This window comes from Megalobrama amblycephala, linkage group LG9 (assembly GCF_018812025.1).
Source record: "Megalobrama amblycephala isolate DHTTF-2021 linkage group LG9, ASM1881202v1, whole genome shotgun sequence".
NCBI lineage: Eukaryota > Metazoa > Chordata > Actinopteri > Cypriniformes > Xenocyprididae > Megalobrama > Megalobrama amblycephala.
In genome coordinates, this window is record NC_063052.1 from 36,921,378 (window position 1) to 36,993,466 (window position 72,089).

A 72,089-nucleotide genomic window follows, 5' to 3' on the forward strand; every position below is an offset into this window, starting at 1 on the left:
AATAACAAAACCAAGGAGGGACAGATGCATTTTTAGACCAAAGTGTATGAAAAGCCATTCGTAACATCTGAATCACGTAATAGCCTAATTTTTATGCATTTATGTTCACTCTTAATTACAGAAAGTGAGAATGTTTTAAAATATTGAACGTTCTACAATCATGCATACAAAAATTAAAAAGAACAACAACAAAAATAAATATATAAAGCAATAAAAAATACTTCGTAGAGCCCACAAACTTATTCATTGTCTCTTTATTGTCTGTGTACATCCTTACTTTAGTCAACAAAGCCACAAAGTAGGGTTTTATCAGTAAACTTGCATTTATGGATGTGAAATTTGTCAAAAATACAAATAAACTGATCAAAAGCCCGTGATTCTCTGTAGGACAGAAATCAACCCAGCGTCTGTGAGCGGAAGCCAGTATCAGTGAGAGCGCCGCTGTTTCGCGCCCCCTGCCGGACTGGAAGAGCGTCGCGTCTCCTCGCGCTAACTTCGCCGCCGCCATATTAACACAGAGCTGAGAGGTAATACAAACCGCCCTTTCTATTAATACTTTGTGCCATTCTTTAGGAACTTTTAACATGTACATAATCCTTAGATTAATTCAAGGACGATGAGGGAGTTTTGTATTGTGTATTAAGCCTTCTTGTGTCTTTAAAAATGTGTAATGTGTAGATGATGGATCGTTAGCATGGCTGTGGCTAACGTGATGATATGCTAATGATATATAAGATAAACTCGATGATTTGATGGGGTTTAAATTGTTTCACATTTAAATTATGTCACAAATGTGCTTAAGTGTAGATTTATCTGAAAATGAAGGAGCTGAGTGGTTGTGAATGTGTAAAATAAGGACAGGCTGTTAGTTTAGCTCCTAACTGATGCTCTACATCCTGATCTGAATGAGTGTTTGAGCTTCATGTCTGATTTTAGTCCTTATTCTCCTATTTAACCTCTCATTCCATTTTAAATATGTAAAAAACCTTCATTAAGCCTTTAAATATTTAACACCCTGTATTTGAATCCTATATGAAGAGGGTGCAGATGATATTTTGGTGGATAATTTGAGACAGTCAAGGGTAGAAAAACGTTTATTTTAAACCATTTTTAAAGGTGAACTTGCTTGCATGAGTTTAGATGTTTATATTTATAATATGTATATTTATTAAATGATTTTATCAGTATTCACTATCATTCTGGATGGTGGTAAATTGGTTTGATGGTTTAATCCAGGGAGACTGTTCCCAAAGCAAAATTATTAACCCTAGTGGGTCAACTATCTAGGCATCATAGTAGACACATTTGAAGTCCCAACCTACATTTTTTCTTTTTCCAGAAGACGTTTGTATTGTGTATTAAGACGTTTATATTGTGTATATGTCACAATAGTAAAGAAAAGACTATAACTTCCATTTCATGCCAACTTTACGGATCTGAAAATGTCAAGGAAGTTTTAATAATCAATGTGTTTTTCAGCTCTAAAATATTTCATATGCTATAAATTGGTCTTTGTGAGTGCAGCCTGCATAAAATCATGTTTAAAAAAAATCCTATTCATGGAAATAAATTGGATAAAAGGTGCAGACTCCCTGAATGAAGCGCATCTATGATGCCTAATCTGCTATCTAGATAAGCAGCTCACTAGGTTTTTTGAGACGCATCCTGCGTTAAGTCTCATTTTCTATCCACTGCCGTTCATTTTGCTTGGATATGGGTTGATCTTTAGGAAGTTGTGGTGACAAGTGGCTGGAAAATACTGTTATGCATATTTAATTAAGAAAATGTATATTTAATATTGCCAAACAACATTTTAGATCAGACTTATTAGGGGGTGTTTACACAACACCATTTTCAAATGAAAACAGAAAACTTTTCATGTGTTTTTGGCCGTTCATTTACACAACAATGGCGTTTTGGCTGCATAAAAATGCAAACTTTTGAAAACGGGTTTCAAAGTGCAAGTTTTTAAAAACGATACCATTGTTTCCCACAGGATTTTGTGAGACTGTGGTGGGTGGACATCGGTTGCTCTAGGGGGGGTCCGGAGGCAGATTTTGGAGAAAAATGTTGTACATTTTAAATTTAAGTGGATAGATCTGCTGCTTTCTGAGAGCAAAATTAGGTGACTAGATCAATGAAGAAATTTGTTCTCTTGTAAACAGTTTTGTGCTCTATAAGTATTTTATTTATTGTTGATGGTATGGCACATTAGTCACGTACACAACATATAGTATGCTAAATGATAGTTCATAAGTGGTCAAACATGTAGAGTATACATTTAAACCATTAAAAATGTTTATTTTAAATGTATTGTTCAGCTTTTTAATGGGGCAACAAGATATGATATGACGGAACAAAATAGGCTATTAATAATCATTCAGTGTGCAAAACCATGATAATATGTAACGCTAAAAAACAGCAAACAAACCGCTTACGCACATCCCTTATGTGCTTGAAGCAATATGGAGTTACAACTCGCAGTTGAGCTACGCATGGAAATATTCACGGCACAAAGAGAATCCCTGTGTATATCTGCATCTAACAGTTTATTAATCATATGTTTCTTCTCACTTTTAAATTCCAGTTATTGTGTGTGTGACGCCAATTCATAGTCCTTCATAGTGTTGTTTGATCTAACAGACACCCTGTAGTCAGAAACACCAATAAACTCCAGCAAGATAAAGTCATTTTATGCAAATCCACAGCCCTTTATATACATATCAAGTATTATAATGGGAATATATCGTATTGGAGAGTTTTACCATGCTGACTGTCGTTACCGAACACGACACGCTGTTTGAGTGCTGAACAGAGAATGATTGACAGCTGCAGCGGATGGAAGACGAGTTTTCTTGAACTTAAATTTAACGATACATATTCTTCTGTCCCTCACATGAAGCTATGGAATGGCTTCAGATGACCTTGAATATAGTGCATGAAAACTTAATTGGTGCTAGTCTATTTCTTTTGCTCAGTGACTCCCACTTTGCCATATAAAAGAGCGCAATTATAAATCAAATTATTTAAAGGTCCTCTAAGCAATGTCATGCGTTTTTAGGCCAAAACATTTTTTGTCACATACAGCAAATATCTCCTCACTATCCGCTAGCTGCCTGTCCCCTGAACACACTGTAAAAAAAAAAAAACGTGGTCTCTGTAGTTGCCACAAGCTAGTGATGGCGAAATGAAGCTTTGCGAAGCACCGAGGCTTTCCCCTCAAGTGTATCGTAAAAAGGTTCATTACTCGAAGCTTTTCAACACGGTGCACACTAACGACATCTTGTGGTCAAAAGGTGAAAAAACTGCCTTTGCGTCCAGACGACCCAGCTATTTTTGGGCTGTTTCATGTAATAAATCAGTTTGTGCTATGAAAAGCGTATGAAAACAATGTAAATTATTATTATACATGAAAAAAAGTCTTTCACGTGTCGTTTTACTTACACAATTTGAATAAATGAGTCTGAATGAATTTTGGGGAGAAAAATAGGCAAGCTTTGGCATATATTATCAAAATAAATGATTGTCATAGAATGAAGTATGAACTGGGAATAAATACAAACGGAACATGAAAATATTTATTCGTATTATGACATTCTTTTGCTAAAAAGCAAATGACACTTCACATCTGCGCAAGGGTTCACGTTATGTGAATCAGAATACGAAGCAGTCACGTGGTTGTGTGTGAAAACGAAGCTTCGGCCGTCACCGATCACGTGGTCATGGCAAAACGAATCAAGCTCCGATACAGTGCTTCACTGTGAGATGTTTCATTTTTTTGATACAAGCTTCGAAGCCTCGGTATCAAACGTCACATCACTACCACAAGCTCCGAAAACGAATAAAAACAAACAGCCTGGCCCACTTAACATAATAAACATGCTCCAGCCAATAACCTACAAGAATGATTTTAAATGCGCGTTCGTGACTGTTTCAGGAAGCACGGAGGGGAGGGGGAGGAGGAGGAGGAGGAGGGAGGAGGGAGGGTCTAGCTAGCCTCTGTTTTGTTTGACAGCACTTCGAACGTCAACAGGAAGTTACTCCGCCCAGGATCGCTTAGAGCACCTTTAAATATCGCATCAGGCCTAACTTCCATTTAATTTTGAATTAATGTGTGGGAAACGCTGGATACCATTATAATCTCTGTGTATACTACAATAACACAAATATGTTGAAATGGTGACATCATGCACATGCATATTACATGTTCAGTCTATATGCACGTAGTGTTTCTTTACAAAGTGACATCGCCAACTAGTGGCCTGGCTGTAGAATACAGCATTTTTAGTCATTTTCGCAGATCGGTGTGAACGGGGATCATATTGACAACATTGTCATCTGTATGCAAAAAACACAAAGGAACAACTTTTCCTTTTTTAGTATGCTGTTGTTGAAAAAAAAGAAAAAGGAAAAAAAAAAAACAGACCCTTTTATTCTAGTGTAAAAAACTACTAGACGGGGGTTGGGCGATATGGCAAAAAAAAAAATTTGAATCAAGATTTTTTTTTCAGGCAGGATCACGATTCTTCATGTTGGTTTTTAAGTCTATTTTGCACGTTTCTGAGCGATACGGCCAAACTAATGTCCCAATTTTAAAAAATAAAGCCCTACCAGATAATAAAACCTAAAAGAAAAAACAATGACAGACCATTTAGGCCAAAATCTTATTTCACTTAAATTTATTTCATTGTTTTATCTTCGTTATTGAAAATAAGAATGATTAAAACAAGAGTATACGGTATTAATTATTTTTGTGCAGGTATTAATATTTGATATTAAAAGTACTGCCGTTATATCCTGGTCAGGTCTTTGTACATTTTGATCACTGTCTGTGCACTAGTGACTGAGATTGACACAGTTCTGACACATAGATGGAGAATGTTTCCTAATGAATGTTTATGATTGTGTTTTTGACTGCATCATCACTTGGTGTGTTCAACACAAATGTTGCTTTGAGAGGGTTTGTGCGAGTGGCACGGTTTGGCTGCACACAGTTTGTTCATACAAACAAACAAACCCACATCTGTGTAAATCAGATACTGACGTCAGTGGTGATACTTAATGTTGTTTGTTTTGCATTGCCTCACAGGTGTTTGGACTGTCACCCTCTTGTAAACTCAGCTCAAGATTCCCCAAGGCTGCCCACGAGCACAGTTTAAGGTGAGTGCGAGTTAAATGTGACACATTGGGGAGCTAAAATACGTCTGCATATTTGATCTGTAGATTAGATCATGTAATTTCTGCTTTGAGGTACTGTAACGGCTGCTAGTGAATACTGGCTTTGTGAATCATGTGAGATCAGGTTCAGCGCTCTTCTGAGGAGGCAGGAATCTTTGGAATGGTGATCAAACCCAAATCCCATCTGGCAAAACAAAATTATTCATTGTTGCTGATGATACACTCCCATGAGTGTCATTTAACATCATTGTATTTGTGTTCCAGCATAACTGCTTGACTTCTGGAGCATTCATAAATGGGGACGTGCCAAACTACATTCTTTTAAAACTCACCAGTTGGCGAGTTGCCTGAATGACTAGTCGATTAATTGGTTTTAGGGAAACCCTGTATAATTAGGCAGGTTTCAGGTTTGTTTGACCCCGATCTGATGCATTTATTGAGCAGCATTTACATAAGACATGCTCAAAATCAGATGGATAGTGTGTAACATTTTAGCCATCTTTAAAACACAATACTACCTTTAAAAAAAACAGCATGAAACGTGATGCAATGCTAGAGATGTCTGTCTGCATGTTGCATGGTTGTAGTGGTGATTAATCAAAAGACACAACTTTTCTAAGGAACCGATATTTTGGAGATATTTTGGCATCTTGCGTATCTTGTATCTTGTGTCCCTAACATTTAAAGGGCAACTTCACTGATTTACAATCAGCTCTATATTCATACAATGTCTGTAAGATAGATTTGTTAGCATTTTGCAGTGTTTGGGTAACACTTTAAAAGTAATTACATTACTTTTTCAAGTAACTAGGAAAGTAGCAAATTACTTTTAAACAAAATATCAGAGTTACTTTTTGTTTTCCAATTTATTGATACAGCTCTCCTGTCCCCATGTTGAGAGAAATCATAAGTGCAGAGGTGTTGTGTGTGTTGAGTGAACATGATGAATACTTATTTAATCTCACTTTATTGACCAATGTTTTTGCTGTTGACCTTTGATCCAATTCAACCATACTAAGCAAAAATGAATTTAGTTAAACATCACATTTGGGTTTCTTTTTATTATTTCTGAAGTAAGAGATTAGCAGCACCGCTGAAAGGTTACTTTGAGCTGCGCCCTCTACTGTACTGATGTGAATTTGCATTTCCTTCAGCCTGAGGCTTAAAGGGTTAGTTCACCTAAAAATGAAAATAATGTCATTTATTATTCACCCTCATGTCGTTCTACACCTGTAAGACCTTCGTTCATCTTCGGAACACAAATTAAAGGTCCCGTTCTTCGTGATCCCATGTTTCAAACTTTAGTTAGTGTGTAATGTTGTTGTTAGAGTATAAATAAAATCTGTACAATTTTAAAGCTCAAAGTTCAATGCCAAGCGAGATATTTTATTTAACAGAAGTCGCCTACATCGAACGGCCAGTTTGGACTACATCCCTCTACTTCCTTCTTTAATGACGTCACTAAAACAGTTTTTTGACTAACCTCCGCCCACAGGAATACACAAGAGTTGCGTTTGTAGGTTGTGTTTGTCGCCATGTCGTCGAAACGCTGTTATTTTCATCCCGCAGTCCAATCACCGGGTCTGATTCCGGCTCAAATTGATAGGGTAAAATTAAAGACATGTTTACAATAACACTGAGCGCGTGCATCTCCACGTTATGGTGAGAGGCGTGACCTTTCCGGGCAAGGAGCGCTAAGCTGCTGTCGAATCACAACACAGGAACCGCTGGCACAATCAGAACTCGTTACGTATTTCTGAAGGAGGGACTTCATAGAACAAGGAAGTCATCAGCCCGTTTTTATGACAGTGGAAACAGCGGTATACAGATAAGTAAATTATGTGAAAAATACTGTGTTTTTTTTTACACGCGAAACATGAACACATGTTATATTGCACACTATAAACACAATCAAAGCTTCAAAAAACCACGAAAAACAGGACCTTTAAGATATTTTTGATTAAATCCGATGGCTCAGTGAGGCCTTCATAGACAGCAATGGTACTTCCTCTCTCAAGATCCATAAAGGTACTAAAAACATATTTAAAGGGATAGTTCACCCAAAAATGAAAATTATCCCATGAGTTACTCGCCCTCAAGCCATCCTAGGTTTATATGACAATCTTCTTTCAGACGAACACAATCCGAGATAATTTAAAAATATCCTTAGTCCTCCAAGGTTTATTATGGTTCTGAATGGTAACCCACATTCTGAAGACACTTTAAAACTTTATAAATTCGAATAACGAGCTTCCTGTGGAGAATGCGCAAATTGATTTGTGGCAAATGAGTAATCCTCTGACGCGATGTATGACGCAGAATGTGGGAGTATCGCAAGTTTAGACGCCTCTCGCGGTTCAAACAAATACAACTGGGCAACAAACTCAAGCTCCTCTTCTCTTATATCGAAATTCTCCGACATTTCTCTTTAAAATTTCTCGTTTTAGACTTCTAATTTGTGACTAGTGTTTTGTTTTGCTCTCTCCTCTTCGCCTCCACATTCGTCATTGCGTTCGGGTTAAAGGTTGCTATTCCGCCCAAATTGACGTGTGCAATATGCGTACGGTCGTCTGCTGGAAGCTTGTATATATGAATTTATAAAGTTTTATATATGGATATATTTTTCTTACAAAAACACTTCCCTTCGCTTCAAAAGGCCTTTATTAACCCCCTGGAGCCATATGGATTACTTTTTTCTTTTTTTTTTTTATATGGATGGATGCATTTTTTCTGTCTTCAGAGTGTGGGTTACGAGAATATTTTTCATGCGTCAAAAAAAACAAAATAACGACTTATCTTAACAATGTCTAGTGATGCCGATTTCAAAACACTGCTCGGAGCTTTATGAATGTTTTGAGTTGAATCAGTGATTCGGATCACGTATCAAACCGCCAAACTGATGAAATCACGTCACTTTGGTGCTCCGAACCACTGATTTCATTTGTAAAGCTCCGAAGCATCATGAAGCAGTGTGTTTTGAAATCAGCCATCACTAGATATTAAGTCAAGGCGTTTGTTTGTTTTTTTTGGCACACAAAATATATTCTCGTTGCTATATAATATTAAGGTAGAACCACCATACTCACATGAACTGATTTAAATATGTTTTTAGTACCTTTATGGATCTTGAGTGAGGAAGTAAAATTGCAGGCCTCACCGAGCCATCGGATTTAATCAAAAATATCTGAACCAACCCTTTAAGCCTGGAACACACCAAGCCGATGGTCGGGCAGTTTGTTCCTCAGCCAACTAAGTTTTCTCTGTGTTCCGCACCATCGGCTGAAGTTGGTCCTCGTCTGCTTTTTTTCGTCGTCGTAGCTCGTCGGTCAGTCGGTCCATCTGATCATCCTGATTGGCTGTTCAGCTACTGCCACCTGCTGATACGGAAAGGCATTTCTTCTTATGCAGGCGGCGAACGGATGTGCTACTTGGCCGTCGGGTGTCGAGCGTCAGTTTGTTGTGGCTGGGCAACTTTGGACCCAGACGCTGCCGACGTGAGCCAACCCTGCAAGTCTGCTTTCGTCGCCGCTAGTTGGTAGTCGGCGTTGGCTTGGTGTGTTCTGGGCTTTATTGATGTGAAGGGCCTTTACATTTGCCAAAACCTTTTTTTTTTATTAAAAAGCAAACAAGCAAGCCCAGCTGAGAAAAAGTAATGCAACACATTACTTTCCATAAAAAGTAACAATGTAATACAATTAGTTACTTTTTTAGGGAGTAACACAATATTGTAACGCATTACTTTTTTGAAAGTAACTTTCCCCGACACTGTTCATGAGGACATCTGGGTGCAGGTTAACAGAGAGAAAGAGTACACATTGTTTATTTACATATGTTTCTGACATTTGAACAATACAAAGCTGGTTGAAAATCAGTGAAGTTATCCTTTTAATGATTATATGAGCAGGCCAAAGATGTTTGATTTTTCACTCCCAATGGATTTTAAGCAAATTCTGTTCTAAATCGTGTGCAGTATGACTTCACAATGGAGTTAGGGGTGGAATAAGGATGATTTGGTTTCCCTTTCAACTAGTTAAATGAAATTACAGTAGAACAGACATGAGTGAAATCTAATCACACTAGGGTTCTGCAGGCCAGTTTTCTTTACAGCACTGATTCCATGGTTTATTAAACAGGAAATTCCTGTTTTAAAATATGATGAGACATACAAAGCTCTTGTAAAACTGATTTCTATTTTAATGTGGCAAAGCTGCTGCGTTTTCATTGTGAAGAGCCTACAGGGAAGTTAAGAATGTATGTTGTTAACTTGTTAACAAATGAGAGCTTATTGTAAAGTGTCACCTGCAACTCTAATTAATCAGATTAGAATAGAAAGCCGACGAGAAAATGGAATTGTGTCCTTAAGCCATCTTGTGTGTTTTTTTTTTATATAAATGTGCATGTGTTTTCAACCCTGAAAGAATGTGCTGACACCTTTTGGACTGCGGTGGTCGAGTCTTCTTCGGTCTGCTTGCATCTAGATTAAAACTTTCCTCTTGGGCAGAGTTTCAGAACCTTAATCCAATTTATCAAGACAGTCAGGGGTCCGTGTCGTGGGCGGGAGCCTGTAAAGCCAAACATCACAGTTGTAGACTTTTCTTTCCTTTTGTTTGTCCATGTGCAAATGAGGCCACATATTTCAGGCCCTGAGCATTACATTGCAGTCAATGTTATCGATGTGCGTCGGCCTGATTGTTCTGTCCTTGTATTGATTGTTTTGTGTGTGTGTGTGTGTGTGTGTGTGTGTGTGTGTGTGTGTGTGTGTGTGTGTGCGTGTGCGTGTGCGTGCATGTGCGTGTGTTCAGCCCTGACAGGCGCAGCCACACACACAGATCATGTCCGGCCCTGTCACGAGTCGATCCCGCGTTTATCCAGACGTCAACACACAGAGACCGCGGGAATACTGGGACTATGAATCTCACGTCGTAGAGTGGGGGTGAGTGCTGAGACAGATTTTGTTCAGCGTGTGATGACAGTGCGTGATTTTGATGTGAGAATGAATGGCTTGATATTAGCTGGTTTTGTGAAATGATGCAAGGTCTGTATTTATGCAGTCACAAGACTTCTGGATGGTCAAAGATCACAAAAATTAAGGAAATTACAGGATTATCATGGTCATGGAAAAATGTATTAATGTTTTAATAGTGTCTTCCAAGCCTGGAAAAGTCAGGAAAATTTCTATAATAAATATACAATGCCGTTCAGAAGTTTGGGGGAAGTAAAATGCTGTTATTTTGAACTTTCTATTCATCAAAGAATGCTGAAAAGAATATATAAAGTTTCCACAAAATTATGAAGCAGCACAACTGTTTTCAACAATGATAATAATCAGAAATTACTAGCAAATCAGCATATTAGAATGATTTCTGAATTATCATATAACAGTGAAGACTGCAGTAATGATGCTGAAAATTCAGCTTTGATCACAGGAATAAATTACATTTTAAAATATATTCACATAGAAAATGGCAATAATCTTTCACAATATCACTGTATAATATCACAATATCACTATCTTTACTGTATTTTTGATCAAATAAATGCAGCCTTGGTGAGCAGAAGAGACAAAAAAAATGTAAAAAGGTAAAGCTTTTTCACAATCCATAGCGATTGTCTGATTTGTGAGTGAACTGTTCTTTTGAATGGGCTTTTTTGTGAATAAATCAGTGTTACAGGTTCACAAATTGCTCTGAATGATTCATTAACAAACTCTGAAAGGGGTAGGGTTGTGCCAGAACAGTCATATATTGAGAGAGAGATATATATATATATATATATATATATATATATATATATATATATATATCACAAGATGTGCTTTTTCTCTCGCAAAGATGCTGATTCTCAATTGTGTGTTTAGGGCAGATTTAATCTCAATTAAATGCAACTGAATTGAACCGAACAGTCTTGAGGGCATTATTGTTCAGAAACACTATGGTAATTGCAAGCTTAATGGTGTTTGATTCATTAGTTCGAACACTTTGCATGTTTAATGATCAAATATTAAGTATCTTGTTAGTTTTCATTCATTTGTCAGAGTTTGCAGAGGATTGTGTGAAGTATATCTCTGTAGGGATACAGCGCTGACGTCTTTATTCGTCTGGATCGGCATTTCATTTGCACTTGTAATAACAGCTGTCGGTCTTGTCAACAGGAATCAAGATGACTACCAGCTGGTGCGGAAACTCGGCAGAGGAAAATACAGCGAAGTGTTTGAAGCCATCAACATCACAAACAACGAGAAAGTAGTCGTCAAAATACTCAAGGTGAAGAGCGATGTTGTCCCAGCCAGCTTTAAAGGCGTTCTGGCGAGCAATCCGTGAAGTTGGGTTCAGGTTGGGAAGACCCTTAGACTTCACGTGCTATCCAGGTTCTCATTTTCCGAGTCGTTGACGAGAACGTATGCTGAGATAAGCTTGTTTACGTTATGGAAGGCAGTGGATGGTATCGAAACCAGAAGCTGCTGGCCAGCGTTCAGATGAATGGGCGCCTGTCGAATTCCTTCCTCGCCCCCTCCTCCTCTAAACCAGAGAGAGCTCTAGATTCTAGCGATAACACCCGACGAGCTGAGAGCTTCTTTTCAAGCTAAGTGATAAATAGTTTTGAAGATTAGCGCCGTTGTCCCGTAATGTAGCCAGTCGTGTATAATGAACTTCCCCTACCTGGAGACACGAAGGATGAAGCTGCACAGATTGAGTCTAGACGGAGTTAGATCAGATGTCGTTGCGTCAAACTTGTCTGTACTTCAATACAAGATGAAATTGAAATTGAGCTTATTTACTTTCTTAATAAAATACTTTACTTTGGAGCTCTGATTCATGGTACTTGTGGCGATACGAGTCCAGCTTGTTCCATTCCTCCTCAAAACCCATTATCAAAATGAAATAACCTTCTCCAACGCTGTTTCCTGATGTAACCAGTGCCATGTTTGTGAAAAAACAAAACATTAACCAATAATCCAATCATGTCAGTTCACCTTTATTTATATACCACTTTATACACTACAGACCGTTTCAAAGCAGCTCTACTAGGGCTTGGCATTGACACAAATTTCACGATTTGATTCGTTTTCGAGTCACAAGCTTGTGATTCGGTTCAATTCCGATTTTGACTCATTTTGATTTGATATTGATTCATTTGGATATATCACGTACAGTATATGTCAGTTATTCTCAAGGAAAATCCTGTTAAAATTAACAAATGATTTCTATACAAATATTTAAATTGCACATCAGGCAGTTTTTATAATAACTTTTTAATTACATAATTGTTTCTTCTCTAATTCATTTTTTTAAATATAAACATTTAAATGATGGCTGTCATAACTTGTTTTAATGATACATTTATTCAAACATATATGAATATATTGAGGAACCGGTCAAGTAAAAATATATAAGGAATATTTAATATAGTGCATATATTTATCAAAATGTGTTAATTTTTCAAAATGAGAATCGATTTAAAATCGGCCCTAATCAGCCCTAAGCTTCACAATAATAAACAGGAAAATGCTAATTTCTTCAAATATGAGACAAATTCAAGTTCTGCTGTAAAGTAGCTCTAAAAAAAAGGTGTTATTATTCAGCTCTATTCTCTTTATCTCTGAAATTTCACATTATGGAAGTTAAATGTGTTGCAAATGCAGTTTTATGTTGTCCTTAATGGTTTTGTGTTGCTCGTTTTGTTTTTCTTTCCATATGCAGCCAGTAAAGAAGAAGAAAATCAAGCGGGAAATCAAAATTTTGGAGAATTTGAGAGGCGGCCCCAACATCATCACACTTCTAGACATTGTCAAGGATCCAGTGGTTGGTTGGATTTCTTGAAGATGATGTTTGATATAAAAATGCTCTGTATTGTTGAGAATGCAGCATGTGAAATCAAGCTTGTGTTTCAGATGTGTCTTTAACTGAAGTCTCTTGTGTTTTTCCCTGAAGTCTCGAACCCCAGCTCTGGTTTTTGAACATGTGAACAACACAGACTTCAAGGTAAATCATTTCTGCTACCTGCTAAATCAATTCTGCCACCTCAACAAAATGTAAGACAAAAAAATCAGTTCGTTTAAACTCAACCATCCGCTTGTTCTGTCGTGCAGCAATTGTATCAAACGCTATCAGACTACGACATTCGGTTCTACATGTACGAGATCCTAAAGGTAAGTTCCTTCAGATATCATCTTAAAGCTGTTGACAGAAACTCCAGAGTATCTCAAGTCTGTGACCTCTTGTACCTAAATATTAGTTTTGTTTATGCCCTTTTTATCGTACCTGTATTTTTCCAATCTGTTTCAAACTCTCCCCATCTTGAACCAATGTAGTTGTCATGTTGAACCCCATTGGGCCACTTTCCGCATTTGTTTGATGCCACTAGTTGTGCAGCTCTCACACACTCTGAGTCAGGTGCGATTCTAGGATTTCAATATTAGGGGGGGCTCAGCCCTCAATGAGGGTATGACTTAAAAAAAAATAATTTAATATATCATTTGTATATTAGGGTAGGCATGAACAATACAGTAGGTTCTACACTATCCATCAAGCTAATCCTTGAATATTGAATTAATTTCTAATCATTTTGAATAACAAGCTAAGATTCATTAATATTCAATAAACTTATATTACTGTAATTGTCTAGATTGTGGGTAAAATATTTATGAAGTATTTATTCAGGTATTTTTTTCAACACATGTAATGTTTGTGCAGTAAAATTAAATTTAAAGGGTTAGTTCACCCAAAAATGAAAATGATGTCATTAATTACTCACCCTCGTGTTTTTCCAAACACGTAAGACTTTCATTCATCTTCGGAAGACAAATTAAGATACTGTTGATGAAATCCGATGGCTCAGGGTGGCCTCCATTGCCAGCAAGATAATTAACACTTTCAGATGCCCAGAACGGTACTAAAAACATATTTAAATCAGTTCATGTGAGTACAGTGGTTCAACCTTAATATAGTGCACAGCATAAATGAGTACACCGCCTCTGAACAAATACAAAAGATGTATTTTCTTTATGATCACTAATACAATTCATGGAAAGATGGCAAAACTAAAATGTATTAAACATATACATAATAACAACTGAGAAATATATGTCATTAATAGCCATAAAATAAGCAAATTAGCCAATTTTGTTTAAATTAAGGATTACAGAAATGAGTACACCCTAGATTTAATTCAACAAATGTATGATATTCTAGTACTTAGTATGCCCTCCATAATTTTGAATATACTGCTCTGACCCTTCTTGGCAGTGGGAGTGTACAAGCTCATGACAAATTGTCACATCTGTCCTGCTTAAAGGTCCCGTTTTTCATGGTTTTTTGAAGCTTTGATTGTGTTTATAGTGTGCAATATAACATGTGTTCATGTTTCGCGTGTAAAAAAACACAGTATTTTTCACATAATTTACTTATCTGTATACCGCTGTTTCCACTGTCATAAAAACGGGCTGATGACTTCCTTGTTCTATGAAGTCCCTCCTTCAGAAATACGTAACGAGTTCTGATTGTGCCAGCGGTTCCTGTGTTGTGATTCGACAGCAGTTTAGCGCATCTTGCCCGGAAAGGTCACGCCTCTCACCATAACGTGGAGATGCACGCGCTCAGTGTTATTGTAAACATGTCTTTAATTTTACCCTATCAATTTGAGCCGGAATCAGACCTGTTATGAAAATAACAGCGTTTCGACGACATGGCGACAAACACACTCTACAAACGCAACTCTTGTGTATTCCTGTGGGCGGAGGTTAGTCAAAAAACTGTTTTAGTGACGTCATTAAAGAAGGAAGTAGAGGGATGTAGTCCAAACTGGCCGTTCGATGTAGGCGACTTCTGTTAAATAAAATATCTCGCTTGGCATTGAACTTTGAGCTTTAAAATTTTACAGATTTTATTTATACTCTAACAACAACATTACACACTAACTAAAGTTTGAAACATGGGATCACGAAGAACAGGACCTTTAACTCCTGGATGATGAGCTCTTTAAATGCCCTGATCTTTAATGGGGAGTGTTGTTCAACTCGTCTCTACAGAATCCCCCACAGGCGCTCGAGTGTTAAGATAGAGTGCAATACATGTCCACAGAAGGTGTTTCACCTTGGGAGAATGCATATCCTCATTGTCATGTTGAAAAAATGCCTAACAATGCAGGGAATGGGTAAGGGTAACAAGTTTGTTTCAAGTTTGTGTATTAAATTACACAGTGGTGTGGGAATTCATGACAGCATTGATAAAGCACAACTCCCTCACACCTTCAGCACTCATTCATCCCTATATAAGAGCTTTACCACCACTGAACTTTACTGTGGGAACCAGGCACTTCTCACTGTACTCCTCCTCTAGCAACACCAGAACATTTTGGATGCTGTTAGATCCAAAATGATTGATTCGGTCTCATGAGACCTTTTAATTTTCAAGAAGTGACTTCTCTTTAAATGTTTTGGTTCAACATACTTGCCTGTTGATCAAACATTGCCTTAATCTTACACCAGAAAAATTTTATTTAGTTTTATTTAGTAACTTTTAGGAGGGTGTACTCATTTTTGCTACACAACATTTTATCACCTCGATAAGAAAATCTTATTTTCCTGAATACTTTTGACATTCTTTGGTAATTGATTAAGCAGAATTGCTGGAAAATTATATCTCTAAAGAATCCTAACAGCTAAGCTGTATTATTACTGTATTATAAAGCGACAAATACTTTTTGTGCACCTAAAAAACAAAATAATGACTTTTCAACAATATCTAGTGATGGCCAATTTCAAAACACTGCTTCATGAAGCTTCAAAGCTTTACAGATCATAAGTGTTTCAAAATTTCAATAGTTCATGTGACTTTGGCAGTTTGATATGCAATTCGAAACAAAAGATTTGTAAAGCTTCAAAGCTTGAAGCAGTGTTTTGAAATCAGCCATCACTAGATATTGTTGAAATTGTTATTTATTTATTTATTTATCTTTTTTGGTGCACAAAAAGTATTCTCGTCACTTCATAACATTAAGGTTGAATCACTGTAGTCACACGTACTGTTTTAAATATGTTTTTTGTAGCTTTCTGGCATCTGAAAGTGTTAATTATCTTGCTGTCAATAGAGGCCTCACTGAGCCATCGGATTTTATCAGAAATATCTTAATTTGTGTTCCGAAGATGAACAAAGGTCTTACGGGTGTAGAACGACATGAGGGTGAGTAATAAATGTAATTTTTGGGTGAACTAACCCTTTAAATATGATATAATTCATCATTTTTATTCATGGAGATAACATGGAAAATGTGCCATGCTTCAGTGGAGGATTTCTGTCACCTGGTGGAAAACAAACACTTATGAAAATGACATATTACCATTATAACCAGTAGATGGCAGCAGAGGACCACTCATTAGCTCATTTGCCATTTCCACTCCCTTTTGTAGTTATTTTCACGTTTTGCTTTTGGATTTATTATAAAATTAATATTATAACAAATTTTAGTATTTTTATTGCATTGAAATATGAAGTATAGCAAGAGTAGGAAAATTCACAAAGTCGCTATTTAGATGAAAGGAATTTCATAATATAATAAAATAAATAAATGAGCCCAGATTTTGCAGTGTATGGGAAACCGTCTTGAATTGCTCTCGCATCATATTATGTAAACTGCATTTATGACTAAGAATTACACAGATGTAGATATCATAACAATCTATCAATAAATGCACACACATTGTCCTCTGCTTTTGACACTGGTGCTGTGTTGCTACGGATTGAAGAACACACATAAAATATGGGGATGAGCCAAAGCCTGCTGCTGATTTCATTTGAGTTTTAAAAGGGACTCAGGTGTTCACAAATTAGTGTACCTATTACAGAGTTAATGGGGGTCTGGGTGGAAATTTTGGGGGGCTAAAGCCCTCCTAAAATGGGCCTATTGATGCCCCTGCTCAAAGTGCCACTCAGAAAGATCTAATTGCTGCAATTTTAGTATGTTGTTCATATACATTTGCTGTTAGTCAGTTGTGTGGGAATCCTGGAGTTCAGATGGATGTTTGACTGCTGATGGGTTCAGATGTGTTAATCTGGATCAGGTAAAGCTGCGTCACTGCAGCAGAAAGAGCATCTGTCCACTGACTTAACCTCTGTACCTCTACCACTCATGCTGCATTTCCCTCCCTCTGTTTCACGCTTTGATTCCCAGCCCCTTTTGTATTAGGATCTCATGTTTATGTTATAAAATTGTAAAATATTTCTACTTGAATATATTTTAAAATGTAATTTATTCCTGTGAAGCAAAGATGAATTTTTTTAGCATCATTACTCCAGTCTTCAGTGTCACATGACCCTTCAGAAATCATTCTAATATGCTGATTTACTGCTCGAGAATAATTTCTGATTATCAATATTGAAAACAGTTGTGCTGCTGCTTCAGATTTTTGTGGAAACAGGATTCTTTGAATAGAAAGTTTAAAAGAACAGCATTTATTTGAGATAGAAATCTTGCCAATTTTGATCAATTTACTGCGTCCTTGCCAAGTAAAATATATATGGAATTTTTTTTAGAAAATACATTAAAGACATGCATTGCGATTATTAGTAAATATTCTGATTTTCTGTTGAATTTTACAAGATTAGAATATTCTCTTAATATTCTATAATTTTTTTTAATATTCAACCTTTTTTAATTAATATTTTTTTACATTCAATATATTTTACTATAGTATATTAAAAAAGTGTATAAAAATAAAATGTATGAAATATTTTTAATATACAAATATTTCATCAGCTATAATCTTTTTATTTTTAAATGTTTTAAATGATCCAGTAATAACAAACTATTAAATGATGATTGGTCAAATAATGATATTTTATTGGTCAAAAGGTGTGAGAAGCCTGGTGTTAAAGTCTGGTTCTCTCTGTGTCTCTCTCAGGCTTTGGACTACTGCCACAGTATGGGAATTATGCATCGAGACGTTAAGCCACACAACGTAATGATCGACCATGAACACAGAAAGGTACTGCCCGCTCACGTCATCGCTCACGTCAGCCTTTGTGTTATGCCATCTCACTCCGCACATCTGATTGGCTGAATGTTGACGAGCATGCTTACATGAACCAATCGCAAATCAGAGATCGCAGCAGTAAAAGAGAAGCTTTGTTTGTTGCCGTGACATCAAGCAGATTACTTTGAGCTAGATCAAATTTAAAAAGTACAGTTTGCATCAACAGTGACGCTCCTATGACATGCTTGAGTGAATCACAAATTGTGATTTATGAGTCACTAATTATTCCCTTGTTGATTGAGTTCACATTTGATTCTTGTCTGATGGTGTGTTTTATTGTTCAGCTGCGTCTGATAGACTGGGGCTTAGCCGAGTTTTATCACCCCAGTCAGGAGTACAACGTCAGGGTGGCGTCTCGATATTTCAAAGGACCTGAACTGCTTGTGGACTATCAGGTGAGACAAGAAACAAACAAGACTTTTAGGCAAGTGCTTGGTTTGTTGTATGAGACACAAATCTTGCATCAAAAGCATCTGTTCAAGCTTCTCTTGAATAAACATGCACATGCAGAAACAGTTTAAGTCATTTGGCTAGTTTGTTTAGTTTTGCTGCTTTTTGAAGCTCATGTTGGTTTCGTCCCACAGATGTATGACTACAGTTTAGACATGTGGAGCTTAGGCTGCATGTTGGCGAGTATGATCTTCCGGAAAGAGCCTTTTTTCCATGGACACGACAACTATGATCAGGTGAGACCTGCTGCTTTTAGGTCTTTTGAAATATTCACTGTTGTCTTGCAACTTTATAGTGACCGTTTTTGTGGCGTAATCACAATTCATATACTACATCTTTTCAGAATTATCCGAATTAATTTGCCTCAAACAGTGTTGGGTGTAATTAATTACAAAGTAATCTAATTACTGTAATCTAATTTTTCCTTAAAGTAAGGGATTACTCTTCATTTTTCTGTGATGTAATTAGTGTTACTTCTGATGTAATTGAATTAGATACTGTAGAGACTATAGAACAATTCTATATAAAACAATAGTGGATTTAACATAAATATTTAATGTTAAAATGTTAATGTTTTTAATATAATCTTCTCCCTTTACACACTTTGGTCAGTTTAAGATTAATTTATGTAATTGTATATTGTTTATTTAAAAGAATCAAAAGTGCAGTATTGTGTCTTTCCTTGTACTGTTCAACAGGTCGAGGTTGATATGGGATTTAGAAAGTCATTAAGTAATCCAATACAATACTTTTTAAAGAGAGTAATTGGTATAGTAATCTAATTACACTGTTGAAGATGTAATTAGTAGCTAGTTATTACTTTTTTAGAGTAACTTACTCAACACTGGCCTCAAATCATAGCATGTTAAGAGAGTGTTCTTGGATGGTGGAATATTTTTTTAAATATGCATGTTTGATTATTTTATGCTCTAATATTTCCCACAATCTCTTGTGTTAGCAAAAAGATTTGTGACTGCTTTCTGATGTTATCAAGATGATGTTGTAGTTTGTCCCAGTGTCTTCAAAAATTAAAGTGCAGTACATACTTCGCATACTCATAACTACATGAATTATAATATAAAATATATTATTATAATATATGATTATATAGTAATAAATTTATAATTATAATGACAATTTTTAGGCCAAAACCACTTCCGGTTCCATCGTCCTGAAGTCAATGGGTTTTTTTTGAATGGATTTTTGGTTAAATGCCTAAAATAACGTTTCTGGTTAAGACAAACTCAAGATATTTTCGGAACATTTAAGGGTCAGTTCACCCAAAAAATGAAAATTATGTCATTAATGACTCACCCTCATGTCGTTTCAAACCTGTAAAACTTTCGTTCGTCTTTGGAACACAAATGAAGATCTTTTTGATTTCTGTCCCTCCATAGACAGCTACACAGCTGACACTTTGACACTTCAAAAACTTCAGAAAGAGATCGTACATATGAATTGAGCAGTTTAGTCCAAATTTTCTGAAGAGACTCAATCACTTTATATGATGAACAGATTGAATTTAGGCTTTTATTCACATATAAACATTCATCAACTCACATCAGTTGTGGTAAAAAGATGATCAAGCATGTTTGCTTGATGTGCGAGAACCAATGAGGTTCATTCTTGTGTTACACATCATGTTTGAGCTTCCGCAAGAACCAATGAGGTTCATTCTCGTGTTACACATCATGTTTGAGCTTCCGCAAGAACCAATGAGGTTCATTCTCGTGTTACGCAGAACCTTTGAGCTTCCTCAAGAACCAATGAGGTTCATTCTTGTGTTACACATCATGTTTGAGCTTCCGCAAGAACCAATGAGGTTCATTCTTGTGTTACACATCATGTTTGAGCTTCCGCAAGAACCAATGAGGTTCATTCTCGTGTTACGCAGAACCTTTGAGCTTCCTCAAGAACCAATGAGGTTCATTCTCGTGTTACGCAGAACCTTTGAGCTTCCTCAAGAACCAATGAGGTTCATTCTCGTGGTACGCATCACGTTTGAGCTTCCGCAAGAACCAGTGAGGTTCATTCTCGTGTTACGCATCACGTTTGAGCTTCCGCAAGAACCAACGAGGTTCATTCTCATGTTACGTTTGTTACTTCTGCTAGTGGTTTGTTTTCCTGTATCATTCAGGTTGGTTTGAGCTTCTGTTTGTTCGCTGATCAATGTTTATATGTGAATAAAAGCCTAAATTCATCATATAAAGAGATTGAGTCTCTTCAGAAAATCTGGACTAAACCGATGGATTCATATGGATTAGTTTTACGATCTCTATGAACTTTTTGAAGCGTCAAAATGGTAGTTGCGTAGCTGTCAATGGAGGGACAGAAACCCTCAGATTTCATCAAAAAGACCTTAATTTGTGTTCCGAAGATTAACAAAGGTCCTTATGGGTGTGGAACGACATGAGGATGAGTAATAAATGACAGAATTTTCATTTTTGGGTGAACTAACCCTTTAAATCTCATCTACTCAGTAGTCCACTGTCACAGCCTTGTTGTGTTTACAATCACACACTTGCAAACTATTATAACTTAAACTTGAGGAGAAAATGTGTTTTAAATAAAGACTGAAGGAGCTTAATGGTGACACGGACATTGTGCGACCGTGGTGTAGTTGTGTAGTTTAGTTGTATTTAGGCTTCAAAATTCATAAAAGTTGTCTAAATTTGTGAAGGTTATCATGATGAACGAAACATGCACGAATCATAAAGTTTTGTTGATCACAGAGCTTATTTTCAGCAAAAATACAAAAGCCAATGTAAAAATCCTGTTGGGTTTTTGTGGAGGGAACCAGGGTGATGCTGACTTCAGGATGGCCTAAAAAATACGTCAGCTGGTTTGATCTGTTAGATGTGTGGTGTCTGCTGCCCTCTGCTGTTTTTGACCAGTACTGTGTCTTTGTCCAGCTTGTACGGATTGCCAAAGTCCTGGGCACAGAGGACCTCTACGACTACATCGACAAATACAACATTGAGCTCGACCCACGGTTCAATGACATTTTGGGAAGGTACGTTGGGATGTGTGGTTTGTTGATGCATGTAATACTTTGACCTCACTTTAAGAATTTTACTAAAACTCTCTCTTTATCCAGACATTCCCGGAAAAGGTGGGAACGGTTTGTCCACAGCGAGAACCAGCATCTGGTCAGTACCGAAGCTCTGGACTTCCTGGACAAACTGTTGCGTTACGACCACCAAGCTCGCCTCACCGCCCGCGAGGCCATGGAGCACCCTTATTTCTGTGAGTGTCTGCTCTCTCTGGCATTTCATCCGCATAAACCTTAATTGCTACGAAGATCACCTGCTATGCTCCTCATGCCAGAGTCCAGTATCTCAAACGCATTAAACAGGCAAGGAAGCTGGCATGACGTTAAAACATCCAACCAACCTATATCCCAATCCGATTCAAAAATACCTTGCACACCTGCATACATTAATGCACATGTATACAGAAATGTGCATCAGATTGCAAGTTGGCTTTTGAAATATTATGTCAGTATTGTGATAAAATGTGTCATGTGGAAACAGGATTTGCTCGCTCATTTGAAATGAAAGGTTTATGATCTGAATATGAATGATTCATATCACTGTGCACGTCTCATGTCAGATCCCATTGTGAAGGACCAGGCGAGGATGGGCTCCACTTCAGGACTGTCCACTGGCTCCACTCCAGTCAGCACGTCCAGTATGATCACAGGTCAGTCATGCGACTCCCTCCTAGAATCATGCTTGAATTGAGAATTACAAACTATAATTAAAGGGATACTCCACCGTTTTTTCATATTAAACTATGTTATTCCCTTAACTAAGACGAGTTGATACATACCTCTCTCGTCTCAGTGCGTGCACTAAATCGCTCTGTCTTGCGGCGAAACTTTGTTAGCACTTAGCTTAGCCCAGTTCATTCAATAGGGGCCAAGCAGAGAAGCTACCAAACACCTCCACGTTTTCCCTATTTAAATACAGTTACTCGAGTAGTGTAACTCGACCTAACGTTGCGCTTTTCTAAGCGTGTAAAATGGATAACTATATTGTATGGCGGAATACCATAGCAAGTGCTCGGGAGCACTTTGACTTGGCGCAGTAATATCTTCACTCGTGAAAAGTCCTCTCACCGGCCCCCGCTCCCTCTCCTCCTCCCTCTCATTTCCGTCAATAGAACCAACGTGACCTGCACCAGTAGTAATAGTTTGAGCAGAGTTGACGAAGTATCAGGTTGTAGGAAGATAGTTTGTGGACAATCATGGTTATAACGTGCATCGTAAAGGGTTGTGATAACAAGGAGAAGGTATATAGTGGCGTCATGTTTCACAGAATTCCAACTCACCACATACAGCGGAGAGCTTGGTTAGCTGCTTTGAACAAGAATCCAAAAACACCGTTGCTGTTCGCAACAGTCACACTTGCACCACCAATTGCTGTTTGCCCGTGTTCTTTCGCCGGCTCCGGTCTGTTCTGGTTCGTATCTTTTTTCCCTCTCGCGGTCCATAAGAGCTAATTCCTCCTCCGTGTACTCGGGTTCAAACAGATATGGCTCTGGGTCCGCTACAAACAAGTCATAATCATCTACAAAGTCCGCCATTGCAAATGATATCTTGCAGTTTGCTAATAGCACAGGTGGTAAAAGTCACGTTGGTTCTACTGACGGAAATGAGAGGGAGGAGGAGAGGGAGCGGGGGCCGGTGAGAGGACTTTTCATGAGTGAAGATATTACTGCGCCAAATCAAAGAGCATCAAACTCCTGAGCACTTGCTATGGTATTCCGCCATACAATATAGTTATCCATTTTACACGCTTAGAAAAGCGCAACGTTAGGTCGAGTTACACTACTCGAGTAACTGTATTTAAATAGGGAAAACGTGGAGGTGTTTGGTAGCTTCTCTGCTTGGCCCCTATTGAATGAACTGGGCTAAGCTAAGTGCTAACAAAGTTTCGCCGCAAGACAGAGCGATTTAGTGCACGCACTGAGACGAGAGAGGTATGTATCAACTCGTCTTAGTTAAGGGAATAACATAGTTTAATATGAAAAAACGGTGGAGTATCCCTTTAAGATTACAAAATCAAAAGTATTTTTCTGTGACTCAGACATGTTTTCATGGTTATTAAAAGGCATTGATCTGCAGGTCTTCAGGCAAACAAGCTTCTTTCTTGTGTTTGTGTATGGTGTCAGCTGATCCTTGACACATTGCGAGTGTGTTTGCTTCTAAATGCTGATTGTGTTTGTTTCCCTGTAGGAGGCGTCACATCCATGTCCTCATCCCAGCCGATGGCCAACATCGCAGGTTCTCCTGTCATCTCGTCTCCCAGTGCTCTTGCCACACAGGTTGCTGCAGCCGCCGGCGCCCAGCCCTGAACACACTCTCACGCTCCCTCTGCCCTGGGCCACGTTTTTATGTTGAGTGTAAACAAACAAAAGAGAGACTAAACTAGGTTTCTTTTTTTTTCTTGTTTTTTTTTTTTTTCTTTTTTTTCCATACAATAATTATATATTGGAGCTCGGACACACAGCAGACAGTTATGTTGTGTCAGTGTCCGGCAGTCTTTCCTGATGGTGTCTATATAGAAGCCACTACAGTGTAGAAATTCAGAAAAATGGATAATAAAATTTATTTTATATGTCCCTACATTGGCTTCCATTTGTTATTTGAACAGCATGTGCATTTGCTGATAAGATTACAGTTAAGATACTAGTTTGGAGAGTTTAAGATTTGAGAAAGTGTGTGTGTGTGTGTGTGCGCACATATATCACCAGTTATTTTCACTGTTCTACTGACTATTTCTCTTTGCTATTATGTGCACTTTAGCTTGATCCTTCAAATGATGAGATGGGAGTTTAATATGTAAATCAGGTTACAAAAGAGACTTTTGTGGAAGAAGTCTGGTTCACTTGATTTACAGCTCTTATGGTGCTGACAAAGACATTTCTGAAGTACTATAACATTGAATAACATGGTACATGAACATAAACAGTTCATGGATAACCACTGCCGTGACAAATGCAACACACGTAGAGTCTTGGCCTATGTGCTAGAGGAGCTCTACCTAACATCATAAATACAGAAAGAGTAAAATCTCCTTCACACATGTGGACTGCATTTTGCTGTTATGACATTACAACAAGAACATGGGTCTCAAAAGCTCAATGGGCCAAAAATGAAGAAAACAATTGAGGAATAGTACTGGAGAACTGAAGGATTGAAGGAATTCCTGAATGAAACGCTTAATGCAGACATACAGCTGTTTGACAATGACTGTAAAGAACCTCAGAAATCATTGCTACAAAGAATTTGGTCCTCTGTCCTAAATCGTTGCATCTAGGCCCTAAATGGAATACGGCACCCTTAATATTCGTTTTCACTTTAATATTCAAAGATTTAATATTCTTGCAGTACTAAGTGGCATATGCTTAATGAGGTGTACTGAAAAGTAACTAAAAAAAAACAGCAGACAATGCATTTACTGTAAACAAGTTAAACACTTTAATTGGATGAAAAAATATTACATTTTGTTTACCCTAACATCTGTGTTTGATTATAACTATTCAATTGCTTTACAAGCTGAGCAAAACAAATGTGATATGCAACATATAATGTTCAACTTATTTATTTAGTTGACTCCGGTATTATTGACCTCCTTTTACTGCACATTTGGGCAAATACAATGGGTCATCCAGATAAATCTTTCACACTGTACACATGTACAGAGTATGCTTGTTATATACTGCAGCAATAATAAGAGTTTGATTTTTATCCTGAACTCATCCCATCCTCCATCACTGCTGGAAACCAAGAAGCTCGTGATGTTTCATGAATAAACACTGGAGGGCGTCATAAACTTGAGCAAAACTACAGAAATCCAAAGGCTAGAATAAAATAACACTTAAGGCATCTTTTAAAAATGAGCACAATACTAAAAAATAAAGTAGATAATTCTGTATTTTAACTTATACAAAGTAAAAAACAACAAACGAAAACCCATCTGCTCAATGAACACACTGGTCTATACATATTGACATCAGAACATTTTTCCAGATCACTCTCTTTCGCTGTGAAATATTAAAATAGATATTGGACTAAACTGTGACAATAGTATGTCATTATTATGTATGTTTTAACAACTTTGGCATGAAATAATTTATATTCATATGCCATTGCAAATTTTTGTGTTTGTCGACCACCTTCACACCCCTTACAAAAAATAAGCACACTTGGGACTAAATTTGGTCCACTTTGAGGTATTAAAAGTATACATTAAGTGTAATTTTACACATACGCACAGCCTTGCAAAGTATACTTCAACTGACTCGTACGCATACGCAGGTATTCAACGTATGTGCAGTTTTGAGCAATCTCTTGCCCACATCTTTGTATTCTTTCATGCTAGAATTGTTCAAATGAGGGTTCTTTCTAACCTCTTCACACAATCTCTCATCTATAGACCTCCATTGTCGCTGTAGCTTGCATGCGTTCATGTCTGTTCTGTTTATGCACTTTTTCTTTGACTACCTTGTGAATTGACGCCACACTGAAATTCACATCACACTCACTGTACGCTGACCCTTGTGTACACGTTAAAAGTGAACTATAATTTGAGCTTTAGTAGGCTAATTGGAATGCAGCGTGAGAATACATTTCAACATAAAAGTCCTTACAGAACAGAACCAGGATTGTGACAGCATCCCACCTTTTGTTAAATTGTTTTCAGAAATTCCTTGGCTGCATCCGAAAACTTAGGCAGCTGATTTGTTGCCTCGCTTCCCGCTGCAGGCAGCGTTTGCGCATGAGGCACCTCACAAAACTGAGTTCAGAGGCAGTGTAACAGTTTAATGATCTACAGCAAAACAGCATGAGCTTTGGTGAGAAATAAACAAATATTTAATTACTACAGTAGTAATTTCTTGAGAAATGACATCAGAAGTGGAAAATGTTGGTCAAAAATGTACATTTACACACAAACTGACCAGAAACCACAACTTTCAGATGCCATCTTTATTTTTCTAGCTCAACTGTCACAGAATGGAAAGCACAGGATTGTGGGATATCAAAGGCAGTGAAGGATACATCTATGCTGCCTTCAAAAATTGACCAGTGCCTCAATGCCTTCCTACCTTGGAACGTGTCCTCCGAAGGCAGCATTTTTAAGTTTTCGGACGTAGCCCCCGACATGATGGCAAGTAATTGCATCAGGTGTTGTGGGAATGTTACACATTGGTTCAAGCGTTGCAGTCTTAAAGGGATTTTTTACCCAAAAATGAAAATTCTGTCATTTACTCGCCCTCGTGTTGTTCCAAACCCACAAGACTTCATTCATCTCCGGAACACAAAAAGCCTGAATTAAATCTTCATCATATAAAGTGATTGTGTTTACATTGATTAATTTTACGATCTCTTTATGATCTTTATGATCTCTTTTGAGTCGTCAAAGTGTCAATTGCATATATGGAGGGGCAGGGATCTCTCAGATTTCTTTTAAATATCTTTATTTATGTTCTAAAGATGAACGAAATTCTTATGGTTTGGAACGACATGAGGGTGAGTAAATGATGACATTAATTTCATTTTTGGGTAAACTAATGCTTTAAACTTCACCAAATGTTTTATTTTTTTGCGGTTATTTTAGACACACACACAAACCAGATCTTGTCCAGATATTAATATTTTTAGACTTATAGATAGCACTTGGTTATTCCAAGAAGAACTGCAAGGCTGCCCCCTGCTGACCGCAGCACAGTTTTAGCAACAATATTTTTGGACAAAAATCTGCAACAATCATGGCAGAAATGTCTGAAATTTGCTGACAATATATTTTGTCTGTGCATGTACATGATAGACCTCTTTAATAACATACAGTACCACTGATGGAGGTAAATTAATATTCCTTTTCACAGATAAATGTTTTCTGTGTTTTACAAGAAGCATCATACCAAGAGCCGTTGCTTTTTCCCAGATAAGCGCAATTCTCTCCAGATAGATCTTTATTTCTGTTGTTATTAGGTTGTTTTGGATCTCCGGTGAACCAGAACCTTTAAGACACAAACAAGCAATAATGCATTTGCAGTAATATTTTTAGAGAACAGCTATATATTAGTACATTGATTAACATTCTTAGACATGATTCTTACTGTACTCCAGTTTCATTGAGAGTTTTGTTGTTCACCCAAACCCAGTGTCCTTCAGTGTCCAGATCATTAAGACCAATCCAGTGCGACGCATTAAATTTAGAGACCAGGAAATCCTAATGGAGAAAATGTACATAAGTGATAGTGTAAAATAACTGATTTTGGTATATGTGAAGGTAAATTGGAAGGTAAATAGAAACACTTTAAAAACTTTTAATTTTATTTGATTAAAACTTATTAATTTCTAATTGATCTGACTTGCCTGTTCTGATTTGCTGGTTATGGTGACCAGATCGGCTCCTTTAGAAACACAGACATCTCGACTGCTCCACCAGTTCAGTTTATCACAGCTGAAAAAATACAGCTTTCCAGGATAAGCTCTCCAGCCATCTATGAGAGTTTACAAGACTGAGCTGTGAATAATGAATAAAGTGTGATTAAACCTTCCATTATTTAGATCATAAACTTAATCAAACTGGATCCATGAGCAAAAATATTCACACTTTGTGTCACATTAAGCTTGTAAACTGACACTCACCATCATTAAAGGACAGCCATTCTCTGAGTGTGTTGTATCTGGCTGTAAGATCATTAAACTCTTTCTTCAGAGCTGATGGAAAGACAATTAAATAGTAAAGAGAAACAAGCAGCCATTTAGAAAATTGAAGTCAGAACAGAAGAATGTGGCATTTTTAAATGCTCAAAAAAATTTATGGAAAATGTCAAATAAAACTCTGGTGTAGTTGGCTTCAAGTTCCACCAGTTCCCTTATCATAACTTGAAGAAAATGGGAAGCAGATCAAAATCAAGCAGATAAAATGTCTCACATGGTCAGTTCAATGAACACTCAACAAACTGCCGTTTATGAAATATAGTTTTCTCACCTGTGCTGTTGATCTCTTGAGCTTCCAGTTTATGATTATCTGATTAAGACAAAAGCAACAGTGGAAAATATGTTTTTGAGGAAAGTCTATGTCTTGCACACTTAAAGGATTAGTCCACTTTTAAATAAACTTTTCCTGATAATTTACTCACCCCCATGTCATCCAAGATGTCCATGTCTTTCTTTCTTTAGTCGAAAAGAAATTAAGGTAACACTTTACTTGAAGGGGTGTGCATAAGACTGACATGACACCTTCATAATTATGACATGACACGTGTCATGAATATGAAGGAGGGTTTATGCATGTTTATGACAACTGTCATTAAATGTCATTCGCTCAATTATGTCATTTTTAATGCAAAGATGACATTGTTTGAGATGTCTTTGTTACGACAACTTGACATAAACCAACACATCATAACCTGTCAGTGTCTTTGTCATGACAACTTGACATTAGCAAAACATCATAACCTGTCATAAACATGACATAGCAGATTAATTATCAAACTTAAAAAAAACTACTTCGCTTTATGGGTTAACATTACATTACATTATTTTGGTAACACTTCAGTATGGGAACACATATATAAACGATTAACTATGACTTTTCCCTCAATAAACTCTTAATTTACTGCTTATTATAGTTAATTGTTAGGTTTAGGTATTAGGTAGGATTAAGAATGTAGAATAAGATCATGCAGAATAAGGCATTAATATGTGCTTTATAAGTACTAATAAACAGTCAATATTTTAGCCATATGAATGCTAATAGTAATAAGCAACTAGTTAAAAGACCCTAAAATAAAGTGTTACCATTATTTTATAACAGTGTCATCTTTTTTACGAAATTTGAAATTGTCTATTATCTGACCTTCTGTTGGAGGAAACTTAAAAAAATGAAATGAAAAATAGTCATGACACTGTTATAAAATTATTTGTCAGAGTTTTGTCACTTAATGACATTTTAATGACAAGTTCAATTTGTACCACTGTACTTGAGCTCAAGATACATATTTATGACACTATTATAATGGCCTCATGACAGCCAATGTCAAAACCAACTACATGACAGTTTAATGTAATGTTAACCCATAAAGCTAAATGATGTCAAGTGTCATGACAAAGACACTGACAGGTTATGATGTATTGGTTTATGTCAAGTTGTCATAACTCGGACATCTCAAACAATGTCATCTTTGCATTAAAAATGACATAATTGAGCGAATGACACTTAATGACAGTTGTCATAAACATTCATAAAACCTCCTTCATATTCATGACATGTGTCATGTCATGATTATGAAGGTGTCATGTCAGTCTTATGCACACCCCTTCAAGTAAAGTGTTACCGAAATGAAAGTTTTTGATGAAAACATTCCAGGATTTTTCTCCATATAGTGGACTTCAATGGGCACCAAACAGTTGAAGGTCAAAATTAGTTTCACTGCAGCTTCAAATTGTTCAACACGATCCCAGATGAGAAATAAGGGTCTTATTTAGAGAAACCATCACTCATTTTCTGAAAAAAAATGAAAATTATAATCATAGTTTTAATCATAAATGCTCATCTTGAACTAGCTCTCTTCTTCTTCTTCTTCTTCTTCTCTATTAGAATTCCAGCATTGTAGACACTGCTAAGTGTATTACTGCCCTCCACAGGTCAAAGTTTGAACTAATTGTTATATACTATCGAACTAGCAATATTGCTGTGGCGACCAGGGCGGGCGAGAGCCGTGAGGGAACGGCGCGAGGCCGGTGGCGTGAGAGTTAACGAGCTACACCTGGGAGGCGCACCGGCCTTGAGTCTCTCACGGAGGAGCTCCGGGAGCATAAAAGGAGGAGCAACGACCTTGAAGGACGAGAGAGGACCAGGCCTGGACTTTATTTTATGTTTTATTATGTTTGTGTGGCCGGCAGACGTCCGCGAGGGTCTGCCGGCATTACTTTTGTTTTGTTCTTTGTTTATTTATATATTAAAGTTTTGTTGAACGTTCGCCGGTTCCCGCCTCCTTCTTCCCACATCTACGAACCGTGTTACAATTGCATATAAAAATTAGTTCAAAACTTTGGCCTGTGGAGGTCAGTAATACACTTAGCAGTGTCTACACTGCCAGAATTCTAATAGAGAAGAAGAAGAAGAGAGCTAGTTCAAGATGAGCATTTATGGCTAAAACTTATATAATTTTCATTTTTTTTTTTTTTTTTTTTTTTCGAAAATGAGTGAAGGTTTCACTATATAAGACCCTTATTCCTCATCTGGGATCGTGTAGAACAATTTGAAGCTGCAGTGAAACTAATTTTGACCTTCAACTGTTTGGTGCCCATTGAAGTCCACTATAAGGAGAATAATCCTGGAATGTTTTCATCAAAAACCTTAATTTCTTTTCGACTGAAGAAAGAAAGACATGGACATCTTGGATGACATGGGGGTGAGTAAATTATCAGGAAAAGTTTATTTAAAAGTGGACTAATCCTTTAATGAAATTATCTACAAAACAAAGTTTGAACGGAGTTTGTTAATGGCAGTTTACATCTTCAATATGGAGGTTTGATAATACTTGCCTAATAAAACAGCTTGCTGAAAAGTATGATTTTACAAATAAAAAAACAACTAAAAATTGCGTTGTGAATTCTACTGTACATTGAGGTCAAGTATAAGTACTTACAGTAACTCTGTCACTCTGAACAGAGCAAATATCAAGTATCAGTTTTACTCACAAAGCATCCAGAGAGCGCAGAGACCTCCAAGAGCAAGAACCAGAGAGAAACCCAGAAGAGCCAGAAGAACTTTAGTCCACTTAGGAGGAGCGACTTCTCTCTCTTGCTCTTCAGTGGAGTTACCTGGGGTCAGAAATTTGATGAGATAAAGAAATAAGAGAAAATGTTTTATATTCATTTCTGAACCCTTGAATCAGTCCAGCACTGCTGTCTGGAACTATTCCTGAAATTACAGATGACTCCTGAGAAGAGTTTAAAGTTTCAGTTAAAATCTCTTTTCATCACAGCTGACTCATCTGAATGTTTGCCAGTGTGATTATTGTGACCATTATTACCAAAGACTATAGAATAAGTTTGTTATTCTGAATAACAAACTTGTGAATAACTTTGTTATTACTCAAAGAATATGAGAAAATGTAAGAGAAAATGTGGATATCTGCAATTGTATATGTGACTCAAGAAAGGGTTCGTGTGACAAATAGGCCTGTGTGAAAGCTTTATATCATGACACATGAGGAAAAAAATATCACTGTTGCTTAAAATGCTTCACAGCATTTTGATAACTTAAAGTGCCACATTATACTTTTGTGAATACTGAATACTTTATTTTATACTTGACACGGAAAATCAGACACCATTGTTATTGTTTGCATCACTGTGAAGCCTTTGGAGTGGAAATTCAGAAAGAGAAATTCAGAAATTCTGCTGAGTTTAGTTCCAGCCTTGCTTCAACACACATAGGCCTGGTTTCACAAACAGGGCTTACATTAAAGGATTAGTCCACTTTAAGGAGAATAATCCTGGAATGTTTTAATCAAAAACCTTAATTTCTTTTCGACTGAAGAAAGAAGGACATGAACATCTTGGATGACATGAGGGTGAGTAAATTATCAGGAAAATTTTATTTTTAAAACACCACTATGTCCAACTGTGTTCAGCATCTGGTTAGTGAGGTAAAAAAAACACGCTCTGATGACGGACGTGATCTCTCACGCTTTGCTTCAATGAGTGCTAGACATCACTTCCGTTGTCAGAGCGTGATCAGACCTCACTAACCGGATGTGGAAGGCAGTTGGACATAGTGGTGTATTAGAGGTAAAAAATGATATAAATACTGTTCTGTTTCTCGCACAAACCGATCGTTTCGTGTCTTAGGACATCAATGTGTCCTCATGAGCCGCAGGGTTTAATTTGGATTTGTTTGTCGTGTTTTTGACTCTTATAGACAAAGTTCCCATTGACACGCATTAAACGGCTGACAGACCGCAACGGTTGGAGTTAAAAATCATCATTTGTGTTCTACTGAAGAAACAAAGTCACCTACGCCTCACATGAACTGATTTAAATATGTTTTAGTACATTAATGGATCTTGAGAGAGGAAGTGTCATTGCTGCTATGGAGGCCTCACTGAGCCATCGGATTTCAACTAAAATATCTTAACTTGTGTTCCGAAGATGAAGGAAGGTCTTGCGGGTGTGGAACAGCGTGAGGGTAAGTAATTAAAGGTGGTAAAGAGGATGTTTTGTTTTATACATTTTTGCAATATTACTTGAAACTGTCTTTACTAAGTGATAAAAGACTATTTATTAGGTGCACTGAAAGGAATATTATTAATATACATCATCTGTGCACGAGGTAGGGCCCTAAAAACAGGTAGGGCCCTCTGGCTTGTCAATCACTGCCATGACGTTCCTTGTGAGAGACGCGCGGCTGCGCGCTCTAGTAACTTTCCACACTACATGCGCCGCATGCAATGTTTTTGTCGGGAGACAGGAGTAACAACTGCAGATTATGAGTCACCTGCGGTGAGTCCGACATAATGAATCCACTAAGTGTGTGCACGGCTTAACGATTGTAAGGCCGATTATGAATGTAAATTGATACTTATGACTGATCGCGCTCAAACGCGTCCAGTCAGAGCCAGTTGCGTTCAGTCTGCGATTACAGTCGGTGTTCAAATTCCATGTGAAAGAATATAAATCTGCTTCAGGAGCAGGAAACTATCGCTGTATGTTGAGCACAGTCAGAATGTTTTAGCTAGTCGTTAAATGTGTGCCCGGCTTAATAACACAGCGAATGCCGGTGGTAAACAAACACTCGTGCACGAGTTTTGGGAGGCGTTCACTTGAAATGAGCTGTGAAGGAGGGGGATTGTTCTTCTGCATGCGCTCATTTCAAAAACTCAGTCGACGAAAATATCCTCTGTACCTTTAATGACATTATTTTCATTTTTGGGTGAACTAACCCTTTAAGCACGCGTTTATTTAACCGTGCGGTGGCGCCAGATACTCTTTAATCGGTAATGACAAATAATTTATAACATTAACAAGATAACCCGTTGAATTCATTTTGGGAGCGACGACTGAATGTATTTTTAGTAAAATGCCTGTATACAAGATAAATATTGGCAAAGTTTAGACTCTGTCGTATATGTGAATCAACTTACTTTGTTGTGTATTTTCAGTTTGAAAAATAACATTTATATTGATGGATTAATTGCATTTTGAAAAAAAGTGTCATGGATTTATTGCATTTTGGGGGAATAAATAATACGTTTTTATTATGAACTTTTTAAAATCAAAATGTAGATTTGAATTTTTAATGTTTTTCTAACCAAAAGATCAGGCACGAGCACACATAGACAAAAAAAGGGGCTTGAGCACGTAAAGTTGGTTTTATATTCGCACATTCGGACATCCGTATTCAATAGCCTTGTTAATCACACTACATTGGACATTCAGTGGACATTCACAAGTAAATATTAAAACAATACTTGCCTATTTTGATCGACTGTGAAAAATGTTGTAAGTTGACAATCGTTGGTTGTCAATATCATGTCGCTGCTTAAAATTCGCAAACATTAATTTATTGCACATTTATTGGAAAGTCTGAATTTATCAGAAGTCCGAATGTGCGAATATAAAACCAACTTTACCCAAGTCCCTTTTTCTTCTTCAAAGGAAAGTGCCCTTTTTTCTGGGGTGCTTTTTTTTTTTTTTTTTTTAATAAATGAATATATATTCCTGTTTGCGCACAGCTTCCCTGTCAAACAAATATATTTACTGAATAAAACAAATAAAAAAAATACTATATCAGGTCGGCTTTGTCGAGTTCAGCAGCCCTCCCTCCGCGACACGCCATTCATTCCCGAACGCGCGCACCTCGTGTTTGCTGCTGGCTGAAAACTTCTGACAACTATTCCCGCGACAATGCAACTGCTGTTTGGCGATGAGAAGCGAAAAAGAAAAAAAGCCCTAGATGGATCCATCCCGTTTATTTCTTTCAGGTAGGCTAGCCTATGTTCACAAACCTGAAAGTTTTAGCTATATTTAATGGTTATTTATACATTTAACGCTGCATTAATAGTTTGACCACCATCAACACATCTGCCTGATATGATACTAGTGAAATTTATGTCATATTATAATTTCACTTATTTTATTGTGCTATGCATTGCGTTTTGAACCATGGTAAAGATATCGGTTGGGCTGTCAATATCAGAAGAGGAGAATTCCATGGACGCACATCCATGAACCACATTATTAGACAGTTTTCTAAGGATGCATGGTTTAATAAAACTATTTAAAAATCATAATACAGTATTAGCTACATAATGCTGTTCTTAAATCTACGCTTACACAGGATAATACATCAATAAAAGTTTAAACACTCGCTCTGTCTTTGCATGTTTGATGTGCACATATTCTTGTTGAAGAAATTACAGTGGCTGCAGCATTTCTATCACAAAGAAGTGGCCGAATAATATTATTTAACTAATAATATATTTTTAATCATGGTGTTTGGCTTTGATCGTGGCTTTGAACGTGCTGTGCTTTCTGACAACAAAAATCAGCAGGCTTTTGGTGCCCTCTGCAGGCATTTGTTATAATATATAATGTATTACAGTTTTTCTCAGTCGCTTTGGTGCATTTCTCACATCACTATTTACATTTGCACAACAGTTAATGCAGTTCTCAAAACAATTAGTACAAACTGCAAAACCTAGTTGATAACCTGCAAAAGCGTGTCACTTGCTCAAAATGGATAGGTCATTTCTCAAAAGCAAGTATTCGTGTCAATGAAAGTGTCAGTGTCATCAAGATGAAAAGTCCTGACACCATTGTTTATGAACAAGATAGTCAAATGGCTTTGTCATGTTTTCATTATGACAGTTTACTCTGTCAGTGTTTTCCAATGCAAAAAAGTCAGATCTTGGTGACACTACCTGAAAATGCTCAAGACAGCACTATATACTATTTGCACAGCCATTTGAAAAATACAGTAAAGTTACACATTACTGTATATGTATGTTTGAATATGTTTTGAATATGTATGTTTCACATTTTACTGCATATGCTCTTTGCAATTCTAATTTGTTCACAGCATTGTGCAAAAGAAAAAATACACCCTTATTTGCAACAAACATAAACTCCCTTTGGGTAGAGCTGTGCACAACTGTAAACAATATTGCAGTACATATGGCAAATCTTTACTGTAACACTACTGTACACTACAATACACTAAATGTGTGATGCAGTAAAGCTGTACGTCTAAATGTAAATTGTACAGTGACAAGTTCTTGTCCCACTGCAAGCTTCATGTATGACACAATGACAGTAGTGCAGTGCAGATTGTTTAGTGCTGAATTCATGTCCATTTATACACACCTGTTCTCCCAACAAAATGTTAGAATAATTGAATTTACAGTGGTTCTCCCAACATTTGGCTGCACCCTTCGACCAGCCTCAGCCATTGTGAGGCCGTGATTGACAACATGATCCACAATTGTAGCCCTGATTTCATCAGGGATCTGCCTATTGGCCTCTTCTTCCTCTTCCCCTGTTTTGTCCCCTTCCCCTTCTTCCCCGCACCCTTACCCCTCTTCCACGAGGCTGACCTTCCACTTCTGTGTCACAGTATTGTAGAAATGGTACACACTATGTCCTGCTTGGTTCGTATATGCTTGTAAAGTCCCACTGAGCAAATTACGTCCAGAAGACGTCTTTTTCAGGTCTTGTCTCAGGTTGAAAAGACGTCCACTGAGGGGCCAGAATGAAAGTTTTTATGACGTCTTTTTTTGACGTCTTCTGGACATCCGATATAGACGAACACACAGAATCACCAAAGGAGAAAAATCACCATTTTTAAGCCACCATCGTGGAGATGAGTGTTTGCTTTAGTTGGGCTCTTGACCCTTGCCTTATTAATATTAGAGTTTGTTTGGGCAGTTAACTGAGTCATAACAGCCAGACAAGTAAAGAGAAATGATCAGGTGTTGGTTATGTTTTCACATAACCATTATTTGACCTGAACCACTAAACTCATGAAGAGCCCAATCTCTGAGTTAGATTTACGTTATTGATTACAACAGCACTGTGATTCTACAGCAGAAGATCAGCTTTTACAATATGATTCAAATGATTTCAGAAAAGGTTTTCATTTTAGGCACACACAGACATCAAGAATCAGCCTGTGAATCTCAACAGTGGTGACCATCAAAAAGCATGTTGCAGTGCATTCTGGGAGCCACCAATCAAAATTCATCCATGGCTCCCATCATGCATTGCTGCATGAATAAATTATGAGCTTAATTGTCTTAGTAATTTCCTTTATTCTCATATTTTATTTTGTTCTGTTTATGTGACTTTTTAGTAGCTTGTTTTCTAATGTTCAGAGTTGATCTGTTGATCAGAATATGTTGCTTGTCACCGTCGTTGAGATTCACAGGCTGATTCTTGATGTCTGTGTGTGCCTAAGAGAAAGATTTCTTTATCATGTGAAATCCTTTATATTATATTGATAAAGCTGATCTTCTGCTGTTAAATCACAGTGATGCTGTAATCAATAATGTAAATCTAATTCAGAGATTGGGCTCTTCATGAGTTCAGTGATTCAGGTCAAATAATGATTATGTGAAAACATAACCAACACCTGATCATTTTTCTCTGCTTGTCTGGCTGTTTTGACTCAGTTAAAACAGCCCAAACAAACTCTAATATTACAGTTTTTCTCAGTCGCTTTGGTGCATTTCTCACATCACTGTTTACATTTGCACAACAGTTAGTTCAACCTCCACAACATTTAGTCATTTGTGAACATCATAGTAGCAGTTTCTCATTCCTTCGAACAAATTGCAAATGCTTTTGGACATGCATCAATTGCTTTCATACAACTCTCTGCTGTTTCATAACATTATCATTTGCTTATGTCATGTCACTCAAAATTAACTATACTTGTGAATGCTGAATAGTCATTCCATATAAAACTAATAGTCCTCATTTCATTGCTTGAGTCATTACATACAAAAATGTTGAACTAGTTGTCAAAATCTGTCAAGCAAATTTTACACATTTTTTTTAAATCTTTTTTTCCTGAAAATGTCTCCTAAATTGAACAATTTCTCTCAAGTGAATCTCAACTTTCACTGATGAGAAGGGTTGTGTGAAGCATTAGTTGCAACCAATGATAAGCCACTTCTCTACAATCACTGTCAGAGCTGAATCCCATAAACCCCCACTTTACAAGCATATACGAACCAAGCAGGACATAGTGTGTACCATTTCTACAATACTGTGACACAGAAGTGGAAGGTCAGCCTCATGGAAAAGGGGTAAGGGTGCGGGGAAGAAGGGGAAGGGGACAAAACAGGGGAAGAGGAAGAAAAGGCCAATAGGCAGATCCCTGATGAAATCAGGGCTACAATTGTGGATCATGTTGTCAATCACAGCCTCAAAATGGCTGAGGCTGGTTGAAGGATGCAGCCAAATGTTGGGAGAACCACTGTAAATTCAATTATTCAAACATTTTGTCAGGAGAACAGGTGTGTATAAATGGACATGAATTCAGCACTAAACAATCTGCACTGCACTACTGTCATTGTGTCATACATGAAGTTTGCAGTGGGACAAGAACTTGTCACTGTACATTTTACATTTAGACGTACAGCTTTACTGCATCACACATTTAGTGTATTGTAGTGTACAGTAGTGTTACAGTAAAGATTTGCCATATGTACTGCAATATTGTTTACAGTTGTGCACAGCTCTACCCAAAGGGAGTTTATGTTTGTTGCAAATAAGGGTGTAATTTTTCTTTTGCACAATGCTGTGAACAAATTAGAATTGCAAAGAGCATATGCAGTAAAAATGTGAAACATACATATTCAAAACATATTCAAACATACATATACAGTAATGTGTAACTTTACTGTATTTTTCAAATGGCTGTGCAAATAGTATATAGTGCTGTCTTGAGCATTTTCAGGTAGTGTCACCAAGATCGGACTTTTTTGCATTGGAAAACATTGACCGAGTAAACTGTCATAATGAAAACATGACAAAGCCATTTGACTATCTTGTTCATAAACAATGGTGTCAGGACTCTTCATCTTGATGACACTGACACTTTCATTGACACGAATACTTGCTTTTGAGGAATGACCTATCCATTTTGAGCAAGTGACACGCTTTTGCAGGTTATCAACTAGGTTTTGCAGTTTGTACTAATTGTTTTGAGAACTGCATTAACTGTTGTGCAAATGTGAATAGTGATGTGAGAAATGCACCAAAGCGACTGAGAAAAACTGTAATAAGGCAAGGGTCAAGAGCCCAACTAAAGCAAACACTCATCTCCACGATGGTGGCTTAAAAATGGTGATTTTTCTCCTTTGGTGATTCTGCGTGTTCGTCTATATCGGATGTCCAGAAGACGTCAAAAAAAGATGTCATAAAAACTTTCATTCTGGCCCCTCAGTGGACGTCTTTTCAACCTGAGACAAGACCTCAAAAAGACGTCTTCTGGACGTAATTTGCTCAGTGGGGTGGGGGTTTATGGGATTCAGCTCTGACAGTGATTGTAGAGAAGTGGCTTATCATTGGTTGCAACTAATGCTTCACACACCCCTTCTCATCAGTGAAAGTTGAGATTCACTTGAGAGAAACTGTTCAATTTAGGAGACATTTTCAGGAAAAAAAGATTTAAAAAAAAAAAGTGTAAAATTTGCTTGACAGATTTTGACAACTAGTTCAACATTTTTGTATGTAATGACTCAAGCAATGAAATGAGGACTATTAGTTTTATATGGAATGACTATTCAGCATTCACAAGTATAGTTAATTTTGACTGACATGACATAAGTAAATGATAATGTTATAAAACAGCAGAGAGTTGTATGAAAGCAATTGATGCATGTTCAAAAGCATTTGCAATTTGTTCGAAGGAATGAGAAACTGCTACTATGATGTGCACAAATGACTAAATGTTGTGGAGGTTGAACTAACTGTTGTGCAAATGTAAATAGTGATGTGAGAAATGCACCAAAGTGACTGAGAAAAACTAATATCTATAACTGTGGTGTCACTCGGAAATAATGGCACGTGCTTACGCGGCGCGCTGACTTTATGAATGAAATAGAGTGATCTCTAAGCGAAGCGCTAACATCCATTTCTGATGTCATTGTTGTTTGTATTGTCACGTTGCAGCGTTTTACTTGGCTATGTTTTATAAAATATTTTTTATTTTAGGTAGGCTATTTTATATGATCTGTTGGTCAGCTCCTGATTTGGCAGCGCTGTGAGGGCTGACAGAAAAGCACTGAGCTTAAGTTGAGATGCAGACACTATTATCTTTTATTTTATTGTTAATAAATATTAAAAATATATACTAGGGTAGGGTGTGGAAATGGCTAATAAGACAATAAGTGCTCCTCGGCAACATCTACTAGTGATAATTTGTCTTTTTTATTTCTAAATAAGTGTTTGCTTTCCTACATTGTGAAACATTTAGTTTTAAAAATGGGGGCAAATATGAAGGATGAACAAATAATGTTTTGGATGTCACATTAAAAATAACAATCAAATTTGGCAATATTTAAAGATTTGAAGTGCTGGGAAGTTGTGTGAAGCACTTAAAAGCACTCGAAAACAGACCATTTCTGCCATTTTCACTAACAAGTTGTTTCTGTTAGTGTTAGTGGCACGATGTTTCTCATGGTTTCCAGCTTACTCAGCGCTGTGAAGAAAGCGCTCGAGTTTACTGCAGAATTAATGCTGTGATCATCGCTGTGAAATCTTGAAATCGCTTGCAGAATTCTCTGGTAAACCACAGATTGATATCAAACAGTTTCCACATCAGCACTGTTTTATCTGATATCTGTTTAACAGAGAATTCTGTGACGAATGTGACAAAAAAAAAGTATACTTTATTGTATTTTAAATATATTCCCTTTTTCTATAGTACACTGCAAATATACTAACAAAAATGTACTATCATTAAATATATAAAAAGTATATTAGTATCATATTTTCACAATACAACTTTTAACACACTTCAAAATAATTGTACTTTAGTATATTTTCTAAAAAATATATTTTGAAAAATATACTTGAAGTGTAAGTTCAGTTTATTTTTTTAAAAGTGTATTTATTTGCACTTTATAAAAATATATTTGAGGTATATTTTAACAGTGTGCTGAAAATGATCATTGTAACAATGCACTGAAAGTATATTTAAAAAATACATCATTTAATATCCTGAAGTTGTAGTGTATCTAAAGTGAAATTTGAGTATATTTTTTAAGTTTACTTCTTTATCCTTGGAATTCATTATATTACTTTTGCTATTTATTTCAGTATGAATGCATTACAAGCCCATTTAGTATATGCAGTGTAGCCTATACAATTTCCAAATATGTGTAAATGTTTAAGTTTACACTGGCAGAATCATTTTACAATGGTACACACAAATCTATATTAAACAACACACCAGCAGCACAAGTAACATTACATGCGAAAACATATGTTGAGTGGTTACTTATCGGAATTCAAATGTCTCTTCAACTTGGTCTGTGACCAATCAGATTTTGTTGCTCACTGCCTTCAGCCAATCAGAGTTGCTGACATCACGGTCGTCGTCTGAATCCCCTCGCTCAGTCACTCAGGTGAAGTATAATGTCGCAATGTATAATTTATTTAAAGGGTCATGAAACCCCAAAACACTTTTTTTGAGATGTAAACAGATATGTATAGGCTGCACATCATTGAAAACACTAAAGGTACTCATTAATGTTATTCATAAGTAGGGATGGGTATCGTTAAGGATTTAACGGTATTACTACTCTTACCGATACTGCTTATCGATCCGGTACTTTAACGGTATTCTTATCGGTACTTTTTGTATATATATATATATATATATATATATATATATATAGAGAGAGAGAGAGAGAGAGAGAGCTGAATTAACTTTGCTTTATATTATATAGTGTCTGGCATTTTTGGTGTTTTATATAAGATACAGTAAGAATATGAACAAAGAAACAAACTGCCAAATACAATAAAACAAAGACACAAATGAAATAAAGTACTTTCATTTGTCATTGTGTTCATGTAAGTAATATAGGCCTAGCCTATAAAAGAAATCTAAGTAACCAAATGTAAAGTGACACTGCATGGTTTTCACAGTATAAATTAATAGATTAACTCTTATTAAAGCTAACTATATTCAGAAGAAGTGCTGTGAGTGATTTTCTCTTTGCATTTTGTTGTTTGATTAACACTGATGGCATAATTGTCAGAAGGTGACTGCTGTCACTTTAAGACAATAGATATTAACACACATCGTATTTTCTCCCAGCTGTTCATGTACACTTCCGATATAAACTGCATGTATGTAGCTAAACACACTCCAATCCGGTAATTTTAACATACTATTGTGTGTATTTGATCTTTTGGACGTGCACCTGAAGCCCAACGTGTAATTTGTTTGTCTATTTGCGATCCGTTTTGAAGCGCGCGCCGCAATTCAGCCTGAGGAACAGCGTCTCTTGCGCGGATTATTGTGCTTTCAACGTTTTAAACGTTGATAATAATTTTCAAACATTTACTGCAATTTAGCAACAGTAAAGACTGCATTTTACAACAATCACCGACTGTGCTGATTCTTACCTTAAGTTTGAGTTTAGGGAGGAACGAACGCGCGCAGCTGTGAAGAGAATGAAGGTGTGCCAGACGAAACGCGGCAAGTTTTTAATAGTTTTACCTCAGATATCTTCTTTCTGATGATCCTTGAAAGCCAACATCAAAATCAAAAATAAAATTAGCTTAATATCAAAGCACAGGCCTAAAGTGTATGCAGACGTTTAGTTTTTTAGTTCTCTCCTCAATCGTCACCATTAGGCTAAACAGGGCTTTCATGTGAGCGGCTGCGCGTGCTGTAGCTTCTCTGCGTGAGCGCGATCTCTCTTCTTGCGAAAGCAAAAATGCATCATGGACAAATGTCCTAATATTATTGCATATAGAAACAGCTGGCGACTCTGGCGAGATAGAATCTGCAAGATAATGTCTATATAGCAATAATAAATGCACGTGTATTTTCTTCATAATTTCTCCAGTACCGATAGCAGAACCGTTAACGTCAGAGCTTATCGATATACCGGTCTTTCAAAATTTAGCCCCGGGGTCAATTTAATACCGGGTTTCGGTACCCATCCCTATTCATAAGTGAAAAATAGTTATTTTTGCATTTTTCAGAGCAATTTCTGTCTTCCTGTTTGAAAAGCTGATGCACAAAATCTGATGTCATCGTGTACTTTCGAACATGCTGACGTAGATTCTCGACATATATATTCATGACATAAAGCTCCTTCAATCCAATCACTGCTCTGTAGTATGCATACGATTATATTTTCTCTCGCCTTGGTCTCTTGTCATTCAGAGACATATCGTTGTTGTGCTACAACACAATGTGTTTTCCTGTGACGCGACCAGAGCAGAGGTTTGTGTGCATGTGCATTGTTTTGCTGTAATCTACCAGCACAAATGGAAAATATTTTCGCGTGAGATCGCATTACAGCGGAGAATTGTTCATTCACCTCTGCCGTTCATTCACCTCTGCCTGCTCTAGCTACGTTCAAACCCACATGGAAAGAACCTATATGTGGATATATGCGCATATATGAAACCTATATGCAGTGTATATGTACATATATGCTGCATATATGCACATATATGATAATATATATGCTGCATATATGCGCATATATACTGCATATATGTGTATATATGCCACATATAGGCAAAATTGAGGTGCATATATGTGCATATACAGGAAATATAGGTCTCCTGTATTGCTTCTTCATATCCATATATATGCCCTATACATACAAGATATGTCTTCTATATAGCTAATGGCAGGATCTGGTCATTTTGTAGCTCATATCTCATTTTTGACTGTCATACATAATGCCTAGCTCATATTTTCTATTATCAAGGCAAAAACTAAGAATTAACGAAAAAAATTATGCAAGAACTTATGTATGTGCGAATGTAGCAGTTATGTATTTAGACAATTATTTTGTGATTCCACTTGCCATGACCATATTTGGGGTTTCCTGCCGCCATGCTGACTTGGGGTGTTGACGCACTTTGCTGCTTCCCAGTCTGCATGAGACATCACAGCGGTAGGTCGCACAAAGTTTTTGCGGTGATTCAATTAAGGCCATGTTTCATGTAACAGCTGAATTCACATGATATATTTGTATGATTGTAATCCAAAACCCCTCTGTGATGTACATTCAGATGTTTCGTTGATTATTTTTCTTTACTTAAGTTACTTTTAATATCTCTCTTTCTCAGCGTTGTGCGTTGCTGCCGCATGCTGTTTGTATGCTGCACAAGTCCTCATATATTGCCATTTGTGTTATACAGAATAAAGTGAGGACCTGATGGCAAGATTTTTCGCAGTCTGTCTTTGATTACGACACAACGCAGAAAACACACCGCTACACGAACACGTGAAATTGGTCCCACATGGAAAAAACCTATATAAACATATATGTTTCAATATAGGCTTGATATAGGTTTTTAATATATGTGACATATATAAAATTGGTCGTTTTCCTATATTATGTGTACATATATGTACATATATGTGTATATATATATGTGTACATATATGTGTACATATGTGTACATATATGTGTGCATATATGTGTGCATATATGTACATATATGTACATATAATATAGGAAAACGGCCAATTTTATATATGTCACATATATGTAAAACCTATATCAAAACCTATATTGAAACATATATGTTTATATAGGTTTTTTCCATGTGGGAACACGCGAGCCGTAGGCTGTTTCCCTCAGCACAGCACGTGTTGTTTGTATTTTGCTGGCGATGCGGTCAGAACTGGAGTTTGAATACGAACACATGAAAAATACGATTGTTTTTATGATATACAGGCGGAGCGCGCATATGCTCGGTTTCAGCACGGAGCTCCGCGATGAGTTTAACAACACTCGCCACGTGGCTCATAGCTCATACAGAATAAAGTGTTTTAAGTTTTTATTTCACACATTCTCCTGCACCAAACATTAACCAGCACTGTACAGTTATGCACACATATTTCATCAAGTCTTCTTCAAATGAATTATATGTGCAAACTGGACACTGATACAGTGGTGTAGCCTATCTGAACGCAACGACACGATTATTCTGAAAGACTGATTTTGAGACTGCAGTGCTCCTAAATGTAATTAAAGTAGCCTATTATTAGCCCTATTAAATATTCTTTCACATTTCTTCCTTGTGCTTGGGAGTTTGTTGTCATTCTCTCCGTGCTCATATATTAATATTCATTATTCTGTATAATGAGTGTGTTCTATGTCTGTGCTTCATTGGTTGTTCTCTCCCCTCTTCCCCCCCTCTACACTCCCACTTTTCCAGAGCTTTACACGCCCATTTTCACAGACTTTTTGAAACTCAGAGGTGTGAACGACCAGGGTAAAACAGGGGGGTTTCATGAGCCTTTAATAAAACACTGAAAGCGCAATACATCGCTCAATCTTGGGAATTCTGACCAGTTCAATCAAGTGGCATCGCAGCCTGACCGTGATGGCGACGACAACCGGCTAATCTAATGGCCTACGCGATCCTGAAAGAACCGGAGAAAAGTGCTGCTATTTGGAGGTAAGCTGTAGTCTACCAGTTAACAAACTTTATTTTATTTTCTTTAACAAACGGAGAGCAATATTTCGGCTTGATATCTCCGTTTTGAGTTTTTGTGTGGTGGTTTATGGCACATGTTTGTATGCAGCACCAAAACATTCATATGATTGGTTAAATCGGCCCGTAGCCTATTCGATATCAATTCATAAAGTGTTTTATGCCTGACTATGTACCGAAAATATCGACATGCCATTCTGATACAGTTCCCTGCTGCTAATCCTCATTTACTGTTCAAAAATAGTATTGGTTCAATGTAGGATTTAGACAGACTATTGTAAACGTGAATAAAGAGTTGAACATGCTGTTTTATATCTTTGGTATATTCTGTCAACAGATGCTGTTCTTCACGAGTCTCTGCGGTCATCATTGTGCCATCAGACACAATGAGAAGCTCATCAGAAAATGGAATATAATGTGTAATTTGTATTTGTGTATAGAGGGTCACCATGGTCCAATATTTGTTTTTCTTTAATGAAAAACATGGTAAGTTTTGCTGAATCTTATGTTGTTTAAATAAATACCATTGGATCTGTCAATGAAATATGTCTCTTCATTAGTGATGTTCTTATATTTTATTTAATTTAGTGGCCTTGAAAACAAATGCATTCAACTTTGGGAAAATGTTAAACTGTATTTAAATAGTAGCACAACTGTATTGTGTGAGATTATGTAATTCAAAATACAGTAGTCAACATAATATAATCAGTGTATATTGCTTGTGTTTTCTGAAGACACTCGTAATTATTTTGTAATGTACTTAAATCACAAATAAAGTGTAGGCCTACTTATAACACAAAGTGTACTCATAACAGAAATAAAGTATACTTATGACAGAAATAAAGTATACTTATAATACAACGTATATTATAACAAAAAATATACTTATAACACAAATTAAGTACACTTTAATATCACTAATCAAGCATGTAATTAGTTCCTACACAGACATATACTTAAAGTGTACTAAGTATACTTGAAGTTGTTCCAATTTAGCACACAAAAGTATACTAAATATACTTAAAGTTGTATTTTAATACTACTTAATTTCAACTTAAATATACTTAGTACAAAATTAGTTGTTTCAAAATAGCACACTTTAAATGAACTAATCATTAACACACTTGAAATATACTAATAATTAGTCTTGCTGCAAGTATACTTAGCATACTTTTTTTTCACTAGGGAATGCTTCTCACAAGATTTTATAGCGATGTCGTTAATTCTGCTGTGAACTCAAACGCTTCACAGCGCTGATGGTCGTGTGATCGAGATCGGCCCGCTGCTCTGAACTCCTGTCGCCAGGGACGTGCACAGGGGGGTTGCTCAGGTTGCCCGGGCAACTGCCCATATGCCCTTCTCGACTCACGTTGCCCTTCCGAGGTGGAAAAAAAATCAATAAAAAAATCGTACAATGGATGCAGAATTTCACGTAGGCCTAGATAAAAATAAAAAAAAATCGCAAAGCCTCATACAATCGCAAAGCCACTTACATATTCGGGCACCCGTCCGAAAGTGAAAGTGAGTAGGGGAAGGGCAAACTCTGTTTACGTGGCTGCAGCGCTGCACGCGACCGGCACCTGATCTGAGCCTGCATGAGCGGCACTAGAAGGAGATTGTCGCGGTTGTCCGGTGAGACGACTTAACGTTGTCGGAAAGGTGAGTAAGGTTATAATCGTTAACGAAAACGAACGAAAAAACGAAAACTAGGTGGGAAAAAACATCGTCGTTAACTGAAATAAAAATAAAAACGAGGCATTACAAAAAAAACGATAACTAACCAAAACTGTAATGTGTGTTTGGCAAAACTAACTAAAATAAAATAAAATTATAGATTAAATGTCCTTAGTTTTCGTCTTTGTCACTGTCTTTCATAGAGCAAACCTTCAGCTCGGGTGTGTCTCATACATCCTGAAAAGTGAAGCTGCGGGCTCTTTGATTGCCCCCTGGTGGCTGGATGCAGTACAGGTCATAAAACCCGCCCTCTCGATGCAGTCGAATGAGACTTCAGTGAAAACTTAAAAATAAATTCTGCTTGAAATAAAACTTTCTGAAAGATGGTTTTGGTCATTTAAGGTAATTGTTATCACGCTGATATATATTCAATTGTTCGTTTTTGTGATGATTTAGATTTTAGCTAGCAATGGACTACTTGCACAGCTACTTCCGCTTTTATTACGGCTCGAGCGTTTCCGGTCAGCGTTCAGCGCACATATATACAGAGAGCTTCTTGTGAAAACGCAGATTATTACTACATTTTAGGGCTGCGAAATGTTTTTTAAACAAGTAATCATATTCTCTGCATTAACATTAATTATCTTCAACCTGCTGAAATGTTTATTAATATATTTCCCTTCCAAATGCGCATTCTGAATAATAAATAAATATATTTCCCCACTAACCTTCCGCTGTCAAGTGCTCGTCTTCTCATTAGCAGTGTTTTTCTTTTAGTCATCATATTTCATACCTGTTAAATTTACATTTAAATGAATTTGACTGATAAACACAGGAAGTGCATTGTTTTACTATGGTAAGTGTAGTAACGATGGGTGACAACGCATTATCACGATGGCAAGACAAACAAAAAAAAGTTAAAACTGCTCTTTTATTCCAGTGTTTGAAATAGTTGAATGAATGTGATAACTGCTTTAACGGTGTTATTAATTAATCTTAAAGAATAACGCAATGACAGCGCAACTACCTTGACTATTAGGATTTTTGTCATAAATGTGTGAATTACATAAATAGTTGTCAGAAAAAATGGCACAGAATAGAGACTAAAATATTATGTTCATTCTGATCTTATTTCACGTCTCACACTGCAGCGTTGCAATCACTATTAGAGCGCTGACACCCTGTGGTGAAAGAATCACAGTTTATGTTGGATTAAAACTTAAAGTTCCGTTGAGTTTGGAAAGGTCTGTACACGGTAATCATCAGAATCTCTTCTCTTGTCTCTGAATATGTCTGGAATTTAAAATCATCCCGAGGACTCTCGTTTTAAGAGGGGTTTAGTTATCTATGTGATAACGGCGTATTGAAAATATATATAACCGGAAACAACTGAGCCGTAATATTACAAACCGGATGTGCGTCACGAGGCTCAGTGCAAGTAGTCCATTTGATGCTATAAAAACGGGGCGTGTCGTCATGATTCGAAGTTGATTGACAGCTTGTCTGAGGACTGTCGGAGCTTCGAGGGGAGATTGAAGATGTATTAACTGTTAATTTTCGATTTCTTTGTTATTTAACACCAACAAAATGAGTTGTTCAGCAGTAAACTGTACTAACAGAATCTGTACTAACCTACAGGATCTGACGGATCACTGAACTTTTTTTCTGTAACATTAAATGTGGGCGTTATAAGCTAATTAATAAATGTTATTAGTTAAGATAACACACCTAATGTTAACCATGTCGGGAAAAAGCAGGTGATCGTTATCTGGCAGTTACTTATTATTTTTATGGGTATAAAATAATAATTAGCAGGACAAAACTAATGATAGCCTACTCTAATTACAGCAATCGATCTCCTGTAACCATAGGTGTGATTGGCAAAGGACAAAAAAGCAGGAAACTATACGGTGCACTTACCATAGGGGCGGGGCTTTGTTATGGGGAGGGGCTTATGGAGGGGCGTGGCTTGTTTTTGTACTGTTTTTTTATGATAAAGTTATGTAAAATAACTGCTCAGTGCTGCAAAACACACAACTCTGCTAATGCTAACTTAATTCTATATAAACTATTAGGGGTGTGACGAGACAGGTATCTCACGAGACGAGACTCGAGATTGAGTTCACGAGACGAGACAAGATGGTAAAATACATGACTAGAAAAAGTAGTCTGCAGGTGTATTTGAAATGTTTTAACTAATCATCTTGTAATGAATGTCATTTCAGTTCTACTTTCTGAGTATGAATTATCATATGCAGTAAAAGACAACAATACTCAAGTACTGTAAAAGGTTTTGCCACTAACTCAACTTACTGACTTCTCTCCTGTATGATTTCAGTCTCTTCAGACCTTACTGTACATGATTTATGAGCTTCTACAACTTTTGACCTCCTAACTGAACTCCTTTCCACAAACTGATCATAGAAATAAAAAATAAAAATGGTAACACTTTACAATAAGGTCTCATTTATTAACATTAACATATTAACCAACATCAACTAACAATGAGCAATATCTTTGCTGCAGTATTTATCTTTGTTTATGTTAGTTAATAAAAATAGTCATTCATTGTTAGTTCATGATAGTTCACAGTGCATTAACTAATGTTAACAAATGAAACCTTACTGTTTGTGCTTAATAAGATTAAGAGAAAACTGTTCATTTCATTTCATTTTTATGGTAACACTTTACAATAAATGCAACCATAATCGCACTCTCTCAATATTCAAAGTGCAAATAAGACCAAATTTTTCTTTGATACAGAGCTAAGAGATGCGTACAACTACACTGCCCAGCCTAAAATAGCTTTCATATTGAGAGATATATGTATTCATCAGGGAGCCGCTTTCAAAATGCGAGGTATTGAAATCGCGTTTACTTTCACTTTCGTGATCGCGCGTACTCTGTGAATGTGGAGCGGTGGCGACCGTTATCCAACTGAATTAAATGTTTTTTATTTAAATACAAAGCAAAACGATAGTGGAGGCGTAATGTAAACGTAGCGGTGGCATATTCTTTCCTAATCATCCTAACACTCTGTCATGGCAACATCATGAGACTACTTTTCGCCTCGACGAGAAATCTCGTCACAATTTAGTCTCGCTCGTCACACCCCTATAAACTATATAACAGCATAGGCCTATTAGTTACTAGCCTAAACTGGACGGAGACACGGAGCGCCCTGTAACTCACAGACCTGCCTGCGTTCACAATTCACACGGTGCAGATGGGAGGGAGAACGGCTGACTACACAGTTTATGGGTATAAATTGTGTATTTCCCTCACAATTGTCACAAAAACTCACTAGTCTGTCCACTGTCTGTCTGGTCTCTCTGCGCGTTGCTTTGCGAGATCATGCGGCGCGATTTTTTTTCCCTCACTGTGTGCGCATTCATAACGGTGCGCGTACACTTTGAACTTCAACCGTGACAAATGATTGGACTACTTGCGGAGTGACATGACGACATGAATTGGAGGCACAAAAAACGTTGACAGCGGTGAGCGGTCATTATGTTTACCAATACTCGACCCATCGCAACCGCCGCAACCCCCCCACCCCCCCCCTTTTTTTTTTTTTTTTTTTTTTTTTTTTTTTTTTTTTTTTTGCATGATTTACGAGAGCATCATTTTCAGGTCGGAAAAGCCGGAAGAATAATTTTTCCGGAAGAATCACACCCCTGTGTAACGTTAGTTGAACTCATAGGTTGAACTTGATTTAAAATGGCAGGACCGTTTCTGACGATTTAGAGTTGTTTCTAGTGGCATATTATATTTAGTTTATCTACTGAATTTGCTGTCTTAAAAATATTATTGCTCTAGAAACAGAATAGCCTATTATTTTATAGGTAGAATTTTAAATTGTGTATAATTTTTATAGTCTATTTAAAATACATGAATGATGACGCAGTCGTCTGGGCGGAAGTTTGATACAGCGGCTCCGCCTCCGGTTCCACGGACGATACCTTCTGCGCATGCCCAGGTTGCAAACTTTTTTTTTTATGACGTTTTTGCGTAACATGTCAGCGCCCATCGTCAGCCATTTTGGCCTCAGTTCATTACAATGGAAGGAAGCGGCGTCGCGTCGTCCATCTTTTTTTACAGTCTATGGTTCAGCTGCATTTCATTTCCCTGCGTCTCTCACTCACGCGTCTCTCTCACATGCTTGCGCGCGCACAGCCCATCCCCTCCGTGCACACCGCGCCTCCATGAGAACGAGTGTTGGAAGCAAGTTCGCGAAAGGTTGGTATCTCGTGAAAACCTTTACACAATCACACATTAAAAAGTGGTATAAAAATATTTTTTAATTCTGAATATAATTTTGTCAGTGTGTTAATGTCGACCCGAGAAGCGATTGCTACTTTAGAAAGTTAACTAGACGCAAGTTTGAGGTAAAATGCAGTGGCGCAAAAAGTGGGTATGCGCTATATGCGGCGCATAGGGGCGCCGCACCATGGGGGGCGCCAAAGCGATGGTTAATTTTTTTTTTTAAATAATAAAAGTTACATAAATTTATATAAAAGTTATATATATAAAAAAAAGTTATATACATTTTAGAGGACTAACAGGCTAGAGTAGGCGCCGGTGCCCTCATAACATTCCATCATAGAATTTAGACATAGAAGGGTAATATCGCGAGTGGGCGGGGCGCAGCGCTGAGTGAGCAGCAGTAACGTTATGGGGCTAAAAATAGAAAACGAAAGAGGGAAAAGGAGATGGCATGTCAAGGGATGCAACAGCAGCTAAATAAGTGGATGGTGAAAGGCAGCAGGTAGGATTTAAAATGTGACGTCTATGCTTGGAGGCTTGCAAATAAGTTATTCATGTTAACAGACTAGCGTTTGCTAACACTGGGAATGTAGCAGAGAGAATATGTAACTTAGCTAGCTTAGAATAGGCAAAACCGAGGTTGCTGAGCTGAAAACTGAAAAATATAAGGTAGCATGTACAATAAATGACAAGAATCTGGAAAACAACTTCAATATCTCTGGTTTACCGTGGAATCATGCATATATTTCCTACCAAACTTGGAGGCTTGCAAATATTAATGTTGACTGACAATTGTTTACTAACTTACTGCAAAATAATGTTGCTGATATCTACATTTAGATTTTGGTTAAACCCTTTGGTACCAATCCCATGCATGACATATCTCAATTTTATTAAAGTAAAATGACAACTGGTAAATATAAGGTAGCATGCACAACAAATGACTAGAAGCTGGAAAACATTACTTATGCAATAAGGCTGGTTTATCATGGAAACAAATATTTTTTTTTTTTTACCAGTGACTGACTAGTTCTAACTGTTTATTCTGTTTGTAACTTTTTATTATTTTTATTATTTGATAACATTGTTAATAATATATATGTATATATATATATATATATATATATATATATATACTAACCAAATTTTTTTGCTGCATACCCCTCTAACACTGGATAGTTGCGCCCCTGGTAAAATGCACTTGGGTTGTCGATGTCAAAACACTATTTATTGTTGTTAGGGGAGTGCCCTTTTTTTTTTAGGTCAGAGCAACTGCCTGTCCCTGCCTGTCGTGTTGTCTATTATTGATCTGAGCTGCCCAGCTCAAACGAGATAACTAAATGCATGTTGCGATGACACCACAGGACGTGTCTAAACCCAAAATCTGCGGCAATTAAGAAAATATACAAGTTCCTCCGAATATTGTGGTGTCTGCTTGATTTTGCGATAAATTCAGCGATCGCAGTATCATAAAATCCTGGAAAACTGATTTGCTATCTAATGAAGTACTAATATCTGTTTTGTACCTTTGCAATATGACAACCACCAATTACAGTGTGGAGTCGCATGATGAATCAAAATTCATCACAAGCAGTTTTTCCACAAGTTGAGAAAGATGATACCAATATATGGAAGTTTCACACAAACACTAAACACCATCATGGTAACACACATGAAATTTTTAAAAATGCAATAAACATTAATTTAACAACATTAGATGTTACATAAAAACCTAATGTACATAACCGATTAGACAAAACTAAGAAGAAATGTGAAGTATCATGCAGGGGAACTGTGGGAATGTCAATTTATGTTTTTTCTCTGGAAATTATACAATGGCTTATTTTTCACTTCCAAAACCTGTAAAATTTAATGGTATTTTACCATAAAATTACATCAAATGTACAGTTGGATCTATTACAATTATTCACCATATATAGTACGGACACTTTTAAACCAATTAATTGTTTTTCACTGTAGCATTTTTACAGTTTTCTATGGAAGCCTGTTTCCGCCACTAAAAAAAAAAAAAAAACACTAAAAAAAAAATAATAATAAAAAGCCACTAAAAAAAAAAAAAGATGAATTGCGACTTTTTATCTCAGAATTCTGACTTTTTAACTCACAATTGCGAGTTATAAAGTCAGAATTCTGAGATAAAAAGTCGCAATTGCGTGATAAAAAGTCAGAATTCTGAGATATAGTCGCAATTGCGTGATAAAAAGTCAGAATTCTGAGATATAAAGTCGCAATTGCGTGATAAAAAGTCAGAATTCTGAGATATAAAGTCGCAATTGCGTGATAAAAAGTCAGAATACTGAGATATAAAGTCGCAATTGCGTGATAAAAAGTCAGAATTCTGAGATAAAAAGTCGCAATTGCGAGTTATAAAGTCAGAATTCTGAGATAAAAAGTCGCAATTGCGTGATAAAAAGTCAGAATTCTGAGATAAAAAGTCGCAATTGCGTGATAAAAAGTCAGAATTCTGAGATATAAAGTCGCAATTGCGTGATTAAAAAGTCAGAATTCTGAGATAAAAAGTCGCAATTGCGTGATAAAAAGTCAGAATTCTGAGATATAGTCGCAATTGCGTGATAAAAAGTCAGAATTCTGAGATATAAAGTCGCAATTGCGTGATAAAAAGTCAGAATTCTGAGATAAAAAGTCGCAATTGCGAGTTATAAAGTCAGAATTCTGAGATAAAAAGTCGCAATTGCGTGATAAAAAGTCAGAATTCTGAGATAAAAAGTCGCAATTGCGTGATAAAAAGTCAGAATTCTGAGATATAAAAGCCGCAATTGCGTGATTAAAAAGTTAGAATTCTGAGATAAAAAGTCGCAATTGCGTGATAAAAAGTCAGAATTCTGAGATATAGTCGCAATTGTGTGATAAAAAGTCAGAATTCTGAGATATAAAGTCGCAATTGCGTGATAAAAAGTCAGAATTCTGAGATATAAAGTCGCAATTGCGTGATAAAAAGTCAGAATTCTGAGATATAAAGTCGCAATTGCGTGATAAAAAGTCAGAATTCTGAGATAAAAAGTCGCAATTGCGAGTTATAAAGTCAGAATTCTGAGATAAAAAGTCGCAATTGCGTGATAAAAAGTCAGAATTCTGAGATAAAAAGTCGCAATTGCGTGATAAAAAGTCAGAATTCTGAGATATAAAGTCGCAATTGCGTGATTAAAAAGTCAGAATTCTGACTTTTTTTCTCGCAATTAACTGATGGTCAGTATCTCTGTCTATAACAGTGCATCCAACGATAGCCGTGCTGCCGTGAAGTCTGAAGCTGTTGGTGTATAAAATGTGCCACTTCAGCTTTGTCTGATTTATTGCGCCTCCGCCACAGTTGATTCTTCTTCTTCTTATGATTATTATTATATTGTTATTATTGTGCAAAATTCATTAGTGTATCCATTCTGTTAAAAACAACTTTTATTGTCCAAATACCTCGACTGTAATTTGCAGAATTGCATGATTCTACCCTTGAGTTGCAAAGTTAATGAAACATGATAGGTATTGGTTGTTTTAGTATTAAGCCCACTAGATGGCAGTAAAAGCTGTTTTTTCTCCTTGAAACGCTGTGTACAAGGTTACCGTGGAAACATTCTATATGCATATTCCTGCATAATGCATATGTCCAGAGACTAATCTTTATGTGTCTCCTCCAGTAAAATCAATATTTCTTTATTGGTAAATCGGCGCTAAAAATAATCCTTTATGATATCCTCTATTTTATGTATAAAAATAACAAAGCAGCAATCCTGATGGTCTATTTAATGTATAATAATAACAAAGCAGTAATCCTGATGGTCAGTCGCAATGAAAGGAAACGCAAGCAAAGTAAGAACTGTGAGAAATAACGTTTCACAGTAGTGAGAAAAAGTCAGAATTCTGAGATATAAAGTCGCAATTACGAGAAATAAAGTCATAATTCTGACTTTTTATCACGCAATTGCGACTTTATATCTCAGAATTCTGACTTTATATCACGCAATTGCGACTTTATAGCTCAGAATTCTGACTTTTTATCACGCAATTGCGACTTTATATCTCGCAATTCTGACTATATCACGCAATTGCGACTTTATATCTCGCAATTCTGACTTTATATCACGCAATTGCGACTTTATATCTCAGAATTCTGACTTTATATCATGCAATTGCGACTTTATATCTCGCAATTGTGACTTTATATCACGCAATTGCGACTTTATATCTCAGAATTCTGACTTTATAACTTGCAATTGTGAGATATAAACACGCAATTGCGAGTTAAAAAGTCAGAATTCTGAGATAAAAAGTCGCAATTCATCTTTTTTTTTTTTTTTTAGTGGCGGAAACGGGCTTCCATAGTTTTCTACCATTAAAATTACGGTAATTTTTTACAGTGAGGATGATTAAATGACTCCAAAAACAGCATCACAATATTCACTTATTACAAAGCAGTTTGCCTTTATTTATGGTACATGTACAAATGTTGTTGAAGCCTTTTAGTTGGGCACTTGGACATTGACTTTGGATGAATTAATTTTCTTTCAGCAATTTTTGAAAGTGCATGCTATCACTATTGTCAACAATATTTCATGCTCCTGACTGCAATGACACATTTTTACTATGTGCCCTTTTTGGAATCAGTGACTGACAGCTGGATTTTGACACATGTGACTTCCCAAATGAGTATGAAAGTCTTTAAGCAGCTTTCAGTTTTGAACATTTTTATTATCAATATTCATTAAAAGAGATGTCATTGAACAAACTTCTTATGATGCTTTTATTAGGCTTTTTTTTTTTGGTTTTAATATCTCTGTTTTTGTTTTGCAATGTGCACAAGCTGGAAAGTTTAAAAACTGAAAGTTTAAACTGTGCACCTTGATGTCGCTTTGGACAAAAGCATCTGCCAAATGTGTAATTGTTGTATGAACTTACTAAAGAAAACCATATACCTCATTACTACAGTGTTAAGTCTTATAAAATAGAAATCTTAAAATAGAAATGAATGCATACTGAAAACATCCCAGCCTTACCTTTAATCTGAGAGCGGTTTTCATCTGAAGCAACTGTTGAAAATATGACACTAGAATTTGCATAGACTGAATCCATTTCATGAGTCTGACAGAAGACGTGTCCGCTGAGACTCGAGTGCTGCTTGAGTTTGTTCAGATTAAGGAAGTCACTTAAAAAGTCGTCCATATTAATACAGACTGGAAGTAATGAAGTTATCAGCCTGAATAACAATTTTGGCATACAAAATAAAGTATAATTATAAATGTGTGATCTCCAGAATGAGGCAGTCTACTATTGCTTTACATCTCCCAACATTTAGATTTCGCTGTAGCAGATTATGCCACCTTCTGAAATTACACTTTCAACACATTTCAAGCCGCATTGCATGTCACATATGGATCGTTCATTCATGACACATATTGCAGGGGATCATTCTGTGAGACTTTTGCATCTTATTTTTTTAAGTTTGATGCTGGTCACTATTCACTGCCATTATGTGGATGAGCACAAGTAGGACATTTTTTTTTTTTTTAATTCTCCTTTTGTGGTCTTAAAATAAAGAACACTATACTGCATTAGAACACCAGGGTGAGTAAATGACGACTTCATTTTTATTTTAGGGTGAACTAATCCTTTGAGAAGGTTCCAGGGAAAACACTTTTGCTTTATTTTGTTAAACCTAGAACTTATAACTTAAAGGGATAGTTCACCCAAAAATGAAAATTTGATGTTTCTCTGCTTACCCCCAGGGCATCCAAGATGTAGGTGACTCTTTTTTCTTCAGTAGAACACAAATGATGATTTTAAACTCCAACCGTTGCCGTCTATCAGTCAAATAATGCGTGTCAACTCTATCAATAAGAGTCAAATAAACACGCACAGACATATCCAAATTAAACCCTGCGGCTTGTGACGACACATTGATGTCCTAAGACACGAAACAATCGGTTTGTGCGAAAAACTGAACAGTATTTATGTCATTTTTTTACCTTTAAAAACACCACTATGTCCAACTGCGTTCAGCATTCAGTTAGTGAGGTCTGATCGTGCTCTGACAACGGATGTCTGGCGCTTATACTTCTATGAGTGCGAGACATCACTGCCGTTGTCAGAGCGCAATCAGACCTCACTAAGCGAATTTGCTCTTTACTTGTATGTTTCTACAAGACTTTTTCTGATCCCTTCAGATGTCTCACCTAATCAAACCAATATCAGACTAAATGCAGTAATAAAATAACAACATTTTGCCATATTACTTTTTTAATGATGAACTTAACAAGCAATTTATCACACTCGAGCTTTCAAAGCTATAGAGGATTTTATTAATGACTTCTTGTGAAGAAAAAAATAGAGAGAAATACAAAATGACAGAACAGGCAAAAGATGCATGTTGTAAAAATGTTAAATGATCAGATTATCAGTAATTAAATTCCATTCTTTTTCTCATACAATATGTCTTCACAAGACATGAAATAGTAGCGCACATTACATTTACAGTATTTATTTACAAACCCGATTCCAAAAAAGTTGGGACAATGTACAAATTGTGAATAAAAACAGAATGCAATGATGTGAAAGTTTCAAATTTCAATATTTTATTCAGAATACAACATAGATGACATATCAAATGTTTAAACTGAGAAAATGTATAATTTTAAGGGGAAAATAAGTTGATTTTAAATTTCATGGCATCAACACATGAGGTGTTCTGGGCATGTCCCACCGGGAGGAGGCCTAGGACACGCTGGAGGGACTATGTCTCTCGGCTGGCCTGGGAATGCCTCGAAATTCCCCGGTAGAGCTGGAGGAAGTGTCTGGGGAGAGGGAAGCCTGGGCGTCTCTGCTTAGACTGCTGCCCCCGCGACCCGGCCCCGGATAAGTGGAAGACAATGGATGGATGGATGGCAACAACACATCTCAAAAAAGTTGGGACAAGGCCATGTTTACCACTGTGTGGCATCCCCTCTTCTTTTTATAACAGTCTGCAATCGTCTGGGGACTGAGGAGACAAGTTGCTCAAGTTTAGGAATAGGAATGTTGTCCCATTCTTGTCTAATACAGGCTTCTAGTTGCTCAACTGTCTTAGGTCGTCTTTGTCGCATCTTCCTCTTTATGATGCGCCAAATGTTTTCTATGGGTGAAAGATCTGGACTGCAGGCTGGCCATTTCAGTACCTGGATCCTCCTCCTACGCAGCCATGATGTTGTAATTGATGCAGTATGTGGTCTGGCATTGTCATGTTGGAAAATGCAAGGTCTTCCCTGAAAGAGACGACATCTGGATGGGAGCATATGTTGTTCTAGAACTTGGATATACCTTTCAGCATTGATGGTGCCTTTCCAGATGTGTAAGCTGCCCATGCCACACGCACTCATGCAACCCCATACCATCAGAGATGCAGGCTTCTGAACAGAGCGCTGATAACAACTTGGGTTGTCCTTGTCCGCTTTAGTCCGGATGACATGGCGTCCCAGTTTTCCAAAAAGAACTTCAAATTTTGATTAGTCTGACCACAGAACAGTTTTTCACTTTGCCACAGTCCATTTTAAATGAGCCTTGGCCCAGAGAAAACACCTGCGCTTCTGGATCATGTTTAGATATGGCTTCTTTTTTGACCTATAGAGTTTTAGCCAGCAACGGAGAATGGCACGGTGGATTGTGTTCACGACAATGTTTTCTGGAAGTATTCCTGAGCCCATGTTGTGATTTCCATTACTGTAGCATTCCTGTATGTGATGCAGTGCCGTCTAAGGGCCCGAAGATCACGGGCATCCAGTATGGTTTTCCGGCCTTGACCCTTACGCACAGAGATTGTTCCAGATTCTCTGAATCTTTGGATGATATTATGCACTGTAGATGATGATAACTTCAAACTCTTTGCAATTTTTCTCTGAGAAACTCCTTTCTGATATTGCTCCACTATTTTTCGCCGCAGCATTGGGGGAATTGGTGATCCTCTGCCCATCTTGACTTCTGAGAGACACTGCCACTCTGAGAGGCTCTTTTTATACCCATTCATGTTGCCAATTGACCTAATAAGTTGCAAATTGGTCCTCCAGCTGTTCCTTATATGTACATTTAACTTTTCCGGCCTCTTATTGCTACCTGTCCCAACTTTTCTGGAATGTGTAGCTCTCATGAAATCCAAAATGAGCCAATATTTGGCATGACATTTCAAAATGTCTCACTTTCAAACTTTGATATGTTATATATATTCTATTGTGAATAAAATATAAGTTTATGAGATTTGTAAATGATTGCATTCCTTTTTAATTCACAATTTGTACAGTGTCCCAATTTTTTTGGAATCGGGTTTGTAGCTATAGCACACAGGTCTTTTAGTTATTTAGTTGTTGCTGTTTTTAGACACAAAACACAGATCTTGTAGCATTTTAACATGACATGACATCTTTCTGTGATGTGTGGGTCTACAGGGTGGCTGACACTGGTGTGGAACGAGCCCTCGCAACCACACTATTCATTGACCTTGACAGCCATGTTAAACGATCATATCGTCGAGACAAGAAAGACTGTCTCTTACGAATAGGGGCAGAGGTCCAGGACGCAGCAGACCACGGAGACTCTAGAACGCTCCTACTGACCACAGCTGAACAGGATAAAAGGTAGATGAAACATTTTCGGGACATCCTCGACCAACCTGACCCGACCACCATATACAATTTCACCTTAGAGGGTATTTGATATCCATCAAGACTCGCTGTGTGTGGGTGATCCTCTTGCTCATTGGCATCCCAGAAGGCTTCATCACCATCTTTAAAAACCTGTATCTCAACTCCTCATGCTCCATAAGAACAGACACAGGGTACACAGCTTTTTTTTGAGATCACCACTGACGTCCGCCAGGACTGCATCCTTTTGCTGATCCTATTTATTGTTGCCCTCGACTTTGTACTGAAGAATTCAACTGTGTACGTTGGAGCACACATCCCTTGGACAGACCAAGATCACCTGACAGATCTAGATTTTCCTGACAACGTTGCCCTGTTCGCCAAAAACGAAACTCAGCTCCACAACGGAACAGGGAGACTTAGCCACAAAGCCAGATCGGCCTGTTTATTAGCTAGGAAAAATCATGAAGGAATTGTAGGTATTGTTTTGGATATTTGATAGTGCTATTTACCTGTTTCAATGTAATTATTTGCTTGCTGTATGCTTGAATGCTTGAATGATTATGAAATTAAGTAACTGCAATACTTCCTTTGTTTGTTGTAAGATAAGGTGACTAAGCAACACTTGTGAAAGTTAGGTTTTTGAGTTTTAATGTTTGTAACCACAAAAGTTAACAATAAGGGTGAAGAGAGCATGTTGCAACCTCAAGTGGAGGTAAGCCAGATGAAGACTTCAGTAAAAAAGGGGAAGAGTGCTAGAAGAAAAGGAAGGACATCCAGCTTAGTAAGCAAGAAATACAAAGACTGACACACCTACAACAGAAAGATTGGATCATAGGCATTGATCAATTGAACCTTCACAGGGAGTTTGATTGACAAGCGGTCTAACCAATCAGAACGCAGAATCCACCATTTTGTCTGACAAAGCAGTCGGGCATTAGAAGATTAACCTCGGTGGACTTAAACTTTAAAAAAGGTGTGTACTGACGTCTTTCCGCATTTGAAATAACATTCCTTCTCATGTTCATTCATGTTTATTTGATGCTATAAATGCACTAGTAGGAAGAGATGATTGGTTTACGAGTCGTTTGAGCTGAGGCGCTACAGCAATCTGTCACGACACATTAAAGAGCCACAAAACATTTTTATTGTTTGAATTTCTTAAAAAACTACACAATTTGAAAGCTGGGACTTTGTTTAATATCATAAGTAAGGAGAGGATGTTCAGATGCGCTCGTGCTGCCGCTTCAGCACTTAAACATTCTCGTGTTACGTTTGTTACTTCTGCAAGAGGTTTGCTCTCGTGCATCATTCAGGTTGGTTTGAGCTTCTGTTTGTTCACTGATCAATGTTTATGTGTGAATAAAAGCCTAAATAAATCTCTATAAACTTTTTGAAACGTCAAAATGGTAGTTGCGTACCCAGAAACCCTCAGATTTCATCAAAAAGATCTTAATTTGTGTTCCGAAGATAAACAAAGGTCCTTATGGGTGTGGAACGACATGAGGATGAGTAATAAATGACAGAATTTTTTGGGTGAACTAACCCTTTAAATCTCACCGATCAGGAAAACTCATCTACTCAGTAGTCCACTTTCACAGCCTTCACAGCAAAATAACCAGAGTTAAATCAACTCTGCTCGGAGTACATATGGGCCCTCTCTAAATAGAGTAAGTAACACTGAAGCAGAGTTAAAGTTAATGAGATAATTAAGCGATGAATGAGCATTAGTGATGAACACCTGCTGTTAACAAGCAGAATAACTGAAGAAAAGATGATCCTCCTCTGCTGAGATCTTGAGAAATATAATGTATTTTATCTTCAGGTGATTTCATCTAAGACTGTGGCTGAAGTCAGTTGAAGTTCAGTTGTGTTTCCCTTTTCTTCATTGATTCTGCTTGTTAACAGCAGGTGTTCATCACTAAAGCTCACTTAAATCACTTAATTATCTCATTAACTAACTCTGCTTCAGTGTTACTTTAACACTATTTAGAGAGGGACCATATGTACTCCGAGCAGAGTTGATTTAACTCTGGTGATTTTGCTGTGTTGTTGTGTTTACAATCACACACTTGCAAACTATTATAACTTAAACTTAAGGAGAAAATGTGTTTTAAATAAAGACTGAAAGAGCTTAATGGTGACACGGACGTTGTGCGACCGTGGTGTAGTTGTGTAGTTTAGTTGTATTTAGGCTTCAAAAGTTGTCTAAATTTGTGAAGGTTATCATGATGAACGAAACATGCACGAATCATAAAGTTTTGTTGATCACAGAGCTTATTTTCTGCAATAATACAAAAGCCAATGTAAAAATCCTGTTGGGTTTTTGTGGAGGGAATCAGGGTGATGCTGACTTCAGGTTGGCCTACAAAAATACGCCAGCTGGTTTGATCTGTTAGATGTGTGGTGTCTGCTGCCCTCTGCTGTTTTTGACCAGTACTGTGTCTTTGTCCAGCTTGTACGGATTGCCAAAGTCCTAGGCACAGAGGACCTCTACGACTACATCGACAAATACAACATTGAGCTCGACCCACGGTTCAACGACATTTTGGGAAGGTACGTTGAGATGTGTGATTTGTTGATGCATGTAATACTTTGACCTCACTTTAAGGATTTTACTAATACTCTCTCTCTCTTTATCCAGACATTCCCAGAAAAGGTGGGAACGGTTTGTCCACAGCGAGAACCAGCATCTGGTCAGTACCGAAGCTCTGGACTTCCTGGACAAACTGTTGCGTTACGACCACCAAGCTCGCCTCACCGCCCGCGAGGCCATGGAGCACCCTTATTTCTGTGAGTGTCTGCTCTCTCTGGCATTTCATCCGCATAAACCTTCTGTGGCTTAAACCTTAATTGCTACGAAGATCACCTGCTATGCTCCTCATGCCAGAGTCCAGTATCTCAAACACATTAAATAGGCAAGGAAGCTGGCATGGCGTTAAAACATCCAACCAACCTATATCCCAATCCGATTCAAAAATACCTTGCACACCTGCATATATTAAAGCACATGAATATGAAAATGTGCATCAGATTGCAAGTTGGCTTTTGAAATATTACGTCAGTATTGTGATAAAATGTGTCATGTGGAAACAGGATTTGCTCGCTCTTTTGAAATGAAAGGTTTATGATCTGAATATGAATGATTCATATCACTGTGCACGTCTCGTGTCAGGACCAGGCGAGGATGGGCTCCACTTCAGGACTGTCCACTGGCTCCACTCCAGTCAGCACGTCCAGTATGATCACAGGTCAGTCATGTGACTCCCTCTTAGAATCATGCTTATTTAGTTGAGAATTACAAACTATAATTAAGACTACAAAATCAAAAGTATTTTTCTGTGACTCAGACATGGTTATTAAAAGGTATTGATCTGCAGGTCTTCAAGCTTTTTTCTTGTGTTTGTGCTTATGTCAGCTGATCCTTGACACATTGTGAGTGTGTTTGTTTCCCTGTAGGAGGCGTCACATCCATGTCCTCATCCCAGCCGATGGCCAACATCGCAGGTTCTCCTGTCATCTCGTCTCCCAGTGCTCTTGCCACACAGGTTGCTGCAGCCGCCGGTGCCCAGCCCTGAACACACTCTAACGCTCCCTCTGCCCTGGGCCACGTTTTTATGTTGAGTGTAAACAAACAAAAGAGAGACTAAACTAGGTTTCTTTTTTCTTTTTTTTCTTGTTTTTTTTGTTTTTTTTTTCTCTCCATACAATAATTATATATTGGAGCTCGGACACACAGCAGACAGTTATGTTGTGTCAGTGTCCGACAGTCTTTCCTGATGGTGTCTATATAGAAGCCACTACAGTGTAGAAATTCAGAAAAATGGATAATAAAATTTATTTTATATGTCCCTACATTGGCTTCCATTTGTTATTTGAACAGCATGTGCTTTCGGTAATGAGATTACAGTTAAGATACTAGTTTGGAGAGTTTAAGATTTGAGAAAGTGTGTGTGTGTGCACATATATATCACCAGTTGTTTTTACTGTTCTACTGACTTTCTCTTTGCTATTATGTGCACTTTAGCTTGATCCTTCAAATGATGAGATGGGAGTTTAATATGTAAATCAGGTTACAAAAGAGACTTTTGTGGAAGAAGTCTGGTTTACTTGATTTACAGCTCTTATGGTGCTGATAGAGAAATTGCTGAATCTACGCTGACCAATAGTGTGCTGCTGGATGTCACGTCACATGATACATAAACAGTTCATGGACAGGGCTCAGCACTAAAGATTTTGTCTATTGGCCCGGTCGGGCCAGTGGTTCAAATTTTTACTTGCCCCGCCAAAATTTTCACTGGCCCCACAACAAAAAAATAATAAAGTAAAAGACAAGAAAATGGGCCTATAAAATAAGCATAGTTATTTTTTTGTCTTTGTTACATTTAACTTCAATAAAAATAGGGTTATGTACGGTGGCCCAGTAGTGCACAACACAACGAAATTAAAAAAGCAAACATAAGTTCACAACACAACAGAATCGAGCCACAACACAACGAAATTAAAAAAGCAAACATAAGTTCACAACACAACAGAATCGAGCCACAACACAACGAAATCAAGCCACAACACAACGGAATCGAGCCACAACACAACGGAATCAAGCCACAACACAACGGAAATGCTCCCGACCACTAGGGGGCTCTCAGAGCTCGGTAAAGTTAGTTTTCCTTGCCACTGTTCTATAGAGTCGGCAGTAATATCAAAGTCCCTTTAAGACAAGTCATTTCACTCAGCGGCCATCTTTGAAACGCCTCTCGGGCATCCTGGGCATCCTGCAGCTCCTATCTCTTTGAATGGGGAAACATCAGATTCTCCAAAACTGTTCGCCAACCTTACGATTAAATTTCATATTTGAAATCACCAATGAAATCTAACAACAACGACTCAAAAATTTAGTTTCTAAACGCTCGAATCATGACAAAAAAACAGTATTTTTTCAGGCTGGATCAAGCTAATGCGCATGCGCAGACCTAAATGCGCGTCTCTTCGGAGGCGCGCGTCTGACTGTTTCTATAGACCTTATTTACCAGAGAAACAAGCGCGCCGCCATCTTTAGAAAATTGTCTTTGAACTTCCGTTTTTGTGGTAGCCCATATATTTCTGTGGCATCGCTGTTGAAGAATAATTAGCTGGTGAAGTGGATTTACCTGTTGTAGAGTTAATTAAAGTTATCATGAGCATTGTTATGTTTAAAGCAGATGTCTTGTCAGTAGACTGGGAAGATTTTAAAATGAGCAATTGATTCATAAATACGTAAGATCGCTGTGGAAATACAAACCTTTAAGGTCTATAGAAACTGGTGATTCTAACGGCCGCTGAAGTGACGCGATGACTTTACCAGTCGGCGATTGGCTCTTGGCTTTAGAAGGCGGGACTTATTCCGCCATATTGCGCGTTACACTTTCTCCCATTCAAAACAATACGAGTGACACGTCTTGTGTTATTCTATAGTCTTTGGTAATATCAATACCACGATTAGTTTAAACAGTATGTAACCACTGCATATCGACATGAAATATTAATTCAATATCACCTACGTGCAAAATAGCTTCATATTTATACTTGTGAATGATTTGACGCGCTACCACGGCGCATGATGAAGGGAACGTCTGCCAATCCCACCAAGTGGTTAAAACATACAATTTGTATTCATTAAACTTACTTTTAACATTTAAAAACAGACATATTCAAATTCCAAAGCTTGTCAGTCTTACCAACAGGAACTAACAACCTTTGGAATTTGAACATGTCTGTTTTTAAATGTTAAAAGTAATTTTAATGAATACAAATTATACGTTTTAACCACTTGGTGGAATTGGTGGATGTTCCCTTTATCATGCGCCGTGTTATCGTGTCAAATCATTCACAAGTATATATATGAAGCTATTGTGAACGTAGTTGATTTTTAATTAATATATCATGTCGATATACAATGCTTACATACTTAAAACTAATCATGGTATTGATATCTTTGTAAAACTGTCGACTTTATAGAACAGTGGCAAGGAATAGTAATATTACCGAGCTCTGAGAGCCCCCAAGTGGTCGGGAGCATTTCCGTTGTGTTGTGGCTTGATTCCGTTGTGTTGTGGCTTTATTCCGTTGTGTTGTGTCTTGATTCCGTTGTGTTGTGGCTTTATTTCGTTGTGTTGTGGCTTAATTCCGTTGTGTTGTGGCTTTATTCCGTTGTGTTGTGTCTTGATTCCGTTGTGTTGTGGCTTTATTTCGTTGTGTTGTGGCTTGATTCTGTTGTGTTGTGGCTTGATTCTGTTGTGTTGTGGCTGTATTTCGTTGTGTTGTGAACTTATGTTTGCTTTTTTAATTTAGTTGTGTTGTGCACTACTGGGCCACAGTAGTTATGATACCAAAAGCTACTAGATTAATTTATATTTTAAATATTGTTAGACAAATAGTAAGTAATAAAATAGTTACAAATAATCAAATTACAAGTAATAGCACAAATAAATACAACATAACAAACATATAAATGAAATAAATGGTGCTTTTCAGGTTTTTCATGTAGGTTTAAACATGAGATTTTCAGGTAGCCTACATAAATTGTAATCTAACATACAACTCTAGCCTATAGAATAGATTAAATTTTATTTTTATTAATTTATTCTATCTATTAAGTTAATCAGTCAAGAGCAGTTACAGATGCATAACAATGTTTTAATGTTGAAAATAAAAAAAAAACTTAAATACTGTTATTTTAAATTATGTTAAAAAATGAAGACACTTTAAATGTGAAATTAAACCCGCCAGTAGGTGGCAGCGAATCACTGTTAATGAGCGAATCATTGAGATTCAATCGATTCATTCGATACATTCAAACGTTGATTCATTCAGGAAGTTTTGCTCAAAGACGCAAAACAATTCTGTGGACTTTGGAACTATTTTCGTTGGCGAAATACAGCAAAACATGATTTGGTGTCTGGATAACCACTGCCGTGACAAACGCAACCACATAGTCTTGGCCTATGTGCTAGCGGAGCTCTACCTAACATCATAAATACAGAAAGAGTAAAACGCACACATGTGGACTGCATTTTGCTGTTATGACATTACAAGAACATAGGTCTCAAAAGCTCAATGGGCCAAACAATCTGAGGAATAGTACTGGAGAACTGAAGGACTTGAAGGAATTCCTGGATGAAATGCTTAATGCAGATATACAGCTGTTTGACAATGACTGTAAAGAACCTCAGAAATCATTGCTACAAAGAACTTGGTCCTTGGTCCTAAACGGAATACGGCGCCCTAATATTAGTCAAAGAGTATAGACCTTATGTAGCCCCGCCCCTTTTCAGCGCTGCGCTCGTTGTCTTTTGACTTCCGGTTTGTATTTCCACAGCGATATCACATTTATGAATGAACTGCTCGTTTTAAAATCTTCCCGATCTACTGACATTTGTTAAGACATCTGCTTTAAACATAACAATGCTCATGATAACTTTCATTAACTCTACAACAAGTAAGTCCACTTAACCAACTAATTATTTTGACAGCAATGCCATAGAAATGTACAGAGCTACCGCAAAACGGAAGTTCAAAGACAATTTTATAAAGATGGCGGCGCGCTTGTTTCTCTGGTAAATAAGGTCTATAGAACACCAAGAGGCGACACTTCGATACTTTTTTGCTAACAGCCACTAGATGGCGCTCCGGTAGCGCGGCCGCCATTATGGGGTGAAAATACTAACTGGATAGAATTCACATCTTACACACCCAAAATCGGAGAATTTCACTGCCAAATCAGAAGCACAATAGAACAATTTTTTTAATTAAGTCACCAGTAAATTGTATGGCTGCTACAGTAAATGTTGTATTGCCTAATATATGTTTTATTACCAGTTGTGGAACCAACCATTCAACCATCTGAGGTAACCTAGTTAGCCTACTTTATTGAGTATTTCCATTTTATGCAACTTTACACATTTATTAATAGTCAATTAATCATTAATACATTTAAAATCATCATGTTTGCAGTGAACAATATATTTCAGACCTAGTGGAGTAATAGTAAGGTCTGAATTGAAATATATATATTGTACGTTTTAACGGATCACGCTACAAACATAATCTTATAATGCATGATGCAATGCTGTGTCCGTTATCCCATAATTCACACTTTTGTTTTCACGGACATATAGACAACACTGCAAAATCAAGCGTTATATTTATATTGTCAAACATTCCCAATTTTTCTGCTGCATGTCCTTAATTTAATTTTATATGTTGGTAATAATTCCGTGTTTATAAGCCTTTTAAAGAATTTTAACCAAAACTGATATAGAGAGCAAAGGTTTTGTGTACAAAAAAATGGAAGAAATAAACAAAGTCTATAATAAACCATTAAAAAAATTAAATGATCACTAGTCTAGTGTTCGCACGTTATTATGTGTTGTCATCATTCAGGTTTTCGGATAATTTCAGCTTTAATGTACGTTTTTTTAACAAAGCAGCTGATATTCCCATTGAAATCTATTGGACTGCCGCATGGTTTTCCCCCCAAAATGGCGGAAACGCAGGGCGGCTGCTGGGCGCTGTTGTTTCAATGGAACGTTCTATTGACTGTCGCTTCTTGTCAGTGTATATTCTTTGTATTAGTTTTCACTTTAATATTCAAAGATTTAATATTCTTACAGTACTAAGTGGCATGCTTAATGTGGTGTACTGAAAAGCAGCTAAACCAGCAGACAATGCATTTACTGTAAATAAGTTAAACACTTTAAAATGGATGGGAAAAAAACATTTTGTTTACCCTAACATCTGTGTTTGATTATAACTATTTAATTGCTTTACAAGCTGACCAAAACAAATGTGATATGCAACATAAAATTTCAACTTATTTAGTTGACTCGGCTTAAAAGGTGAGGTTTTGTCTGCTTGGATTGCATTAGCTGGCCTCCATTACCTATGCAAACATACAAAATATGGCATTGTTCAGGCATTATTGACCTTTTACTGCACATTGGGCAAATACAACAGGTCATCCAGATAAATCTTTCACACTTTACACATGTACAGAGTATGCTTGTTATATATTGCAGCAATAAAAAGGGTTTGATTGTTATCCTGAACTCATCCCATCCTCCATCACTGCTGGAAACCAAGAAGCTCGTGATGTTTCATGAATAAACACTAGAGGGCGTCATAAATTTGAGCAAAACTACAGAAATCCAAAGGATAGAATAAAATAACACTTAAAGGGTTAGTTCACCCAAAAATGAAAATTGTGTCATTTATTACTCACCCTCATGGCGTTCCTCACCCGAAAGACCTTTGTTGATCTTCAGAACACAAATTAAGATATTTTAGTTGAAATCCGATGGCTTAAGGCCTTCATAGGGAGCAATGACATTTCCTCTCTCAAGATCCATAAAGGTACTAAAACACATTTATATCAGTTCATGTGAGTACAGTGGTTCCAATATTAATATTATAAATTGATGAGAATATTTTTGGATGCTTTTTTTAAGTGATGGCTGATTTCAAAACACTGCTTCAGAAAGCATTAGAGCATTGTGAATCATTGTGTCGAATCTGCAGTTCGGAGCGCCAAAGTCACATGATTCCAGCAGTTTTGCGGGTTTGACCCGCGATCCGATTCATGATTCGATACACTGATTCATAACGCTCTGATGCTTTCTGAAGGAGTTTTTTTAAATCGACCATCACTAAATCGTCGTTATTTTGTTTTTTGCCGCACCAAAAATATTCTCATCGCTTTATAATATTAATATTGAACAACTGTACTCACATGAATTGATATAGATGTGTTTTAGTACCTTTATGGATCTTGAGAGAGGATCCCTAGTATGTAGACCTCACGGAGCCATCGGATTTCAACTAAAATATCTTAATTTGTGTTCCAAAGATCAACGAAGGACTTACGTGTGAAACGACATGAGGGCGAGTAATAAATGACAGAATTTTCATTTTTGGGTGAACTAACCCTTTAAGGCATCTTTTAAAAATGAGCACAATATACTAAAAAATAAAGTAGAAAATTCTGTACTTTAACTTATAACGAAAACCCATCTGCTCAATGAACACACTCGTCTGTACATATTGACATCAGAACATTTTTCCAGATCACGCTTTTTCGCTGTGAAATAGATATTGGACTAAACTGTGACAATACTATGTCATTATTATGCATGTTTTAACAACTTTGGAACTTTTAAATAATTTATATTAATATGCCATTGCAAATTTTTGTATTTGTCGATCACCTTCACACCCCTTCAAAAAATAAGCACACTTTGGACTAAATTTGGTCCACTTTGATGTATTAAAAGTATACCTTAAGTGTAATTTTACACATGTGCTAGTGTACGCGCACAGTCAAACGCACAGCCTTGCAAAGTATGCTTCAGTTGACTCATATGCATACACAGGTATTCAACGCATGTGCAGTTTTAAGCAATCTCTCACCAACATCTTTGTATTCTTTCATGCTAGAGCTGTACAAATGCACTCAAAAAAATAACTTGTTGGTCTAACTTAATTCAATTATGACACCTATTTCCACACAGTTGAACTGATTTATTTGAACTTAAGATAGGTTAATTGTACTGATGAGTAAAATTCATGCTAATTGAATGAGATCACACCAGTTTCATTTGACATATTCTGTGAATGTTTCCTGAACATAATTCATTCTTGTTGATCCAACCAGTGCTATTGCAATTCAGACTGGTGCCCTCGTGCAGTGTTGCTCAAGTTTTCTGCACTTTTAAGGAAATGGAAAGACCTGTTAGTGTTTAAGTGTTTAATGTTTAGTTATTTTGAACATTTAAAAGAGTTTGTAGCGTATATATATAAAACATTTTTTGTTACCATCATGGTGAAGATGTGCGCTTGTGCTTAGGTTGTGAATAGCTGTTGTACACAGACATACATGTTTCATGACCATTGAGAGGGATAAAGCTGATGACCATATGTAGACTGTGTAAATTATGTGCTGGTCCTCAAACTAATTTATTTATATTTCTATAAAAACTAAACTAAAATATCACTTTTTCATATGCTAAGTAACATTTATAGCATGCAAGTAATGATCAGGTAAAGAACTTCTCATCACTGGCTTTAGCACAGTTAAAGCTTGTTGAGAACAACATAGATTTATTTCATGCAGCCACCCATAGCCTAACCACAAGGTCTACACTTCAGCATAATGGTAACCTCAAAAAAAATCGACATAAACTCTTTTAAATGTCAAATATAACTGAACATCAAACTTTAAAAGGTATTTCCCTTTACTAAAAACACATTAAACAGCACTTAAGTTCATCATTTACTTTCCTGATCTTTCCCTACGCAAAGCATGCTGGGAACTAGAAATCCACTGCCCAGTTTCAATCAATGCAACATAAATGATTCATGTCGTCCCAACACAAATGGTTTAGGTTAACCTAACATTTTGCAAATTTAATTTCATTTAACATAATACAATTGAGTGCAAATGCCAATTAAGTAAAAAACTAAAGATTTGTGTTGGTTCAGCTTATTTTATTTAAATAAACTGAACAAGCAGCTAGAATCATTTTTTTGAGTGTGAGGGTTCTTTCTAACCTCTTCACACAATCTCTCATACATAATAGTCCTCTATTGTCGCTGTAGCTTGCATGCGTTTCGGTCTGTTCTCTTTATGCACTTTTTCTTTGACTACCTTGTGAATCGAAGCCCCAGGGCACTGTTGCCACCATGTGGATAAACTGGTGAAGAAAAAAATTCAGCAGTCTGTGTACAGTACGCTTTTATTATCTGATGACAAAATTCACATCACACTCACTGTACGCTGACCCTCGCGTACACGTAAAAAATGAACTATACTTTGGGCTTTAGTAGGAGAAAATAGACGCAGCGTGAGAATACATTTCAACATAAAAGTCCTTACAAAACAGAACCAGGATTGTGACAGCGTCCCACCTTTTGTTAAATTGTTTTCAGACAAACTTAGGCAGCTGAATTGTAACAGTTTAATGATCTACAGAAATGACATCAGAAGTGGAAAAGCTTGGTCAAAAATGTACATTTACACACAAACTGATTTAACTAAATTAAATCTTCATCATATAAAGTGATTGAGTCGATTTGGACTAAACTAAAC

General features: G+C 37.0%; 2 protein-coding genes, 2 long non-coding RNA genes and 1 pseudogene across 6 annotated transcripts in view; 3 read left to right on the forward strand and 2 right to left on the reverse strand.

The window, feature by feature from the left end:
• Positions 1 to 387: 387 nt before the first annotated feature.
• On the forward strand, positions 388 to 24,287 carry zgc:86598 (STKc_CK2_alpha domain-containing protein). 2 transcript variants are annotated; one of them, XM_048203643.1, is made up of 14 exons: positions 388 to 527; positions 5,090 to 5,160; positions 9,981 to 10,111; positions 11,330 to 11,441; positions 12,879 to 12,980; positions 13,110 to 13,160; positions 13,268 to 13,327; positions 18,077 to 18,160; positions 18,493 to 18,603; positions 18,793 to 18,894; positions 21,571 to 21,671; positions 21,756 to 21,904; positions 22,271 to 22,360; positions 23,898 to 24,287. In XM_048203643.1, the coding sequence occupies exons 3-14, from the start codon at positions 10,011 to 10,013 to the stop codon at positions 24,014 to 24,016; spliced, it is 1,182 nt and encodes a 393-aa protein (XP_048059600.1). In that variant the 5' UTR covers positions 388 to 527; positions 5,090 to 5,160; positions 9,981 to 10,010; the 3' UTR covers positions 24,017 to 24,287. The 2 variants fall into 2 exon arrangements, with proteins under 2 accessions (XP_048059600.1, XP_048059601.1); XM_048203644.1 differs by lacking the exon at positions 13,268 to 13,327.
• A 2,405-nt stretch (positions 24,288 to 26,692) lies between these two features.
• LOC125276262 lies at positions 26,693 to 31,711 on the reverse strand (annotated as a pseudogene).
• A 19,449-nt stretch (positions 31,712 to 51,160) lies between these two features.
• Positions 51,161 to 62,754, forward strand: LOC125276206. 2 transcript variants are annotated; one of them, XR_007186589.1, is made up of 4 exons: positions 51,161 to 51,305; positions 59,774 to 59,962; positions 62,424 to 62,524; positions 62,613 to 62,754. It is a non-coding gene; the product is annotated as an uncharacterized LOC125276206 (long non-coding RNA). The 2 variants fall into 2 exon arrangements; XR_007186590.1 differs by lacking the exon at positions 51,161 to 51,305 and adding an exon at positions 51,586 to 51,834 and having other exon boundaries at positions 62,613 to 62,637.
• Positions 62,755 to 63,137: 383 nt separating this feature from the next.
• Positions 63,138 to 63,823, forward strand: LOC125276201. The gene is made up of 2 exons (XR_007186583.1): positions 63,138 to 63,219; positions 63,428 to 63,823. It is a non-coding gene; the product is annotated as an uncharacterized LOC125276201 (long non-coding RNA).
• Positions 63,824 to 71,718: 7,895 nt separating this feature from the next.
• LOC125276176 (CD209 antigen-like protein E) overlaps positions 71,719 to 72,089 on the reverse strand; it is an 18,189-nt gene continuing 17,818 nt past the window's right edge. Inside the window, exon 8 of the mRNA XM_048203692.1 lies at positions 71,719 to 72,089. This exon is cut by the window's right edge and continues 568 nt beyond it. The gene's annotated coding sequence lies outside the window, so the exon portion shown is untranslated.

Excerpts from the sequence above, each read along its gene's own strand:
- zgc:86598 (XM_048203643.1), top strand. The coding sequence starts at position 10,011 with ATGTCCGGCCCTGTCACGAGTCGATCCCGCGTTTATCCAGACGTCAAC. Across the intron at positions 10,112-11,329 it reads TCTCACGTCGTAGAGTGGGG|GAATCAAGATGACTACCAGC; the intron begins GTGAGTGCTGAG and ends TCTTGTCAACAG. Across the intron at positions 13,161-13,267 it reads TGAACAACACAGACTTCAAG|CAATTGTATCAAACGCTATC; the intron begins GTAAATCATTTC and ends TCTGTCGTGCAG.